Source organism: Chionomys nivalis, chromosome 21 (assembly GCF_950005125.1).
Source record: "Chionomys nivalis chromosome 21, mChiNiv1.1, whole genome shotgun sequence".
Classification (NCBI taxonomy): domain Eukaryota; kingdom Metazoa; phylum Chordata; class Mammalia; order Rodentia; family Cricetidae; genus Chionomys; species Chionomys nivalis.
The window spans coordinates 42088848-42149795 of NC_080106.1; the positions used below are offsets into that span (position 1 = coordinate 42088848).

The 60948-nt window shown below is 47.5% G+C and overlaps 2 protein-coding genes across 6 annotated transcripts; one reads left to right on the forward strand and one right to left on the reverse strand.

The window, feature by feature from the left end:
- The first annotated feature begins 32279 nt into the window (after positions 1–32279).
- Adgre5 (adhesion G protein-coupled receptor E5) lies at positions 32280–51261 on the forward strand. Of its 3 annotated transcripts, none has more exons than XM_057753290.1 (19): positions 32280–32438; positions 39911–39961; positions 40146–40277; positions 40680–40838; positions 42419–42574; positions 43961–44107; positions 44734–44880; positions 44961–45004; positions 45108–45185; positions 45902–46079; positions 46160–46276; positions 46442–46665; positions 48680–48847; positions 49528–49719; positions 49897–50123; positions 50212–50278; positions 50367–50458; positions 50572–50740; positions 50843–51261. In XM_057753290.1, the coding sequence occupies exons 1-19, from the start codon at positions 32408–32410 to the stop codon at positions 50975–50977; spliced, it is 2514 nt and encodes an 837-aa protein (XP_057609273.1). In that variant the 5' UTR covers positions 32280–32407; the 3' UTR covers positions 50978–51261. The 3 variants fall into 3 exon arrangements, with proteins under 3 accessions (XP_057609273.1, XP_057609274.1, XP_057609275.1); XM_057753291.1 differs by having other exon boundaries at positions 42437–42574; XM_057753292.1 differs by lacking the exons at positions 42419–42574; positions 43961–44107 and having other exon boundaries at positions 32281–32438.
- Positions 51262–51597: 336 nt separating this feature from the next.
- Ddx39a (DExD-box helicase 39A) lies at positions 51598–60011 on the reverse strand. Of its 3 annotated transcripts, XM_057753294.1 has the most exons (12): positions 59884–60011; positions 58308–58480; positions 55184–55395; positions 54895–55022; positions 54149–54241; positions 53664–53847; positions 52921–53039; positions 52496–52627; positions 52305–52414; positions 52079–52223; positions 51836–51983; positions 51598–51746 (listed from the first exon to the last, which is right to left on the reverse strand). In XM_057753294.1, exons 3-12 carry the CDS (start codon positions 55389–55391, stop codon positions 51730–51732), a joined length of 1284 nt encoding a protein of 427 aa, XP_057609277.1. In that variant the 5' UTR covers positions 55392–55395; positions 58308–58480; positions 59884–60011; the 3' UTR covers positions 51598–51729. The 3 variants fall into 3 exon arrangements, with proteins under 3 accessions (XP_057609277.1, XP_057609276.1, XP_057609278.1); XM_057753293.1 differs by lacking the exon at positions 58308–58480 and having other exon boundaries at positions 59884–60010; XM_057753295.1 differs by lacking the exons at positions 54149–54241; positions 54895–55022; positions 55184–55395; positions 58308–58480; positions 59884–60011 and adding an exon at positions 53257–53317 and having other exon boundaries at positions 53664–53837.
- Between the last annotated feature and the right edge of the window lie 937 nt (positions 60012–60948).

Genomic DNA, 60948 nt, shown 5'->3' on the forward strand with positions numbered 1-60948 from the left:
GATAGTCACCTAAAGTTCCCTAGCAATGTTGGGGCACCCATCTTCAGCTTACAGGCGTAGAGTATCTGACAGACTTTTCTATGAAGCAGGATTTTTGAAGGACTGCCCTACTTATCTTGGCAAGGTTTGGCAGTCACTCTCTTTTGTGTCCTGCTTGTCCAATTAGGACAGCACACTGTCAACAGTTGAGGCAAGAGCACTTTCTTGCCCAGTGGCTAACTTTTGCCACAAACAAAGCAAACTACATGTAGAGTTTCTTTGATGCCCAACATCTTCTCTGAAGTAGATTGGTGCTGCCTAAAGCAGACATGTCTCATCATAAAAAGAAAAAAGAACCTATGTTATTAAAACATCTTAAACACCATATTCTGTAGATTTCCTTTGTTTGCTTTTTTCCTGACCATTACCAATAACAACTTGTAACCAATCCCCCTATGTTGGGGCCCATGTCGCTTCAACACAGATAACTATTTTTCCCTAACTGGACTGATTCAGAGACACAAGGAATAATCAGATGCAACTTGCACAGGCATCATGGAAGGGCATCTCAGGGTTCTTTATCCTGACGATCTCCCACATTTATTATCCAAACAGCTTATTACCATCACATCAATTGAGCAGGAAAATACATTAGGCTGTCTGTTAGGTAACCAGGTGAATGGCCTTTTGTCACGTCATCATCTACCTGTATGCTAGCTGTCACATAGGTCTGAATTAGCATCTCTATAAGATATCCTCCAAATTACAAAGGAAGAAACACCAAACATCCTGATCCTTAACACCTCTCCTCAGGTGATCTACAATAACAAAAGAGAAGGAGCAGCACATCCTGGCTATTGTTAGGCAGAGACAGCTTGTCTGCAGAGCTACATGACCACCTCAGATCGGGCCTATGGCTTTTGTGCCTGGCTGCCACACCATACAGAAATATGGGCCTACACCCCTAAACAATGACAAACATTCATAATCCATTGAACAACCAAAACTCACCCACCCCCACCTTTTGGGAATATGAGCACCATATTCTTAAATTTACTTCCTGCTGCCTGGAGGCATTAGTATCTTTAGGGAATCCTGAAAAGAAGCATGTGGGTTAACTGTCAAGTCCTGGGAGAGGTAACTGTATCATTTATTGTCCTGTCTCTGCATACTGGGAAAGTGCAGGGGTCTCAGGTCCAGGTTAGAGCATCCTCTTAGGCTGATCATCTCAGCTAGCCACCTCGAAAAGGTCCTGAGCAGTTTACATTCCCAAACTGATCTTTAGATGGTGTTTTTCATCTTAGTGGTGTTATCATAATCCTGGTGGAATCATCATTGTGGGGCCCCATCCTCCTTTGGGAAACTTCAAAAGTCGTTGTTAGGTGTGGTCATGGTTCACTGCAGAAAATGTATAGAGACTCAAACCCAAAATCATGTACAAAAAGGTAGATAAAACCTTTTTCTAGAATTAGGTAGTACTAATTAGCATCATGACAAAAAGTTTAAGATATATACCTTGAGAAAAGCTGTGCCAGGCTGTGGTGGTGCACACCTTCAATCCCAGCACTCAGGAGGCAGAGACTGGTGGACACAGGATGATTTCTATTCCAGATTATTTCTTGTAACTGAATAAATAATAAAGTCAGTTCTGTATCATCTGGTATAAATTTAGTGATTTCAATATGCAAAAACAACTCTTTCTGCATATTGCAAATTGGTAACTATGTTGAGAGGCTCCAGAAAACCCATTAATACCATGAGAGCAGCATATAATTCTGACTTTTAGACAGAGTCATAAGGATTTTGAGTCACTTTACTCAAATTTTCTGATTTGTAACCTGCCTTTCCTGATTTATTTGCACCAGTATAGACTGTAGGGCTCCAGTTATTGGTGCGTCCCATACACCTCGAGGAAGGCTCCAGTTATTGGTGCGTCCCATACACCTCGAGGAAGGCTCCAGTTATTGGTGCGTCCCATACACCCCGAGGAAGGCTCCAGTTATTGGTGCGTCCCATACACCTCGAGGAAGGCTCCAGTTATTGGTGCGTCCCATACACCTCGAGGAAGGATCCAGATATTGGTGCGTCCCATACATCTCGAGGAAGGATCCAGTTAGTTCCCTTTGTACATTCTTTGGTTTTTCAGATAGTTGTTGTTAATCTCTCCCAAAAATTACTGCAAACTTTTTGTCAAGGCTCACTTTCTGCCCGTAATTTGTCAATTTCAGCATTAGTAAAAGCTACTACAATTTCTGTTGGGTCTATTCCTGCTAATTGGCAAAGTCTCAATTTATCTTTTGGAATTAACTCAGAGACATTTTCCACATGAGTTTTTAATTTTTTGCTTTGTTTATACGATAAAAATCCATTCTACGATCATATCTTTCCTCCGAATTGATATTCCTGTAGGAGAATGCTTGAAGGTTAAAACAACCAAAATGCAATCAAACTTTGGATCCAATCCACACGTGCGTCCTGTAGTTTCTTTTCCACCAAAGACAATTCTCTCTCGTCTTCAGCTGATGATTCTCTTTGACTATTTAAGTTCTTGTCACCATCTAAGGCTTAAACAAATTACTCAGTTTTTTTACTTCAATAGTAGGCTGTAGATTGGAAGTGACTCCTAGTAATCTTTGAAAGTCATTAAAAGTCTGCAATTGATTTCTCCTAATTTACATCTTTTGGGCTCTAATTTTTGTAGACCTATTTTATAACCTAAATAATTAATAGAATTTTCTCTTTGTATTTTTTTCAGGACCAATTTGTAATACCCAAAGAGGCAAAATTTTCTTTACTGCTTCAAACATTCTTTTTAAGGTATCTACATTTGAGTCAACTAGTAAAATATCATTCATAAAACTATAGATTGAGAAAATAGCTTATGTATTATTTCCAATGGCTGACTTATAAAATATTGTCACAAAGCGAAGCTATTTAACATTCTTTTTGGGAGAATCATCCATTAATATTGCTTAACAAGCTGAGAATTATTACAAGTAAGTACCATGAAGGCAAATGTTTCTCTGTCTTTTTCTTATAAAAATATAATGAAGAAACAATCTTTTAAATCAATACTACAAGAGGCCATTCCTTAGATAACAGAGAAGGCAAAGGAATTCCAGACTGTAGAGAGCCCACTGGCTAAATCACCTTATTAACAGTTCTTAGATCTGTTACCATTCTCTATTTTCTAGATTTTTTTTGGGGGGGGGGGCTTGGGTTTTTTGTTGTTGTTGTTGTTGTTGTTGTTCCGATTTCTATCCCCTTGATCTCCTTTTGGTGTCTTATTGTTCTAGTTAGGACCTCACGAACTATATTGAATAGATATGGAGAGAGTGGACAACATTGTCTTGTTCCTGATTTCAGTGGAATCACTGGGAGTTTCTCTCCATTTAGTTTGATGTTGGCTGTTGACTTGCTGCATATTTATTGCCTTTATTATGTTAGGTATGTTCCTTGTATCCCTGCTCTCTCCAAGACTTTTGTCATGAAGGGATATTGTATTTTGTCAAAAGCTTTTTCAGTATCTAATGAGATGATCATGTGGTTTTTATTTTTCAGCTTGTTTATATGGTGGATTACATTGACATCTTCACCAATTTCTTACGAAGATTGACTTCAGCGGTAAATGGAATGATATCTAATTCAGAAGTTAGACAAATAATAATTGAATCTCTGGTTTTTGAAAATACCAATTCTCTATGCAAAAGGATAATTAGGCTGTTAAAGGCAAGGTCAGCTCCTTTGAAGGAACGGATCCAAGATATAACTAATATTGAATATCATGGCCATGATGATGCATGGATAGAAGAGGTGATTTCCAGAGGTTTGAGGGAAAATCAAAATGTCAAATGTTATAATCATGGCAAACAAGGTCACCTTAAAAGGGATTGTAAACAGGTCATTCCTAGAAACAATTTTTTAAAAGCATAATCCATTCAGAACAACCTTCCCTTCTGTATTATGTGGAAGGTGTGACAAAGGCAGGCCTTGGATTAATGAATGTAGGTCAGCAAGAAATATTTATGGTAATCCTTTGTCATTGGGAAATTCCTTGAGGGGCTTCTTACAGGCCCATGCCAAGTTCAGTTCAGTCATTTCCTGTCATCATGGAGAAAGCTCCTTCCTAGAGCAATTAAAGAACCTAATGCCTATTGTAAGAAACCATACTGCTCTGGATGATAAAACAACTATAGAAGAGAAAACAAAAAAATTCGGGAGAAAACATAAAGCAAGTATTTTGGCAAACTTCTACAAATGTACAAAGACCAAAATTAAAAATATGAATAAATGGGCTGGAGAGATGGCTCAGCGGTTAAGAGCACTGCCTGCTCTTCCAAAGGTCCTGAGTTCAATTCCCGGCAACCACATGGTGGCTCACAACCATCTGGAATGAGGTCTGGTGCCCTCTTCTGGCCTGCAGGCAATACATGCAGAAGAAATATTGTGTATATAATAAATAAATAAATATTAAAAAATATGAATAAATGGCAGTATCATTGAAGGTCTTGTAGACACAAGTACAGATATCACAATAGCTACACCAGAATCTTGGCATCCAAATTGGCCTCTTTAGGAGGTAAATGTTCAGCTTTTAGGGACTCGAACTTTATCTCAGGTAAAGCAGAGCACAAGATGGGTCATGAATCTGTGGGGATGTGATTTGTTACAGCAATGGAATACTTAGGTCGACATTCCTCAAACCTTAGAAACAAATCATAAATTCACTATGTTTCTGGGCAAAATATTAGAAGGTTTGGTAAAGAACAGTAGCAAACCATTCAGGTTGTACCAGAACAGGGCACAACAGCTGCTGATATTTCAAAGGCATCAACAGCCCTACCTCTAAAATGGTTGACAAACAAATCTGTATAGGTTAACAACAGATAAATTGTAGGCGTTAGAACAGCTGGTACAGGAGCAACTAGATGCCCAGCATATTGAAGGATCAACCAGCCCTTGGAATTCTCCTGTATTTGTTGAAAAAAGAAATCTGGAAAACGGAGAATGGTACAGATCTAAGAGCCATTAATGAAGTGATTCAGCCAAGGGGCTCTCTACAGTCTGGAATGCCTGTGCTTTCTCTATTACCTAAAGGATGGCCTCGTATTGTTATTGATTTAAAAGACTGCTTCTTTACTATACCTTTACAAGAAGTAGACAGAGAAAAATTTGCCTTCACAGTGTCTACTTATTGTTCTCAGCCTGCTAAAAGGTATCAATGGAAGATTCTCCCACAGGGAATGTTAAATATCCCCACCCTGTGCCAATATTTTATAAGTCAGCTATTAGAAATGATACATAAGCAGTGTCCACAATCCACAGTTTACCATTACATGGATAACATTTTGCTATCTGATTCAAATGTAGATAGTTTAGGAAGAATGTTTGAAGAAGTAAAGAAAACTTTGCCTTTGCCGGGCGGTGGTGGTGCACGCCTTTAATCCCAGCACTCGGGAGGCAGAGGCAGGCGGATCTCTGTGAGTTCAAGGCCAGCCTGGTCTACAAAAGGAGTTCCAGGACAGGCTCTAAAGATACAGAGAAACCCTGTCTCGAAAAAACCAAAAAAAAAAAAAAAAAAAAAAAAAAAAAAAGAAAGAAAGAAAAAAGAAAACTTTGCCCTGTTAGAGAGTACAAATTGGCCCTGAAAAAGGTACAAAGAGGAGATTCTATTAATTATTTAGGCTATAAAATATGTTTACAAAAAATTAGACTCCAAAAGGTGCAAATTAGTAGAGATCAATTGCAGACTCTTAATGACTTCCAAAGATTGCTAGGAGACATTTCTCATCTACAGTGTACTATTGGGATAGGTCCTGATGACCTGGTTAATTTAAATGAAACCTTAGATGGTGACAAGGACTTAAATAGTCCCAGGGAATTATCAGCTGAAGTTGAGAGAAAATTGACTTAGATTGAAGAGAAATTACAGAAGGCACATCTGGATCATGTGGATCTGAATCTTAACTGCATTCTGGTCATATTACCCTCCAAACATTCCCCTACAAAAATTTTAATACAGAGGGAAGATATTATCTTATAATGAATCACATAAAATGAGTGAAAAATTAAAAACTTATGCTTTTTATTTTTTAGAAAAAAATTATATTTTTATAAAAATTATATTTTTATTTCTGCTTGGAAGGAATAGATTGAGCAGAAATTATGGTACATTTTACTAACGATGAAACTGACAAATTATGGGAAGAAAGTGAACCTTGACAAAGAGTTTGTAGTAATTTTTGGGGGGAGAGATTAACAACTATCGCAAAAGCAAGAATTTGACTTACAAAGAGAACTAATGGGTTCCATCCTCACATTGTATGGGACACACTAATAACTGGAGCCCCTACATTCTATTCTAATGCAAGTAAATCAGGAAAGGCAGGTTATAAGTCAGAAAATGTAAGTAAAGTAAAATAAAACCATTATGATTCTGTCGAAATGTCAGAATTATATGCTATTCTCATGGAATGAAGGGATCTTAAAGAAACTCCCAACATAATGACCAATTCACAATACACAGAAAGAGTTGTTTTGAATATTAAAAGCACTGAATTTATACCGTATGATACACAATTGACTTTATTATTTCTTCAGTTACAAGATATTGACTTTATTATTTCTTCAGTTACAAGATATAATCAGGTTAGGCATCATCCCATATACATAACACACATCCATTCCCATATGGGTCTGCCAGGTCCTCTAGCACAAGGTAACGTGGAAATTGATCAGTTATAGATTGGAAGTGTGTTGAAGGCCTCAGAATTTTATAGCAAACATCATGTCAACAGCAAAGGCTTTAAAAAAATTTTTTCCATCACTTGATAACAAGCCAAGGAAATCATAAGGAAGTGTCCTTGTTCTTTATACAACCAAACTCCACTACCTGTAGGAAGTAACCCAAAGAGTACTCAAAGGAATGAAATTTGGCAGATGGATGTGTTCCATTTTGTGGAATTTGGAAAATTAAAATATGTACACCACACCATTGATACCTACTCATGACTTCAATGGTCAACTGCTTTGAGTTTGGAAAAGGCTGATTTGGTAATCACACATTTGTTAGAAGTTATGGCCATCATGGGTAGACTTGCACAAATTAAGACTGACAGTGCTCCAGCATATGTTTCTTGTAAAATGAAACAGTGTTTTGCTTATTATAATGTAAACCACATTACAGGTATAATACATAATCTTACATGGCAAGCAGTTATAGAAAGATAAAATCAAACTCTAAAGGATATAAATAAACAGAAAGGGATGATAAATACTCCCAGAAATAGACTGCATAATGATTTTTATACTTTGAATTTTCTAAATGCTAATGAGAAAGGAACAACAGTTGTGGAGAGACAATGGATAGTAGAAAAAAACTAAGAAATTAAATCATCTGTTATACATCTTTAAAAATGGAAACCAGCCAGGCAGTGGTGGTGCACGCCTTTAATCCCAGCACTCGGGAGGCAGAGGCAGGCAGATCTCTGTGAGTTCGAGGCCAGCCTGGTCTATAAGAACTAGTTCCAGGACAGGAACCAAAAGCTACGGAGAAACCCTGTCTCGAAAATCCAAAAAAAATTAAATAAATAAATAAAAATGGAAACCAGGATATGTGTTACATTGGAGAGGGTGTTTTGCTTTTGTTTTCACAGGAGAAGAATACTATGGATACCATCATGAAGCTGAACATATCCATGAAGGAAATTGTGAGTCACATAATCCCAAGCTAACTTCAAAAGAGTATTCTAAGATTATTCTTTATTGTAAGGGAAAAACTCATGGAACAGGAACGGGGGTCCCACCTCAAAGTATGGAGCATGAGAAAGAGAGAGAGAGAGAGAGAGAGAGAGAGAGAGAGAGAGAGAGAGAGCTGGGTGGGCTGGAAACTTTCTCTGGGTACCCAAAAGTCATACCCCAACTTGGTCCAGCCTCTTTAAGGTCATTGGCTGAAGGAGGTTCCCCACTATCTTATCTTCTTCTTTTGTCTAAATAAAAGAGTTCCCAACCCAAAACAAAACTATATATACACTAGGATAGGAATAGATATCAAGTATCAAATATATATATATATATATGGAACAGATATCAATTTGAATTACAACCAGCATAAACAATATTAAGCACAAAACATATTCTAAATGTTTTAATAAACAATCTATCCTAAGGAGTATAAGTCTTGTATTGGAAATTGCTTGGTTAGATTATAAAAGGACAGTAACTATGACTATCTAATCTTCAACCCCATCGAAGGCCTGAGAATGGAGATAATATTACTTAGTGAGTAGGCAGGAAGTGCAATCAAGCAGCTTCCAAAATGTGCAGTAGATGATAGAGACGACTGGATACCTGAGCAATCACCCAAAGTCTCATTTGAAATGTTGAAGCAACCAACTTTGACTAAGGCCTAGAGTAACTGACAGACCATTTTCAGAGGCAGGAAGATTTTCACAACCATCTTAACAAGGTTTTGCAGTCTTTTTTCTTGTATCCTGCTTGTTCAGTCTGGACACCATGTACTTTGTCAGTGGTTGATACATGGGCAGTTCCTTGCCCAAAGGCCAGTTGTGCCAAGAAGAAAAAAACTCCAAGTGGAGTGTCTTCAATGCTCAACATTCTCTTGGGATAGATCGGTGCTGCCAGGAGCAATCGTGTCTCACATCAACCAAACCCTAAGTTATTTAAAAGCTATATTTTCCAGATCTTTGAAGTCATTGAAGATTACCTATCTATGCAGAATACAATCTCTATGTATCTAAAGAACCTAATAGTCTGACTGTAAGTATAACATGAATGACCATTGACCTATAATACTTAATACCTATATAACTTAAAAACTAAGACTTCATATCAAAATATTAAACAGTCTTTAAACAACTATGCAGTAAATGAGGATAATGACCTCAAAATGTAAACAATGTCCAAGTATCTTGATCAGAGGCAGAAATGTATAATGCAATATGATAAATATATCCTAAAAATTATATCAATACACAAAATGTCTTAAACAGAGGTAGAAACATGTATACATACAATCTGACAAAATAACTTTGCATAGGTGTACAAATATTGTAAACAGAAATAGAAGCATATTCAATATAATAAATTTAATTTGAACTTATATCAATATACAAGAATCTATGTCAATGTAAATTGTCCATTAGTAATAGCTCACAAGTATTCACTCTATTACTCACTATTATTATTATTAATGTGAGTAAGTTCACACCAATCTACCCATTATCGATTCAACTTTTCCTCTTTTTTTTTTCTAGATTTCTGGGCCTACATAATTTCCACCCCAACCTCCAACTCTATGAAGCTGAGCACATCCAATGAGGGAAATAATGAATCAAATAATCCCAAAATAAGAGTATTCTAAGATTATTCTTTATTGTAAGGGAAAAACTCACAGAACAGGAACGGGGGTCCAACTTCAAGGTGTGGAGCATGGGAAACAGAGAAAGAGCTGGGTGGCCTGGCAACTTTCTCTGGGTACCTAAAAGTCATGCCCCAACCTGGTCCAGCCTCTTAAAGGTCATTGGCTGAAGGAGGTTCCCCATCACCATCAAAACTGATAAAGATTCAATTTGAACAAGAGAGACTTCTTAATTAAAAGAGACGATAGTTGATTAAGCACCATGGCCATTTAATCTAAACTAACCTATAACACTAACAAATGCTTTTCGTTTGATCAGATATAACTTGCCAAAGGAAAATTGCCCCCAAATTAGGGATTGGGAGGGTTTAGTTTCTGTCTTTTCAGGAGAATAAAGGCATCCAGCTAAAGAATCTGAAGACAGCTGGACAGATGAGCCATCTGAAGAAAAAGGACAAATCATCCTGAAAAAAAAGTCCCAAGAAAGTTCCATCAGGATAAAATTTCATAAATCTTTCCAAATGTTTGTTTCTGCTGTTATTTACATATAATAGAAATAGTCTTTTTTAAAGTCCCAATCCAATTAAAGATTAAAGCTGGCTTTGGAATTGGAGTGGGGCTCTCTCCTTCTCTAAACCCAAGCATGCTTGTTAAAGTGAAATCTAAAATCTCTGTCTCATGTCAGAAGAGCCACCTGATATGGGACAGAAGAAAAACAAATATTTAAGGGCTATTTTATTGCTACTAATCTCATAATCCTTTGGTTTTATATTGACCCTTTAACACCTTTTCTTATATATATATATAATTTGTCATGATGTTAATGGTCATATAGAGTACTAAATAATTCTAGAAAAATGTTTTATCTACCTTCCTGTACATGACTTTGGGTTTGAGTCTCTATCCATTTTCTGCAGTGAACGGTGAGCACATCTAACAGTCACCTTTGAAGTCTCCAAAAGGATGGGGCCCCACAACAATGATTTCTCCAGGTCTATGATAACACCACTAAGATGAAGAACACCACTTAAAAATCAGTTTTGGACTACATACTGCTCAGAACAATTTCGGGGTGGCTAGCTGAGATGATCCAGCCTAACAGACTTCTCTAGCCAGGACTTGAGACAGCCCTGCACTTTCCCATTTTACAAATACTGGACAACAAATGATACAGCTACCTCTCCCAGGACTTGACGATTAAGCCAAATTTTTCTTTTCAGTATCCCCTAAAGATGCCTTTGCCCCCAGACAGCAGGAAGTAATTTTAAGAACACAACACCCACATTCCCAAGAGGTGGGGTGGGTACTTTTTAGTCTTTCATTGGGCTGTGGATATTTGTCATTGCTTAGGGGGTTGGTTACAAGCTGTTATTGGTAATGGTCAGTAAAAAAGATGAACACAGGAGTTTAGATTCAGGGTTCTTGTTCTGAAAATAAAAAGGGGGATACACATACTATAGCACAGACACTGAGAGCAAAATTAATAAATGGACCTCCTGAAACTGAGAAGCTTCTGCAAATTAAAGGACATGGTCAACAAGACAAAACAGCAGCCTACAGAGTGGGAAAAGATCTTCACCAACCCCACATCGTACAGAGGACTGATTTCCGAAATATACAAGGAACGCTAGAGATTGGTCATCAAAAGAACAAATAATCCAAAAAAAATGGGGTACAGATCTAAACAGAACTTTCACAGATTAATCTAAAATGGCTGAAAGACACTTAAGGAAATACTCAGCATCCTTAGTCATCAGAAAAATGCAAATCAAGACAACTCTGAGATTCCATCTTACACCTGTCAGAATGGCCAAGACCAAAACACTGAGGTGAAGGCAGCTTATGCTGGAGAGGATGGGGGGTAAAAGGAACCCCTCCACTGCTGGGGGGGGTGTAAACTGGAATAGCTGCTTTGGAAATCAGTATGACAATTTCTCAGAAAATTAGAAAACAACCTACCTCAAGACCCAGCAATACCACTTTTGGGTATATATCCAAAGGATGCTCAATCATACCACAAGGGCATGTGCTCAACTATGTTCACAGTGACATTGTTTGTCATAGCCAGAACCTGGACCAAAGAATGGATAAGGAAAATGTGGTACATTTACACAATAGAGTTTTACACAGAAGAAATTTGCAGGCAAATGGAGGGATATAGAAACACCATATTGAGTGAGGTAACCCAGACCCAGAAAGATAAATATCATATGTACTCACTCATAAGTGACTTTTAGTCATAAAGCAAAGACAAACCAGCCTACAGTCCACAATCCCGGAGAACCTAGACAACAATGAGGAAAGAGAGACATACATGGATCTAATCTACATGGGAAGTAGAAATAGACAAGATCTCCTGAGTAAATTGGAAGAGAGGGGATTATGGGAGAGGGTAGAAGGGGAGGGGTAGGAAGGGAGGGGAGCAGGAGAAAAATATATAGCTCAATATAAACAATAACAATGAAAAAGAATTAGTGACTGGCTACTCTGCTTCTGCGGTCTTTCAGCATTTAGCCCTGTATCTGACTCCGGGTTTGTATTAAAATCAATGAGAATTTGTGATACAGCAGGGGGTCAGATCCAGGTTCATCAAGTAAGCTCTTTCAGTAGTGAGAGAAAGAGCAGAACAGGGGTCCTCAGTTCTTGTACACACAGCAGCATCAGATGATAGGTTTTTGTTTGTTGTGCTTTGTTTGTTTTACTGTTTTGGAGTACTAGGATCGAACCCAAGCTCTCACACACGCCAGGCGAGGGCTCCACCACTAAGCTGTGCCCCCTCCTGCCACTGCAGTGTGAGGGGACAGCATTTTATGAAGCCCATGTGAGGGAGTTGTGCCCTTTCCTCAACATGGAGTGTCTGGTACGTCCTTGGGCCTCATCTACCTGATATGATTTAAATGCAGCCATGTTGTGTGGGTCTCTGCAAACACCACGGGCAGCAGGGTAACAGTCCAATGGTGGTTCAAACTTCAAGTCTGATGCCAAGTAGTTTGTTGGAAGCATTTTTAAGCACAGCACAATTTGGTGAAGTTTCCTGGTGATAATTCACTAAATCTCACATGCACAGCAAATTAAAGACATGACCACATCAAAACTCTTTGTAAAGACAAATTATATCTTCCATAAAGCTGGGTTCTCTAGATTAACTGAGAAAATAAATTCGAGATGAGGGTCTGGGTGAGGAGCTGGTATAGTCTCGGCCACAAAGGTAGCCCAAAGGTCACCAGGCTGTTAAACACATCTGTTCTCACCTTTCTGGGCAGAAAACCAGTTATAGCCTGTTGTTTTAAGGTCAATAGAAGTCCATAGTGGCCGGGGGAATCCTGATCTTCCAGCTCAATTGAAGGTTTGCTGTGGCTCCTGGCAGGAGTGCTCCCCAATATCATGCCAACACTTCCAGGCCAGCAAAACTTAAGGTTGTGGGAACAGGAAGGATATTTTTTTTCTAGGGAGTCACTAGGGTGTAACGAGTACATATTGCCTTTTCCATCCCGCCTTGACTCCTGGACCCATGGATCCTGGCTATGGGAGAAACTGTACCATATACTGGATGCTGATTCAAAGCATATAGCACCTTCTAGAGAACCCTGCCCCTGCCCTCCATGCTGCTGCCATCTAATTGACACTGGAACTATGTCTTCAAAAGACCATCCCATCTTTCATCAGGTCAGCTCCCTCGGGATAGCAGAGAACAGGGCGAGACCAGTGGATTCCGTGATCATGGGCCCACTGTCATGAACTACACTTTCTACCTCCCCTTACCAGCCTACTGTGCCTTAAGTCTGGTTATGGGTCTAGAGGCAGCTATTGGTGGCCCCGGAGGATGTCAGTATGTTTTTGTCTGACATTTCCTTCACAGCTGGTTTAGAAGACAATGAAGAATGAACTTCCTCAGTCACAGGTGACAATGATAACATTTCAAGGGGGGGGAGGGAATGAGGGTGGAATGATTACCCCCCAGATGAGATTAACCCTTGAGAGCCTGAGAGCTCACAGTTCTCAGCCCTAATAGAGTCCTCCCACACATCCCCATCTCAAGTCCCAGGATTCCATACTTTACCAATTAATGCTCTTGCCTAACTGCAGACACTGTCTGAGGCTGGGACTTGAATATTTGCTGTAGTTCAGCCGACCTTTTCATGTGGGCTGCTCTTTGATTTTCTGTAGCTTGAGGTCTATGGCTGCTGGAAAGATTCTCTTAGAATCTTTTAGATTCACTTAGAAACTTTTATATGGTTTCCTTTTATACTGGAGCCTGTCAATCTTATCACTAAATTCATTGTTGTCCTCAGCACGTGCTGAGAAGCTAGACCTTGGTTAACACAAAGCTCGTTCCAATCCTTTGTTAATTTATCCAGAGATGCTGAGAGCAACTGACCAGTGCCATCACTCTACTTATCTTGCACAAACTGTCCAAAGTTTGCTATACAGAACCACCAGACGCATTCCTGCTCACTATTGGTGAATCGGGATAATGGATGACATTCTTCTCCTTAATTTGTAAAGTGTTCTCACCATGGGCTCTCAGTTCTCTCTGAGCTCCCAGGAGAGGCTTCATTAGCTGTAGCTGTTGGCAAATGGGAAAGCCTACGCCAGATACTTGAAAGAGTCATCCTTATCCTTCTGCTGCTCTGGATCCACTTCTGGTGCCAAAATCTGCAGTAGTCAGGGTTATCCACAGTTACAGAACTTATAGAATGAATCTCTCTCTCTTTTTATATGTGTGTGTGTATATATATACATATATGTATATGTATGTATGTATGTATATATATGGATTTATAGAATGGTTTACAGTTAACTGTGCTTTAGCTAATCCAAAAATTGGTGTCTATGAATGGAAAGTCCAAGAATCCAGTAGGTGCTCAGTCCACAAGGCTGGATGTCTTACCTGGTCTATAGTGTATGTGGGGACCCTGAAGAAGGAGGTTCTAATGCCAGTAAAGAGGAAAACCTTCCTTCATCCATGCCCTCTTGTAGGCTTCCAGAGGAAGGTGTGGCCCAGAGTAGATGAAGATGAAAGATCTGGATTAAAAGAGTGTCTTCTTATCTCAAGCATCTCCCCACTTCAAATGTGCCTTCCATTTTTAGGTTTTAGTTAATTCCGAATGAAGTCTATTTAAAAACCAACAACAAACATCATAATTCAAAAAGACAATCCATTTCCAGGAAAATTATTTCTGTTTTCCCAAAAGGGACTGCTCATGTGGAATCCAGTGACGATGGGGAGAGGAATCCAGCTCCTGGCCCAGTTGTGTTCCAGGAAATGACCTTTGAGTTCCTCAAGGAGAGGAGCTGGAGGCCCAGGCTTCACTGCCCTGTTCTTCAAAGTCATCCTTGGACACACTGTGTGCAACCCTAGAAACAGAGGAATTTTAAGGAAGGAGAGAATCACAAGTTCCAGCTGCAGAGACTGAAAGTTCCAGTACAAGACAAGCTCCAGAAGGAAGAAGACAGAGAGGGGGCGGCTCAGTTCCACAGAGAGGAAACTATTCCCTCCTCCTGAACCCAGGGTTTGTATAGATTCTTCTGTTGTTGTCTTACATTTGGTCTAACTGATCATGTCACCTGATCTCTGCTCTAAAGCCTAGAACCTGACCTGCATCTGTCCCTGCATGCAGACAAGACTGTGTCATCTGCAGGAAGACCAAAGGAGTGACATGTAGAGAGAGGCTAACAGCTTAGCTCTAAGACATGCCAGTGCCCCTCCTGCTAACATAGCCAAGCCAACACTGGGAGGCTTGGAGGTGTCGATGAGGACCCATTTCCTCATCAGTGGCATTGCAGTTCAGCTCTGGCTTCACTGGGCCCACTAGCAAAGGCAGCATCACAATTGTCCCCTTGAGATGTAAACTACCATGTGACAAGGCAGAGATATTTTGGCTTTGGTGAGATCTGTGATTCCAAAGCTACTTCCTCCTGTCCAAAGAATAGAAGCTGAGTTCTTCTTCAGGCTAGAATCATGAAGTGTGATCTGCCTTAAATATTAGATCCTTACATATTATGGTGTCTCCTCCCTTAGGCGTTAATGTAACTGAGTCCATCAGTGCCTTCCCCAGAATGCCTCCCTCAGGAAAGCGGATTCATTTGATAACTCATGGGAAGAGTAATCGTCCCATTAATGAGACACTGGACTTACACTTCCTAGGAAGTCCTCCCTCCACACGGCAGATTCTACAGAATGTCACAGCCAAGCCTGCTTGTGCATACCCCCCCACGCACGCACGCACATCTAATTTAAAATTAAAATAAGCGGGGTGGTGGTGGTGCACACTTTTAGTCTCAGCACTTGGGAGAAGTGGGTGGATCTCTAAGTTCAAGGCCAGCCTGGTCTATAGACCGAGTGACCAGGACTGGCAGGGATACACAGAGAAACCCTGTCTTGGAAAACCAAAAAATAATAGATAGATAGATAGATAGATAGATAGATAGATAGATAGATAGATAGAGCCTAGAATATGCCATACTGTGTGTGTCAGGGGGTGTATAGGAGGAAATGCAGGCATGACCTGGTGCCCAGCCTACTTGGCAAACTACTTCTAAATAAGAAGCATGGCATGCTGTGCTCCTGAAGGCACAACACTAAATTCTGAAGTCGCATGGGTAGCCAGCAGTTGGCCTATGAATGAGTCTCCTGTAACATGCATCTTCCACGTGAGACCCTGGTGGCATGAACTGTCACTGTCCAGCCAGTGGAAACGCGCTAACCAATCACAGACGACAGACTTCTACTATGTAAGTGGTTGTTCACGTGCAATAAGGCAGATGCTGATCCCTGGAGCCCTGTCTGGAGCAGTTTATCTCAGGGCCCAAAGCATTTCGGGCTTGGGGTGGGGGTGGGGTCACCTGCTAACAGTGGCAGGGGTGGTAAAGAAATTGCCTGCATGACTGCTCCAAGAGACCAGGGAGTGGTGGCACACACCTTTAATCCCAGGACACAAGGCCACCCTGGTCTACAGGAGATTGAATCTGTCTAAAAGAGAAACAGAACTCACACAAACGTATTCCCAGAACCTGGGATCACACACCTTTAATCCCAGCACTAGGGAGGTGGAGACAGGAGTGATATGGCTGGACAGAGAAAGGTGTATAAGACGGAGGAAACAGGAGCATTGCAGTCTGAGGTTTGGTGGAGAGCAATGCAGTCTGCAGTCACACTGAAGACAGGATCGTCCCTTTGTTTGTCTGAGCCCTGGTAGAGGTAAGAACTCTCTAATGGCTTGTCTGTTTTGTTTTTCTGTTCTTCAGCTTGAACCCCAAATCTGTCTCTGGGTTTTTATTATTCATCCTACAACTGAACATGGCCAGCAGACTGAACATGGCCAGGACGAGATTACAATTGTGATGGCTATTCTTGGTTCTTTTTTGTTTTTGTTTTTCAAGACAGTGTTTCTTTGTAGCTTTGGAGCCTGTCCTGGAACTAGCTCTTGTAGACCAGGCTGGCCTCAAACTCACAGAGATCCGCCTGCCTCTGCCTCCCGAGTGCTGGGATTAAAGGCGTGTGCCACCACCGCCCAGCTATTCTTGGTTCTTTACTTGACTACATCTGAAATGAACTAAACCTCAGAAACGGAGCCGCACACTTGTGAGGGATTTCTGCCTACTCTGAAGTAATCCACTTCTAAAAATCTGGATCTTTTGAGGTGGGAAAATCCACCTCTAATCTGGACCACACCTTCTGCCAGAATCCTGTAAGGACAGGGAAGGAGGAAGCTTTTGTTCTTTGCTTGCTTGCTCTCACCTGGCTAACAAGTCCATTCCTTCACTGCATTAGAGACTACTTCTTTGGGATTCCAGTGTGTACTGAAGACCGGCTGAGACACGCAGTCTCGTGGGCTGAATAACTTGAATAACTACTGAATGCTATATCACACACACACACACACACACAGAGAGAGAGAGAGAGAGAGAAAGAGAGAGAGAGAGAGAGAGAGAGAGAGAGAGAGAGAGAGAGAGAGCACGAGAGAAATTCATTCTATAAATTCTGTTCCTTTAGAGAACCCTGACTAGTGCAGGGAGAGAAAGCATCAAGCATAGCAAGAGTAAGAGAGAACAGTGAGGGTAGTTGGTTTATAAGAAGGATGAGTCGGGGCGGGGAAATCCCATGCACTGGAGGGAGTTTCCGTAAAGGAGGAGGTGAGAAGGGCTAGGATGCAAGCATGGACTTTGAATGTGTAACAGGTACTTGTGATACTGAAGAACTCCTGGAGGCAGCATGTGCTTTGACATGCTGATAGGTGCCACAGGTAGCCATATGTGCCTTTTGGCCGGAGGTAAGGGAAATGACTCCTTTTGGTAGATGGGAACCAGTTTCACAAGTTCCTGAGGAACGCTGGTTTATATCTAACCATCAGAAATCCTCCTATAGTCCAGTTTGAGTTCATTTCTGTCTATCTGGACAGCCTGAGGGACTTAACACATATCTCCTCTCTGTGAAAATGTGTGTGTGTAAGTGTGTTTCCTACCAAAGGTAGTTATCCTCAAGAACTCAGATTCCCTGAGTCTTCTCCTCCCGCTTTGCACAGATTAATCACATCAGATTGTAAAGTCCTGCTCCTACCAATAAGATGAGATGAAGTCACCACCCATGTCAGGAGCAAAAGACAGAAGTCTTTTTGACCAAGTGTTATTGAAGGCCTGGTCTAGTTTCTGTTGAACCCTGCTTTTCCAAAAATAATTTTCTTGTCAAGCTATTTTGGCTCTGTATGCGCCTTTGTGGACACCAAGATTTTTGTTTGTTTTATTTTGTTTGTTTCAAGAGAAGGATTCTGTGTGTAACAGTCCTGGCTGTCCTGGAACTCACTTTCTGTACCAGGCTGGCCTTGAACTGCCTCTGCCTCCCAACCAAAATTATTCTTTATTTTTAGTATCACTTAAATTTTAATTCAAATTCCTGGTGGTGATGGCTCACACCTTTAATGCCAGCACTTGGGAAGCATCAGACAGATCTCTGAGTTCGAGGCCAGCCTGGTTTACAGAGTGAGTTCCAGGGCAGCCAGAGCTACACAGAGAAATTCTGTTTCAAAAAACAAAAACAAACAAACAAACAAACAAAAAGTGATTTACTTCAAAGGGACCTGAGTTCAATTCCCTGCACCCACATGGCAGCTCACAACCATTTGTAACTCCAGCTCCAAGGAATGATGCCGTCTTCTGGCTTCCATGAGTATTACATGCATGGTATACAGTCATACACAGGCAAACACCCACACACATAATCTAAGAAGAAAGAAAAAAAAAAAGCATTTAATCCAAAGGTGGAAAAAGCATTTGTGGCTCTTCCAAGTTGGTGCCCTCTTCTGCTCTGAGGGTACCTGCACAGAGTTACACAGACACAAAGATAAAATATCAAAATCTATAAAAAGAGTTAATCTTTTAGGTCTGTCGGTCACCTCAGGAAGGTGGGTTTGCCTTGAGCCAGGCTAAAGAGATTGGAGAGGTAATTGCCCTTTAATGAGATAACGCATTTTCCTTCCCAGAAGCCCTGCTCTGAGCAGCCACTTACAGAGTCACCACTGCTAAATACGACCACTCTTCTTAGACAAAAAAACATAAGGTTTTCTTTTTCTTTTTTTCTGTCTCTTTCTCCAAAATCCTTGCATGCTTTCCCCAATGCCTGGGCTTCCTTTCTTCCTCTGAAGACTACCGCCTTATGCCCTGTGGCTGCTCGATGACTCTGCTGGACCCTAGCTCCAAAGGCCCAGCTCCCCTTTCTCGGCCCTCTCTTCCAGGCAGCTGACAAGATCTGCCCCTCTCCTGCTCTGTGGCTCGTCTCTTAACCTCTAATTAAATTGTCCCCAGACTTTTTTCTGAGTCCATTTCTAAATCATTTTATCAATGAGACTAATGAACCAGTAAAGGTCCTTAGCTTTCCCGGCAATGTGGGGAGCGTGTAAGGGGAGCGTGCAAGGAGGAGGCTGGGAGGAGGCCAGGAGGGAGAGGCACAGCTTAAGATTGATGGACCACAAGAGGACCTGGGATTTTGCTTGGAGAGAAGTGTGAGTCAGAGGGGTCTGAGCTCAACAGTCAGTATCACATGATCAAGGAGGTGTGTGTGTGTGTGTGTGTATTGTCTTTTTCTTTTTTCTTTCTTTTTTTTTTTGGTTTGTTTTTTGAGACAGGGTTTCTCTGTATAGCTTTAGAGCCTGTCCTGGAACTCGTTCTGTAGATCAGGCTGGCCTCGAACTCACCTCACAGAGATCTGCCTGCCTCTGCCTCCCGAGTGCTGGTCACCGTGTCCAGTTTATGACATTTTTATCAGTGTGTCTCTGTGTGCACAGGTGCCACAGTGCATGGTGCTCAGGTGATGGCCTTGGAGAGCTGGTTCTCTCCTTCCACTGTGTGGATCCTAGGGATTTAACTCAGGAGGTCCGGGTTAGTGGCCAACACCTTTACCCGCTGAGCCTTCTTTCTGCGCAGGTCATCTGGATTCTTGAATTTACCCAGAAGTCAAAACTCCTACCTAAGGGCTAAAGAAAACACCCTTGTCCCCTGCTCTGCCCCATCTGCAACCCTGAGCAATTTCTTTCTAGCCTTAATTTCCCCACCTGTAAAGTTACATGCAGACCTTTCTCCGTTACAGTTCTAAGCATTAGCACTACAGCACTAGGGTGGGGGTGGCTGGAGACAAGAGAGAAGCCACACTGGTCTTGGGCAGGAACCTCTGAAGACATAGGACAGTCACCAGGCTCCCGACACTGCTCAGCTTGGACAGTCAGTCAGACAGTCTTGTGACGTGTGTCTTTCCTGTACCTCTGCTCTCCTGTGCTATAACACAACCACAATCCTCCAGGCTCTCAGGCCGCTGCCAGGCTGTGACTGTTGATCAGCTTCCCTCCTTGCTGGGAGTCTTGTTACTATATTTGCTGGTTTGTTGATGTACAGGGATCCCTATTACTGACTGGGCCTCGGTAGGCAAGGGCTTTACTACTGGCTGACACCCGAGCACGGGGTGTTAGGGTTCATGCACACATCTCTCATGTACCCCCTCCTCTCACTCTTGTCCCCTACTTCCTGCTGTTCCATGCCAGGCATCCTCCAGCCCCAGAGCCTCTGCCTGAGCCTTCTCCAAGCTTGGGACACTCTTCCTGAGATTTAGCCTGTTTCTATTCATCTACGTTTTGCCTTGGGGTTTTTTTTCCTTTCTTTCATCCTGCATGTCCTCCCTTCCTGCTTCCTCTGTGTCTGGCTGGCCCCTGGCGTCTCCCTGTTGTCTCTATTTTTTTCCTCCTCCCAATTACTCTTCCTGCCCAGAAGCCCCACCTACACCTCTCCCTCATTATTGGCCATTCGGCTTTTTATTAGACCAATCAGGTGCCTTAGGCAGCAACACATCTTTACATAGTTAAACAAATATTCTGCAATACAGACCTCAGAGTTCGAGGCCAGCCGGGTCTACAAAGTTTGTTCCAGGACAGCCAGAGCTACACAGAAAAACCCAGTCTCAAAAAACCAAAACCAAACCAACAACAAGGAGTTGAAGGTGATGAGCCTGATGGTACTGGACACTGAACTTGGGTCTTCTGAATGGCATCAAACACTCGTAACTGCCGAGTCATCTCTCCATGCCAGAGAGAAGGGTTTGGGGTTCTTACCCTCCTGCTCCAAGTCTGACTACTCTTTCCTGACTGGTCCTATATTCCCCTTATTTGCATGCCCATATTCGGCCAGCTGGTACTCCATGAACCTAGGATGCTGTAGAACTCATAGAGGGGAAGAGGAGATTACCTTTACACTTGCTGAGACATACTGGCTGGAGAAGTCCCTGAGCCTAAAACGTTTACCGCTGGCTTCAGGACTCAACAGAACTCAGCCTGAGAGACATCACACTCCAGCTAAGGATGGAAACCATTGGCGGCAGCTGGCAGCCTCTAGATATGGAGACCCAACTCCTGAGACATGCTCAGAAGTCCTTACTGCCATCAGGACTTCAGACTTTCTTCATTTAACCAGAATGGCCGTCTGTTCCAAGCGGTGTTCATCCCATTTTAACGTTGCTAATCCCAAGATGACAATAGCATATCCCTTGTTTGCACTTTCCTGACCACCCGCTCCAGTCATGGAAAGGGTGGGACAGGAGCGCAGGTGAGGACAGGGGATGGTCTCCACTGACCCCTTAATCTCCAAGTCTTGAAGGTGGAATAATCGGGAGTCTGCAGGAGGCCTGGTTCTTTATCCTTTTAATGACTGAATAGAATTCAGCTGCAGAATGGACCATTGTGCTGATTGACCCTTGGGTTGTTTCCACTGTGGGCATCTGTGAACTGTGCACTTCTGAGAAAACAGATCTGGAGACCCTGGTGTCAGTCATATGATTTAGAAAATAAACTTTTACGTTTATATGTTTATTTTTCGTATGTGTGTTTGTGGATGGCCATGGTGCTGATGTCCACGGAGGTCCGAGAAGAGCTTCTAGGAGTTGCGTCTCCCCTTTCATCGTGTGGCTTCTGGGTATCCCCGGTTCCCAGGCTTGGTAGCAACCTAAGACATCTCATCAGCCCAATTGTTGTAAAATTATGATTGCATCCCCAGCCCCTGACTGGACAGTCTAGGCAGGTGTTCTATACTGAGCCACCCCACCCCCTCTGCTCTCAGCTGTATCACGCATACATCCCTGCATAAAATGGCGGTCTCCCCAAGGACAGTTTCTGCGTATGAGGGTGATAGTGTCAGAGTCTTACTGTGTGAGGTCATTGTAACCTCAAAATTATGATTCTCCTGCCTCAGCCTCCTGGTTGCTGGGCTTGCTAGTGTGTTAAGCATACGGCTGACACCTCCCTTTCTACGCTCTGACACATGATCCCCAAGGCTGTAGGCAGACACCCCAACTAGATGAGCAGATGGGCCTCTGCCTCTTCCCCGATGGTTGTGACTTGCCAGCACTTACTGTAAGGTGAAAGAGGTCAAGGAAAAACACCCTGACCCTGACTTGATCCCAGGACCAGTGCTTGAAATCCCACCAATCCCTGAGCTGGTCCCAGAGTCAAGCTGCAGAATTCCACCAACCCCAAGCCACCCTGGAAAGCACCCCCCCCCCCGAAACCCTATGTAAACTCTGTATGTAGCTGTTTCTTACAAGATGCCACCCTCTTGAGATCTTCCTTCAGAATAAAGCTCTTGAGTGAGGTTTGTGTGACTTCCTGAGCCCAAGAGTAACAACTTTTGCCTGAGTTGAGCAGAGGGAGAGCAGAACTATAATACTTTCCGGGGAAGCTTTTGCCCTGTGGAGCGGAGTTGTTAAGCTTCCTCAGACATGAGGAGAGCTGTACATTTCTTAGGCTCTGTAACAGCTTCGCTAGGGCAACCCTCCTTTGCCAGAGTAGAATTGTAAAACTGGCTTTAGGACCCTTTTCCTGTAAGCTGCTTCCATTAGAGGCTTGGTGGTATTCCTTGGCTCCGCCCTGCCAGAATACCTTTTCATCCCAGCTGCAATGCTCTGAAAACACCACACTAAGGAGTTCCAGAGGGAGGGAGCTGAAGCATTGGGAGACACTGACCCTGGAGCCCACATAAACCCCTTCTTTCCCTAGCCCTAATCCCTTCCTGGCATCCTGTAGGCCCAGGATACCCCTACAAAGGCCTGGCCCTCCCCCTGGTTTTAGCAGGTGCTCAAAAGCTGCTGTAGAATGAGGAGGAGGAAGAGTCTGTAAGTTGCAGAGACACCACCGAGTGCCACCAGAGCTTGGGATTGCCTGTGTCCAGGCCCACTCCCATGCTGGCAGCTGTGTAGCTTTCCCTGCCAGCTTTGTCGGCTCCTCCTCTTCTTTCTTTTGTTTAATTTCAAAACAGGATTTCCAGCACGGCCTTGAACTCACCGCCTAGCTCAGGCTAGCTTTTAACTCACAGGGGTCCTCCTGCCTCCTACAGAGCCTCTCCAGATCAAAGGGGGTGTACTCATTCCATGCCCTCAGCTCTTCTTCTTTTAAAAAGTGGGGTAAGTGAGCTGGACGGGAGTAAAGGCACCGGCTGCCAAGTCCAGGGGCCAGAGCTAAAGGCTCGAACTGGAACAGATTGAAAGGAGAGAGCAAATCCCACACCACAACTTGTTTTCTAACTTCCACACATTACTAAGACGTGTGCACACCCACATACACACACATACTCACACAAAATAATTGTTTTTTCAAGACTCACTTTGTAAATCATGTTAGCCATGACCTCAGAGGTCCGTCTGTCTTTGCCTCCCAGCGCTGGATTCAAAGGTGCGTGCCACTACACTTGATGAAAAAAAAAAGTGGGTTGTTGTTGTTGTTGTTTTCTGAGGGGAGGTTCAAAACAAGATTTCCCTGTGTAGCCCTGGCTGTCCTGGAACTCTCTCTGTAGACCAGGCTGGCCTTGAACCCAGAGATCTGCCTGCCTCTGCCTCCCAAGTGCTGGGGTTAAAGGCATGCGCCACCACACCCAGCTGCAAAATAAGTTTTTTAATGTAAGTAAAAAATTAAGACAAAAAATTTGTGCCAGTCACAAATTTTAGTCCCAGTCCTTGGGATGCAGAGGCAAGCAGATCCCTGTGAGTTCGAGGCCAGCTTGACCTACATAGAGAATTCCAGGCAAGCCAGGAATACATAGTAAGAACCTATTTGAAGCCAGGCGGTGGTGGCGCACGCCTTTAATCCCAGCACTCAGGAGGCAGAGGCAGGCGGATCTCTGTGAGTTCGAGGCCAGCCTGGTCTATAAGAACTAGTTCCAGGACAGGCTCAAAAGCTACAGAGAAACCCTGTCTCGAAAAACAAAAACAAAAAAACAAAAACAAAAAAAAGAACCTATTTGAAGAAAAAGTGTGTATACTACTCATCTGTGTGCACAAGTATATGTATGTGCGTGTGTCAGAGTTCTGTGTCTTCTACATGTTTAAGCGTGTTCACAAATGGAAGCATGTGTATGGAGCCCGAGGACCACGTTTTCCTAATTACTCTCCTCCCATTCTATTACTCTGCTGGAGATGAGGACCAATCCCCAAACTTGGCAGCCTGATTTTTTGAGACAGTCACTCATGGAGAACCTGGAGCTCACTGGTTAGGCGAGGCTGGTTGGCCAGTGAGTCCCAGGGATCCTCCTGTTTCTACCTCCGCAGTCTGAGATGATAGGCATGTGTCACCATGCCTTGATGTCTACATGGGTTCTGGGAATCGAACTCAGGTCCCCATGCTTGTATGACAAGCACTGTACTGACTGAGCCATCTCCCCACCCCCAACCTTTGCTTCTGCTTTTCCTTACAGCACTTTTTTGTTTGTTTGTTTTTCAAGACAGGGTTTCTCTGTGTTTTTCTGTGAGTTTGAGGCCAACCTGGTCTACAGAGTGAGTTCCAGGATAGACAGAGATGTTACACAGAGAAACCCTGTCTTGAAAAAACCAACAATAAAATAAAACAAATCCCCAGAATTGGGATTTTAAGCATCCGTGCTGCATTGCACCTGGCTCTTGTGTCTGTGTTTGTGGTACTGTGGATGGAGTCCACAGCCTCTCACACACTAGGCAAGCACTTTGCCACAGAGCTACATCCCCAGCCCCTCAGCTTTTAAAGTAAATAACTGGAATATATTATGGAGACCGAGCCATCTTGTCATCCGCCCTTTTCCACAGCTGTATAGCATTCCAGGGGTCTTCTGCAGGGCTTCTTTTAGGAAGGCTTACATTAAAATCTCAGTGGCGCTCATGATAACACACTGCCTTTGACAGTCTTACTCACCGGGGCCAGACTGTGTCTCTGGGGTACTACCCACACTTAGCCCAAGCGAAACTCTGGGCTTCACGCCCACCACAAAGGAAGAGGAGAAACTCCATGATTTCCCTGTCAAACACCTCAGTACCGAATTCTCCCGCCCTGCCCCAAACCTTGGTGACCAATTGTCTGGATGGGGTGCAGCTGGCTGTGAGGAACCTCCTCGGCAGGGCTTCCTGTGGGACTGAGCGGCAACAGCTGCTTATATTTGGTCTATTTATAGCCCTAACCCCCACTTCTGTCCCAGCCCCAGCTGTTGGCACTAGTGAGCTGAGGCCCATGGGAAAGGGGAAGTGTGTTGCTAGGTGCTAGGCTTGTTTGGGGTTTGGGGATGCCCCTGCAGCTTCCTGAAGCCTTTATTTCTTAGAAGCTAGGCACACTCAAGTCACACTTCTGCCCTTTCTCTCATGTGGCCCCACAGTGGGGAGAGGAGGTGGGTGTGGGACCCAGGGAGCTAATAGGTGCATTCTCCCAAAACTAGTTTCTCTCTCTCAGGGACCTACACCCCAAGTGCCTCTCCTTTTTTGTGGAATTCACTTTGACTGCTGCCTGCCCCTTCCCTGGCTCTTTCTTCCTCTCCCCTCCCCTCCCCTCCCCTCCCCTCCCTCTTCTTTTCCTCTCCCCTCCCCTTTCCTCCTCTCCCTTTCCTTCCCCTCCTTTCTTTTCCCCCCTCTCACTAAGCAGCCTGGCCAACCTTGAACTCAAGATCTTCCTGCCTCAGCCTTGTAAGTTCTGAGTAAGACAACAGCGCGCGCGCGCACACACACACACACACACACACACACACACACACACACCAGCTTTCATCTCTGCCAGGGCACATCCCAACACCAACATCTGTCCCCCAGGGAACCCCCACGGCTCCAGCCTCAGGGCACTGACAGGCGGGGTGACCTTAGAGACAGTGACAAATCAGGTGGCAGGTGTGCTTCCCTTCACCCTACTTCAGGGCCGGGGCTCCAAATAATCTAACGTCTATATTTAGGCGCTGTCGCAGTACTGTCAGTGACTATAAATACAGTCGCTGCGCTGACTGCCGATACACAGACCGACTGGGATTCATTAGGACAGGGTGAGGAGTAGATCGCTGAGGCCAGGAGTCTGCAGCTGTGGGGCGCCAGACTGGGGGAACCTGGGTGCCCGGGACTGTAGGAGGAAGAACAGCTTTCCCACCCTCTTCCCTCTCCCGTGGGGCTTCCTGGTTCGGCGACAGCTGTCCCGGCTCACAATTGCGCGACCGCCCTGCTGGAGCCCAGTGCCCGCTCATCCGCGAGGAGCTGCCTGGCCTCTTCCTCTGCCATTGTCTCCAGCCGGTGGCATCCTGTTATGGTCCCTCCACCCGGGATCCCATCCGACCCCTGCCCTATCCAGGCTTGTGCATGCGCTGTTGGGCTTGCGCTGGTGGGACTTCGAGGTCCCAGTCTGCTTGCCACAACCCAAAGACAGCTGCTAGTCTTTTCGTTTATTCTCTGCAGCTTGGTCATTCCCTCAGGATCCCCGTGGGCGCCAGGAGAAGCTCCACTCACAGACGGGGAAATTGAGGCTCAAAGAAAACACATCACTCCCCAAAAGGGCAGAGCTTTGAGGTAGATTGAAGTGTTTTGAGCCACCAAGCAATTCATTATACTCTTGCAGGCTTCCCCCATATGTCAAGTGGAAACCATTCTGCCCGGAGCTACTGGGAGGATGAGCAAGTTCTAATTGCTGTGAAAGGCTACAGAGAAAGAGCAATGGCTGACGTTCTAGTCAAAAAAGAACGCTGAATTCGGGCTTTCATCCACAACACTGTGGAAAAAAGCGGGGTGCACAATAGATATCAATTATCTATTGCACCTATAATAAGAATAAGCATAATATGAGAGGGAGGCTGGACGGCTCAGCAGTTGAGAGTGCTGGCACACACCTTTGATCCCAGCACTCAGGAGGCAGAGGCAGGGGGATCTCTGCAAGTTCCACGCCAGCTTGGTCTACAGAGTGAGTTCCTGGACAACCAAGCTGCACAAAGAAACCCTGTCTCAAAAAAAAAAAAAAAAAAAAAAAAAAAAAAGAAAGAAAGAAAGAAAGAAAAGAAAACAACAACTCCGCTGCAACAGAGGATATGAGTTCATAGCTCAGCATCCATCAGCTCAAAGAACCCAGCGCCCTCTTCTGGCCCCCTTGGGGACCTGCATGAACCATGAACATGCACACACACAGATACATTAAAGTAAATTTAAAAATTCCATATTAAAACAAAATTTTACTAAGAATAAAAGAGATAGAAGTACTGGGTGGTGGCACACGTCTTTAATTCCAGCACTCAGGAGGCAGAGGCAGGCGGATCTCTATGAGTTCGAGGCCAGCCTGGTCTACACAGTGAGTTCCAGGACAGCCAGAGCTGTTACACAAAGAAACCCTGTCTCAAAACACAAAACAACAACAAAAAATGAAACAAACAATCTGAGTTCCATTGCCAGCGTCTACATGGTGGCTCACACTGTACTGTAACTGCAGTTCTGGGACTCGACCCTCTTCTAGCCTCTGTGGTCATCAGCCTCACAGTGGTACACAGAAACATGCAGACAATACCCATACACATAAACATTCAAAAAAAAAAGTATATCAGGCATAGTAATCTCATCCCTCTGGAGGCTTACACAGGAGAATCATGGGTTCAAGGCCAGCTTGAGATATAAGGCCAGATTTCAACTTAAAAAAAAAATGATAAAAGTCCTGCCTGGGGACTAAACAGCAGAGAGGGGAGAGGGTCAGACGTGAGACCGAGTTTCTGGTGGACAGACGATAATGCTGTGGGAAACAGAAACAAAACACCTGGGCCTGGGAGGGGGCAGAGCCAGGCAGCTCTCAGGGCTTGCTGCCAGCCAGGCTAACCCGGGGGGTGAGCTCCAGGTTCGCTGAGAGACCTTGTCCAAGAAAATAACATAGAATGAAACTGAGAAAGGCACCAGCTTCTGCAAGACACCAGCATGCACAGGCAAGCACACACATACACATGCCTATGTACACTGTAAACACACCAAAAGAAAAATAAAGAGAAAATAAAAGAGAAGATAAAAGATAAAAGAAGAAAGAAAGACCAGGAAGAACTACAGGTCCAAGAGGTGGCCTTATTGTTGAGATGAAGGTGTGGGAGGCCCCGTGATATTCAAACCCAAACCTAAGAGCAGGGGCCCTTCAGAGGTTACCTAGTGAGTCTGACAGAGTTGTCCCCCGGTGCAAAGACTCTGAGGCCAGACCCTGCCGGGGATGAGGGACTTAGGTGAGCATTTGTCTGGCATACTCCAGACCCTGGGATTCTTCCCAAGCACTGAGAAAAATACCAAAACAAACAAACACAAGCCAGGTACACAGTAGTAAGTGACAGATAACACTGTAAGACCTGCAACAACAACAATACTATGATTAAAACCTTGACTTTAATTTCAGCACCCAGGAGAAAGAGATAGGCAAATTCTTTCTGAGTTTGAGGCTAGCCTGGTCTACATAGTGAGTTCCAGAACAGCCTGGCTGTGTCTTGACTGGAATATGCACTGGGGAGAGTCTAGAGGATGGGAACCAGGATGGGGCATGAGAAATGGAGCCAGGGGTCTATTTCAACCTGCAAACAGGTCAGATTTAGGGTGTCATTGACAGAGGAGGGACTTCATAGAGCCATCAGCCTGAAACTTTTTCTCCTGTTGCTCTGTCCTTCCTCACCCTGACCCTCAGAACACTGGGATCTGCTGTTCTGTTTTTAAAGGATTATTTTTATTTTGTGTATATCCATGTTTGCTTGCACGTACATCTGTGCACCCTGAGCCTGCCTGGTGCCGAGGGAGGTCAGAAGAAGGTGTTGGATCCCCTGGAATTAGAGTTAAAGATGGTTGTGAGCCACTGTGGGCATGCTGGAAGCAAACCCCAGTCCTCCAGAAGAACAGCAAGTGCTTTTAACCTCTGAGCATCTCTCCAGACCCTTTGTTTTGTTTTGCTTGAGGTCCAGTCTGTCTGTAGACCTAGTTGGCCCAGAATTCACAGTAATCCTCTTGCCTTTGCCTCCCGAGTGCTGGATGACTCCTGCGGGCCACCATACGTGACTTTTATTTTAGTCTAGTTTTTGTTTTGTTTTGAGCCAGTATCTTGTGTAGCCCTGGCTGACTTTGAACTTGCTGTGTGTTTTAATCGGTGTTCTCTGGAGTAACAGAGCTGGTAGAATAAATATTTATGTGGGATTTATTAGAGTGACTTACGGGCTGTGGTCCAGGTAGTCCAACAATGGCTGTCCCCTGACAATTCAGGATCCAGTAGCTGTTCAGTCCATGAATCTGGAGGTCTCAGCTGATCTTCAGGGTACGGCAGGATACTGAAGAAATGGGCTTGATGTCAGGAAAGGAACAAACTTGTCAGTGGCAGTGAGGACAGCAGGCAGAGGAAAAGCTTTGTCTACCATGTCCTTTGTGTAGGCTGCCACCAGAAGGTGTGGCCATATTTAAGGTGGCTCTTCCTACCTCAGATGATCTAAGCAACTAAAAGCATCTCTCACAGATGTGCCAATTGTCTAGGGCTTGATGTAGCCAAGGTGACAACCAAGAGTCGCCACCACGCTTTGTGGATGTGTCCGTCTTGATTGAACCCCTGATCCTCCTGACTCTACTTTCTTAGTGCTGGGATAATAGGCGTGGGCCTCCATGTTTGGCTTAATCCCATTCAACAGACAGGAAAACCAAATCCCGGGGAGGCTCTGACTGCAAGTCTGTAGGGACAGTGGGCCCTAAGGTCTCATTTTTGGGGGGAAAAAAAAAAAGCCCAAATCCCACTCTGGATTGGGACTGCCCTTTATCTCCCCTCCGCCTCCTCTCTGCTGTCTCTTGCTCAAACCCCAAGGGATTAAACCCTGAGATAAGACTTGGCCATCTCACAGCCATGCTTTCCTGATGCCGCCATTGGTCCCTTCTCAATGTCCCCTGTGAGTTACTTTGTACCACACATTTTTCTTTTTTTTTTTTTTTAATTCACACACTAAGGCTTAAAGAGATACTTCTACTATGCTGAGAATCCTTGGCCATAGTCTTCCTTCCACAAACTTCAAGCCCAATGGCCTTTCTACTTACTAAAATACGGAAAATGGGTGTAGCGTAAGGACAGACCGGAAAGGAGTTGTAATATTTTTACCCCCTTCTAAACAGAGGTAGGAAGATGCAGATATATGATGGTCAATAATTATACCCAATGCATGTAAAACACCATTATAATTGACAAGGTGAAAATAAAGATTTATATTTTGAATTTAAAATCCAGAAACTGTGTAAGAAGCTGACTTTTTCCAAATGAATCATTATTTTATTTTTACAAAATATTTCTATATGTTTAGTTGAGGGAAACATTGTGTCTTTCAGCAGGGAGGGTTTCAAGACAGGGTTTCTCTGTGTATCTTTGGCTGTTCTGCAACTCACTCCGTAGACCAGGCTAGCCTCGAACACACAGAGATCTGCCTGCCTCTGCCTCCCAAGTGCTGGGATTAAAGGTGTGCCTGGCCTTGTGTCTTTATTTTCATTATTGATTTTGTTTGGCCTTTGTCAGTCCTCTGTGTGTGTAGCTGTGCACCAGTGTAAGCCATGCCTGTGGAGACCAGAAGAGGGAATCAGATCCTCTGGGTCTGGAGTTGCAGACAGTGGTTAGCTGCTGTGAGAAAACTGGGAATCCACCCTGACCTCGGGGAGAGCAGCCAGTGCTGTTATCCACCAGTGTTCTTAACCAGGAAGCCATCCCTCTGGCCCTAACAGCACGTGCTTTCTACAACTTCCTTAATTTTGTTTTATTTTTCTCTCGTGACATCAGTCAGGCTAGCCACGAATCCTCTCGCCTTGGCCTCATGAGTGCCACCATGACAGGCTGTGTGCCTCGTAGCTACATCCATCACTGTGCCCTGGAATTTAGGGAGGTGAAAAGGAGGCCTCCAGCTCCGGGGATTTAGGCCTGTGGCTCCTGCAGACTTAGGCCTCAGAGGTGGGGAAATCAGGAGTTCAAGGCTCTCCTAGGCTACACAGAGTTCAAATTCAGCCTGGGTTACCTGAGACACTGATTCAGAGAAAAAAAGGAGGAAAAAAAAAAAGGCAATTATGTTTTGAAAAATCACTAGATGTATCTGGGAACATAGTTCACGTGGTAGAGTGCTTGCCAAGCATACACAAAACCCTGGGTTTTACACACACACACACACACCACATAAAAAGATATGATAGTTATAAGACAAGTTCTTCAAACAGGAAACCAGTGTTCATCAAGTGTAACCAAAAAGCCCTGCAGTGGTTAGAGATGTCCAGTGGTCAAATCTCCTCTGTTTAATTCTAAGTTTTTACATTGTACTTGTTGATTTATTTATTTAGGACTTGTGCTTGTGAAGGTCAGAGGGCAGCTTGCAGGGGCTGGTTCTCTCTGTCCATCATGTAGGCCCTGGGTGTCGAAGTAGTGCCGATAGGTTTGGGGCAAGTGCTCTTACCCACCGAGATGCCGTGCTGGTACTCCTCCATTTTTATTTACTTTATTTTATTTTATTTGAGATAGAGAACCTATCTGCATATCTCTGGCTGGCCTGGAACTCTTACGATACGAGGTCAAGGACAGCCTCGGGGTTAGCCTCTGCTTTCCAGAATGCAGGGATTACAATAGGAGGGCACAACCCTCCACACCCCTTTTTTCTTTGTGAGGCAAAGTCCTGGCAGGCTACAAATGCGACAAACGACAACACGAGAGATGACTAATTAGGGCTAGGGTTACAGGCCCGCGCCCGTTTAGGTGATACTGTAACTAGACATGGCCTCGAGCCTGTTAAGCAAGCACTATGCACACTGAGTCACATCTCCAATCCCTGACTTTTCTCCTTCCCGGCCTGGCATTCCAAGAGGGTCCTCTGCCCTCCTCTGATTCTTATTTCGCCTCTGACTTCTATGAGCCTCAGTTTCCCTCCTGGAAAAGAAGAGGGGTGGGGGTAAAGTCCTACTATTGGGAATGGGGGGTCGCTCAGGAGCCCGGGGCATCGCTCCGGTGGGAGCTCCACCCAGTTCTTTTCGCAGCGACTATCCCGGGACACCTCGTGGGCGACGCCCAGCTCTGCAGCCGGCCGCCTGTCCGAGGGGCGGGTGTCCGGGACGCGAGCGCGCGACGGGTCGCGTTGGTTCCAGGCGCGGGCGCGCGCCGCGCCCTGGGGCTGTTTCCCCGGCACTTTCCTGTTACTTTCCAGCGGGGAGGACAGTTCCGGGGAGGGCCCTGCCCACGCCCGGTGCATAAAGGCCCAGCCCAAGCGGCCGCCACCACCCGCAGCCAGCCCAGACGCCGTCCGTTCCGCGCCACCATGAGAGGCGCCCACCGCCGCCTCCTGCTCCGTGAGTCCTCGGGGTTGCGCGGGGCCGGGAGGAGGCTCGCGGGACGTGGCCAGGCGGGGCAGGGACAGGCAAGGCCCACGCACCTATGCCCCCCAGAAGGCTCTCAGGGGTGCTGGGCTCTACTGTTGCTAATTTGGAGGCTAAGAGGTGAAACTGAGGCACGGGGGCACGCGGCGTTAGGGAGGCTGAGGCAGCAGGGTCACTAGTTCCAGGTCAGCCTGGGCTACACAGCAAGACCCTGTCTCAAAAGAACAAAAGAAAAAGAAATGCAGGCTGCGGGCTGGAGAGATGGCACAGAGGTTAAGAATTAAGAAAGAACCTGGTTGGTTCCCAGCACCCATATGGTGGCTCTCAAGCATCTGTAACTCCAGGGGACCCAACACCCTTTTCTGGCTTCCACAGGCACCAGGCATGCATGCAGTTCACAAACATACATGCAGGCAAAATGCACATACAGTAATAAAATTAAGGAAAAAAAATACAGGATAAAGTAAACTCCACTGGTTGGTCGCCTGTATAGACGCTCTTATGTGGACACATGCCAGTGTGAGAATGACCCCAGAGAGTGGGAACCCCTCGCAGAGATGCTCCTTGGGACCTGCCTCGGACTGAGCTGCTGGATGAAGGGATCGTGTCAGACCGAGTTTGAACTTGGACTTTCCCGCCCCACCCTGGGTTCCTCCAACCGCTATTCGACTGCTAAGTTACCTAAGTAACTCGATAACAAACAATGAAGAAATGTAATTGAGGTGCAAGCTGGGGTTACCCCAACCACAATGACTGGCCTGCGTGCCAGCAACAGGTGGCAAGTGTCAGGCAGCTCAGGGGCCTGTGGGCTCTGGAACCAGGAACTAGAGTCCCAGTGGGGCACAGTTGGTGGCAGACAGCTGCTGAGGCAGGCCTGCCTGTCATCACTGGGCTGGGTCACAGTGACCTTGGGCTTCACCTTCCTCCTCTGTGAAATGGAACAAGACCAGCTGCATTTTATGGTACTGTTTCAAGGGCCAAGAGTTTGTCCAGAAACTTTCTGGTTCACAGTTTGAATTAACTGAACGCATGGGTGTGGTGTCCATGTCTGCCTGCACAGTACCCTGGTAGTGGAGCCAGGAGGATTCGAAGTTCAAGGTCATTCTCTGCTGCGTGTGAGTTTGAGGCCACAGTGAGACCTTATTCCAAAAACCAAAACCAAAACCAACCAACCAGCCTAGCTGGTGTCTTTAATCCTAGCTCTAAAGAAGGAGATGGGCAGATATTGTGAGTTGGAGGTCGGCCTGGTCTACGTGGCAAGTTCCAGCGCAGGCGCGCGGGGACACACACACACACACATACAAAGGGGGTGGGAGAGAGAATTAAGTGGGCACTGTTTTATCGTTGTGATAATTATTTTCTGGGTGAGATGCTGGGGGATCTCCTGCACCAAGCACAAAGGCTTTCCATTTTGAGCCTGGGAATCTGAACCACTCCTGCCTTCCTAACCCCACTCCTGGCTTCCCATTTTGAGCCTGGGAATTTGAACCAGATGTGTCTGGGAGCAGAAAAGAGCAGCTGTGCTCCTGTTTGGTTAACTTCCAAGCCTCCAGATGTGGGCAGCCTGGCCAGTGTCTTCAGGGTAGTGGCGTAGAGCCCAGCTCAGGGTGAGGGGAGGAGGATCCCACCCTGCCTGGGTGACTCTGCTCCAGCCTTGCCTTCACCTCCCAGCCTGCTTACCCACTGATCTTTTTCCAAGCTCCAAACCTCACTTTGTCTTGGTGGAGATCAGACGTGACCCCAGCCCCTGTCTCCTGATGCTGCCCTGAGTCTTCTCCAGGTTTCTTAGGAGACAAAATTTCAGGGTAGTTAAGGATGACCTTGAACTTCTCATCCTCCTGCTTCCCCTTCTGAGGACTTGTGCAACCAGGCCTGACTTAATTTTGATTTTGATTTGTTTTGTTTTGTTCTTTTTGAGGCAGAGTTTGGCACTGTAGCTATGTATCCTGGACTGGTTTTGAATTTAGAATAAATTCCCCTACTTCTGTTTTGCGTTGTGGCTGATGAGACAGGGTCTTGCTATGTAGCCTGGGGACCTGGAGCTCCCTAGGTAGAGCAGGCTGGCCTCACCAGTGGGCACCACCACACCCACTCCACCATGCTTTGAGTCTTTTTTTTTTTTTTTGGTTTTTTGAGATAGGGTTTCTATGTAGAAAAAACCTGTAGAGCCTGTCCTGGAACCAGCTCTTGTAGACCAGGCTGGCCTCGTATGGTTTGAGTCTTAATGGAGTTACTTAAGGCAATGGAGACTTGCCTCAGTGATTAAGAGCACTTGCTGTTCTTCCAGAAATAGGGGGTTCAGTTCCCTGCAACCACAGGGTAGCTAACAACTATCTTTAACTCCAGTTCCAGAAGATCCAATGGCATCTTTTGCCCTCCCTAGGCATGAGGCAAACACACGTGCAGACAAAACATCCATACACATAAAAAATAAATCAATATTATTTTACAAAAAGTTACTTGAGGACTGGGAAGAGGGCTCTGTCAGTGAACGACTCATGGAAAGGGGGCTGGATATGGTGACACACTTGTAATCTCAGTATTGTGGCAGATCCCTGTGGCTCGCTGGCTGCCCAGCCTAGCCTGCGTGATGAACACAGGTTCCATGAGACCCTGTCTCAAAACTCAAGGTGGAAGGCACCAAGACTGGCCTGGTCACACAGAAAGACAAGTACTGGCACTAGACTTTAGAAACCGTGAAGCTGCCCCAGGGCCCATCCTGGAGGGAAGGTCGTTCTGTCACACAAAGAGGAACTGGGTTCTGATGAGGGTGAAAGGGGGAGAAAATCCTACACTGTGGCCCCAGAAAAGGAAGAATTCTAACTTGAGGCTGACAGTCACCAGGCTGGGGTGGTCCAGCCTCAGGATCACCCCAGCTTTAAGTGGGTGAGTCTCACCTGGAGCCTTCATTGGCCTCGTGGGAACCCAGTCAGACAAAGACTGAGACCCTCTTAGAGACACTGTCCCCGTACCTCCCCCCAACCCTGCCCATAGTGACCGACCCCAGGAACCCCCCTAAGAACCTGGCATGCAGCCAGCCCAGTGGTGAGTGAATCACCCAGGAAGTGATTCACTTCATCTCCCCCTACCAACCAACCCTTCACCCTAGGCTCCCTCTAGGATTCTGTTAGGATTCTTTTCTTGATGCTGTGGGAACAACTCTGTCCCCTAGGCTCTCCCCAGGTCCCCTGCTTCTCAGACACCTCCCCTCCCACTTTCTGTCAGCATGCCCCCCCCCCTCCTGTACTGAGAGGGAAACTGGGCTTCACACCTGCTAGGGCCGTATCTTCACACATGCTATACCCCAGTGTTTCTCTTGACTTCTATTCTGAGACAGGCTCTCGTGCCTATGGTCTGTAGCCCAGGAGGAGACTTCCGGTCCTCCGGCTTCGCATCCCTGTAACTGGCCATCACAGAGCTGCACCACTGCATGGGTTGCTAGGCTTTCTCCTTTTAGATTTATTTAGCTTGCGTGCATGCTTGTTTTGCTTGCCTATATGTGTATGCACCATGTGAATGCCTAGTAGCCCTGGAGATCAGAAGAGGGCACCGAAATCCCTGGAACTGTGAGCCACCAAGTGGGCACTGGAAATGGAACCCTGGGTTCATTGGAACAGCAGCCAGTGCTCTTATCTGCGGAGCCATCTCTCCTGCTGCCAATTCTTTTTTTTTTTGTTGTTGTTATTGTTTTTCGAGACAGTGTTTTTCTGTGTAGCCCTAGAACTTGCTTTGTAGACCAGGCTGGCCTTAAAGTCACAGAGATCTGCCTGCCTTTGTCTCCCAAGTGCTGGGATTAGAGACGTGCACCACCACTGCCCGGCCCAATTCTTTTTTCAAATTTTTTATTTTATTTTTTTGTGGGGTGGATATGTGTGTGTGTGCGCGCGTGCGTGTGTGTGTGCATGTGTGTGTGTGTGCGTGTGTGTGCTCTCATGGCATGACACACACACAGGTCAGTTCTCTCCTTCCACCGTGTGGATCCCAGCTATTGACTCAGAAGTCAGGTTGTGCCTTTGTTCGAGCTCTCTCTCCTCTTCCTCCTCCTCCACCACCCCCTTTCGATTTTTGGCCTTGGAGATGAAACCCAGGACCTTGTTTCAGTCAGATTCCCACGGATTTGCCCAGGCTGTGCCTGAATTTTGTGTAAACTTAAGAGCCTCCTGCCTCAGCCTCAAGTCAGTGGGTCACACACTTCTTGCCATCATGCCCTGCTTTCCCTTCTCTCCCTACTTCTCCCTTTTCCCCCATCATTTCTTTTCTCTCCGCCCCTGCTTTCTTGGATGTCTATCTCTAGTGACTGCTGCTACCTACAGCTTCCAGTCCTGCCTGGCGGAATGCCTGCCAGCTACAGCGAGGTAGCAAGGCTGTGTTTCACAGCCACCCGCCCTCCACCGCAGCCACTTCCTGTGTGTGAGGAGGCCTCTCTGACTTGTTACCACCAGCTCATGCGGTTGACAGTGGGTGGTGCTGGAGTGTCAGAGCTTGGGTGGGACCTGGGAAACACAGTCCAAGTCGTCATTCTTCCCTAAAGGGCCATCAGACAGTGGTGGCTCCCAGCACTTGGGAGGCAGAGGCAGGTGGATCTCTGTGAGTTAGAGGTCGGCCTGGCCTATAGAGTGAGTTCCAGGACAGGCTCCAAAGCTCTACAGAGAAACTCTGTCTCAAGAAACAAACAAAAAGAATGACAAGGGTCTGGCCTGGTAGCACAGGCCCGTCTCAGCTCCTTAGGTCACTGAGGTAGGAGAACTTCAAGTTCAAGCCCAGCCTGTACAATTTAGAAGTAAAGTAAAAAGCGGGTTGGGAACAGGCTTAGTGGTTAGAGCAACTGCCTAGGGTGCAAAGGCCTGGGGCTCACTAGAGAAAACAATGTGAAAAGTGGTCGCCATAGGGTGGAGGCTGGAGGGTCAGGAGTTCAAGGTCATCCTTAGCTATGCAGCCAGTTTCAGGCCAGCCTGGGCTACAGGAGATTCTACTTCAAACAAACCTGAGGTAGCCAAGATAACTTAGTCCATAAAGGTGGCTGCTGTATGTAAGCCCAGTGACCTAAATTTAATCCAGGGCTCCATATAGTAAAAAGAGAAACAGCTTACACACAGGATGTTGTGGCACACACACACACACACACACATAAATGTAAATGCACTGCTTAGTTTTTTGTTAACTTGACACAAACTGTAGAGTCGTTTGAGATGAGGGACCCTCAGTTGAGAAAAGGCCACGTTAGTCAAGTTTGTGGGGTATTTTCTTGATTAATGATTGATGTGGGAGGGACCAGTGCCCCCCCTTTCTTTGAGACATAATCTCTCTCTATAGCACTGAATGTCCTGGAACTCTGTAGACCAGGCTGGTCTCAAACTCACAGAGATCCGCCTGCTCTGCCTCCCAAGTGCTGGGATTAAAGCTGTGCTCCACAGCCCTAGTTCAACATTGTCTTTTACGCTTACTCTTTATCTTAGTTTGGTTTCTATGCTGTGATAAACACACACACACACACAACCTGGGCAGGTGATCCTGTGCTATATAAAACAGCAGACTGAGCAAGCCAGTGAGTAGCCTTCCTCTGTAGATAAACTTTTCTGTCCCGCCTGTCAGTTCTGTCCAGTCAGCCATCTCCCCAATTAACCACACAGAGACTTAATATTAATTATAAATGCTTGGCCAATAGCTCAGACTTGTTACTAACTAGCTCTTATGACTTAACCCATATTTCTTATCTAAATTCTACGACATGGCTCATGGTTTATCGCCTCATTTTCTACATGTCCTGCTTCCTCTGTGTCTGGCTCTCTCCACTCCCAAGGCTTCCTCCTCTTCTTCAAGCTCTTTTTTTTTTCCCTGCAAGTCCCACCTAACCTCTATCTGCCCACCCATTGGCCAGTCAGCTTCTTCTTTTTTTTTTTTGGTTTTTCGAGACAGGGTTTCTCTGTAGCTTTGGTGCCTGTTCCAGAACTAGCTCTTATAGACCAGGCGAACTCCCGGAGATCCGCCTGCCTCTGCCTCCCGAGTGCTGGGATTAAAGGCGTGCGCCACCACCGCCCGGCACCAGTCAGCTTCTTTATTAACCCAATCATATTAACACATATTCACATGGTCTCTGCTTCAGTCCCTGGCTTCGGTCTCCTGCCTTTACTTTCCTGAAAATAGACTGTAACCTATAAGCAGATAAACCCTTTTCCTACCCAGCTTGCTTTTGATCATGGTGTTTACCACAGCATAGAGTCCAAACTAAGACAAAGATTTAAGTGTAAAAGACAATGTTTAGCCAGGCAGTGGGGGTACACACCTTTAATCCCAGCACTTGAGAGACAGGCAGGCACATTTTTGTGAGTTCAAAGCTAGCTTGGTCTACACAGTGAGTTCCAGAACTATATAGAGAGACTATGTCTTAAAGTATTAATCCCTGGGCACGTAGGGTTTGTTGCCATAAAGGGAGCCCATCATCACGTCCATTGCCACAGAAAGGGAAACGGGGTGAGAGAGTAATGAAGTTCTCATCCATCATCCAAAAGCCCGTGGCTTCCTTTCTCCACCCCACAGGCCTCGAGAGCCTAGAGCTCAGCCACCTGTTCGCAGGCTGTCTGGTGCTCAGGCCCTGGATGGGCCGCTGTGGGTGCCGATCCTCTGGCTGTAGGTGTCTGAGCCACAGGAAGCAACACCTGGGTTTTGTAGTTTTTCCTCTCTGTGCTTTGTTTTTGAGGCAGCTTCTCACTATGTGACGTAGGCTAGTATAAAACTTGCATCTGGAAACTCTCGTCTGGCTTTCTGTTTTCTTTGTTGGTTTTGTTTTTTGTTTTGTTTGTTGTTTTAGAGATAGGACTCTTGTAGGCTATATTGGTCTTAACCTTGTTATGTAGCCAAGGATAACCTCAAACTTCCGATCCTCTTGTACCCGCTTCCAAAATATTGGGATTACAGGCATGCGTCCCATGCTCTCCTTTTGAAATTTATTGTTGTTGTTTGCTTGCTTGTTTAATGTTTCTAAAAGATCTATTTATGTATTCTGTGTATATGCATGTTCTGCCTGCATGTATGTCTGCACACCAGAAGAGGGCATCAGATTCCATTAAAGACAGTTGTGAGCTGCCATGTGGGTGCTGGGGATTGAACTCATGACCTCTGGAAGAACAGTCGGTGTTCTCTTAACTGCTGAGTCATCTCCCTAACCCGGGTTTTTTTTTTTTGTTTGTTTGTTTTTTTTTTTTTTGAGATGGGAATCTCAAAAAAAAAATCTCAGGATTGGCCTTGAGCTCCTAATTCTCCTTCCTCAACATCCTGAGTGACTGAATTATAAGCAAGTGTCATTATCCTTGCCTGTTGAGTCTATTTTGAGTATTAACTACAGAATCTTAGCCTGGGCAGGGTCCGCACCCACTCCCACTGACACACAGCTTTGGCCGCCTATCTCCGCTCTGGGTTCCGGCTGATCATCTTTTGCTTTGTTGCAGTGATGTGCATCCCACTGAGCCTGTCAGGAGCCCAAACCCAGAAGACTGTAGGTAAGGCCATTGGACACCAGGGCTCAAAGGCCAGAGCTGGGGAGGGAATTGCCCCAGGAGCAGATGGGCAGCCGCTGGGGGAGCTTGGGGCCAATCCTCACACCTTTCAAGATTCTGTTCCGGGTGGTATGTCCCCTCTACTGGGCCTCCTTTACTCTCTTACCAAAGTACCTGCCCCCCACAGTCTGTCCCCGCTGGCGGTGCCCTAAGAACTCAGTTTGTGTGGATAAGAGCAACTGTCAGTGCATGCCAGGCTTCACCTCAAGTGGCACAAATGGTCACGGGCTCATCACGAGTCTCCTACAGACCTGTGAAGGTACAGAGGCTTGGGGTGGGCACATGGAGAGATGACAGGTGTGGTCTGGGGCCAAGGGTCTCAGCTGCGTCAAATACAGAAAAAGACAGCAAGATGGAGAGGCAAGAAGCTAACAATTAGGGTTTCCTGAGAGAGGGGGCCTGGGTTCTGGGGATCAGTGTCTGAACTTGGCTTTAGGAGGGGGGAGGGGGAGGCTGGTCTTCCATTCCACCCCCACATTGGTATTGTCCATCCAGAGGACCGAGAGGAGCAGAGCTGACAGTTGCAGCCTTCAGGAATAGCTAACTCAAGCTATAGCACAGCCTGTAATTCCCCTCAACGATGATGCTGGCTGACACGTCACCGCTCCACGCTGTAGTCAGGTGGGGTGGGAGATGACCCTGACTGCTTGTTGTGTTGTAGACGTCAACGAGTGTTTGCTACCTGGTATGTCAACAATCTGTGGCTCCTTCGCCACGTGTCAGAACTCAGAGGGTAGCTACCACTGCACATGCAACCTGGGATATAAGCTCCGTTCTGGGGAGACATCTTTTGCTAACAAGAGTGAGAACACCTGTGAAGGTAAGAGCCCGCCAGCGCCACCCATGTCAGCTTCAACGTCACCCATTACCACAGCAGGCACAGGGCAGGGTCCTGATGTTGGTTCCGCCTCTGTGGTTTGCTCTGGGTCATGTGTCACATCCACAAGCACAGAGATGCAGAGAGAAGGGGACAGTCTGGACCCCCTGCTCAGGCCTCATCCTGATACCCGGGTGTGGCCCTGAAAGCCTTGTTTAGTTGGGTATTGTGGTGCACATCTATGATCCAACACTCTGGAGTTTGAGGCTAGAATATGAATCAAAGAGATCTCTGTCAGTTTAAGGCCAGCCTGGCCTACAGAGGGAGTTCCAGGACAGCCAGGGCTAAACAGAGAAACCCTGTCTTGGAAAACAAAAACAAAACAAACAACAAAAAGAATTCTGGACCCTTCTTTTCCCGTGTCTTCTGTCTGTCCGTAACAAAGGGCTTTGCTCTGTATTTCCTAAGCAGCACAGAAAACGCAGCATGGGAGAGGAATGAGGGATTCACTACAGAAATCTTTAACAGAATTTTATAAGGGAAAAACGACTTTATTTACCCAGAACAGCAAACATGATGGCAAACAGGCATTACCAACCTTTATCCACATGTTGTTTACAGAATTTATGGTGGATATTTGTTATATAAAATTGTTTCCAACTTACTGGTTGTTTTCAGCAAATGATTACCACAACACACTCCCACACACAAAGGACACATATACATTATTCTGGGTCAGGAGCATGGGAGAGCACAGAGTGTAAGACCAAAGCTGTGCATTAGCTTAGGCTGTGAGGCTGATTACCCCGGCAATCCTAGGCACAAAAAGGTTGGTAGCATTGTTCTCTTCACTGCAGGTTAAACTTCAACAGGCTGCGCACAGCAGGACAGCAGCGTAAGTGCATACTCAGGTGATTGCAAGGCAGGTGATTAACTTGATGTCAAAATCTGGGAAAAGTTCATTCTCTGAATGCAAGAGACAGTTTCAAAGCCAGGTATGAGGTACAAGCCTTTAATCCCAGCACTCAGGAGGCAGAGGCAGGAGGATCTTTGTGAGTTCCAAGGCCAGCCTGGTCTACAGAGCAAGTTCCAGGACAGCCAGGGTTAAATAACGAGACTCTGTCTCAAAGAGAAAGACTCACACACACAAAGAGAGAGATTGATTTTCAGAAAAATATGTCAATACATGAGTGACACGGAAGTCTCCATGGACCTCAAGGTGACAAATAGTGCCCAGCTTAGAGCAGGACCCAGTCAATGCCTAAGGCCCTGGTTTAGCCATGGATTAGCACTCCAGACTCCAGCCTGAACTGCTTAGAGGACACGCCCACCTGGATCACACTCAAAAGATGGCAGGAGCCCTTGGGTCACATCCTTTGCGGCTTCTTTACTACTTGGTTCAGGAAGTTCAGAAGTTCCTTCTGCTCATCTGCATCTCATTTTCATAAGCCACCATCCTTCTGTTCATCTACATTTCATTTGCATAAGCCGACGTGTCTCTGCCCATCTGCATCTCATTTGCATAAGCCAAAGGGATAGCGGTCGGAATTCTCCGCCTCTCTCACAAGCACGTTCCGCTGCAGTGTCTGTCCTCTTCCCAGCATCAGTGGACACTGGGGTGACACCCGCGCCCTCCGGGAGCCACACAGTTACTGCTGCGCCTGGAAGTCTCCCTAAGCAGCCAGCAACAGTACACCCACGGACCCAGCCTGGAGACCCAAGAGAAAAGACACCCAAGGGTAGGCCACATTCCCTGCCGTTGCTCCTGCTGGAAGACGACACTATGGTCAGCCTCGTCCATTGCTCTTCCCAATCACCATGCTGACTATCCCCAGCAATCCTGGTTCCTTGAAGACAGCATAGAATGGTATGACCAGATTGGGCAGGGTGACATCAGCCCCTAACACATTCAGAGAGTTGAAGGCAAGCACTGTGCAAAAGAAGGTGCTATGAAGGACCATAACCATTGCCCCAGAACCCACCCTCACCTGAGGATGTCAACTTGCCACTGCCAGGCAAGGCAATTCGGGACACGGAGGCGGGGCTACATTCAGTGCATCCCCAGGTCTGTGACCCCGACAGGAGAGAGGACAGAAATGCCCATCACTCCTACTCCCGCGGACACTGATATTGAAGGGTTGGCATCAATAGAACACATGTTCTTACCTCCCTAACTCCAGCCAAGTGATGCCTGGCTGGTTGTGCACCAGCTGGTCACTGCTCACCATACAGGCTGGCTCCCTGGCCTATCTAGTGTGATTCCTTCTTGCCCTGCCCATTCTACTGGGCTTCTTTCTAAAGGGGGTGTGGCTTGGGAGCAAGGCTCAATCCTTCTCCGCTGCACAGAACAGAAGGCATCATACGATACCTTCATATGAGTTAGAAAGGGGGTGTGCCCCACAGAAGGAGACTGGTATATTCCAGATGCTTCTGTGTCATGAACCTAGCCAACCCTGAGCCTGAGGCTTCAACTTCAAGCACACAATCCCTCCCCCACTCCACCCCACCCCGCTTCTTCTCATGAGGCAGATGAGGGTCAGAACCCCAGAGTCTGTAGGAACACTGCATTTGCACCAACACCCAGGGCAGCTACGCACGCAGGTGTCATCTGACCTCAAGCCCAGGCTGAGGCCCCAAAGGTATGCACAGGTGTACCCCCAGAAGCATCTGCAAGACCGGACAGGAGCTGGGAGGAAGAGGCAGGGCTGTAGCCTGAAGAGGGAGAAGTTCTGCGGGGTCTCGGGAGCTCCCAGAACTATGAAGATTCCACTGAGGATACAGCTCCCAGCAACATGTTTCGACAGGGTAGGGAGGCCCCACGGTGAGCCCAGAAGCTCTGGAGCCCCCAGAGCTCGGCTCTTCCTCATCTGTGAGAACAGTATCACTATCACATCCTGTTCCGAGAAGGTCAGAAAGCAACAAGAGGCCTGGGTCATGAAGTCCAGCCCCATGACCCAGTCTGCTTCCTGGTTTTACCTCCTATATACTGAGTCCCCTGATCCTTGCGGGGCCTGTCCTGCAGAGGTCACGTGCAACTGAGTTTGAGGCAGTGAGAAGATGGAAAGTGGGTACAATGCATGGAGGTATGAGCGGGGGCCGGGATGACCCTTTGCTTCTGTTCTCAGATGTAAATGAATGCGCTTCCGGGCAAAACCGTTGCCACCCATCTACCCATTGCATCAACAAGTTGGGCAACTATTCTTGCAACTGTCGTCACGGCTGGAAACCTGTTCTTGGATCCCCCAATGGCCCAATCAACACAGTGTGTGAAGGTCCGGATGCCACCTTTTAAGGACCCGCAGTCTTGTTTAAGATTTATTTAGTCAGGCGTGGTGAAACACACCTTTAATCCCACCACTCGGTAGGCAGGCAGAAGCAGGCTTACCCTTGTGAGTTCTGGGCCAATGACCCTGCTTAAAAAATATATATATATGTAATATATGTGTCTTGAATATATATATATACACACCACATGGGTGCAGGTGCCCAGGGAAGTCAGAGGAGGCGTCAGCTCTCCTGGAACTGGAGTTGAGCCATCTGGTGTGGATGCTGAACCCTGAAGGTTAACTGAGTCATCTCTGCCGTCCTCGTGTTTACTTAAGGAATGAAAGGAGGCTCTGTGGGGTCAGGCCTTAATCTCCTGAGGTTGAATGTAAAAAGCTGAGGGGCCCAGGAAGGGAGGTGAGACACTAAGAGGTATCCCAGAGGACCCCAGATGAAGTCCATAGTCCTGTTTTCCTGCGTACATTCGCCTTAGACCTCTCCACATTCCTAACCCATCATGTACCACTCACTGAGGCCACCAGGGACCAGTGTGTCAAGCCAGGCACTATGGTTGTATTAAGGAAGAGACTGGGACCATACAGAAAAGGACCTAACCCCTGTTTTGTGTCCCCAGATATCGATGAGTGCAGCACCGGGCAGCATCAGTGCCACAACTCCACCGTCTGCAATAACACCCAAGGCTCCTACAAGTGCCGCTGCCGCCCAGGTTGGAAGCCAATCTCTAGGTTGCCCAGTGACCCAAAGAGCATCAGGTGCCAAGGTACTTGCCCTAGCTACCCAGCACCTCCATGTCCTGGCCATGCACTCTGAGATTACTGAACCACAGTCCTGTCCCTACAGAACCATTCCCTGCCTGGACACTGCTGCCCACAGCCCAGAGCCGGGTGAGTAGCCAGTGGGGACCAGGAGGTCGGATCCCTTCACACAGTCTGTCCATCCCCTTCCGCTGTGCTGCTGCCCACCGTGACCCACCGTTTCCCTTCCCAGAGTCTCTCTCACTTCTCTGTTGAAGTCCAGAATCTGCTCAGGGACTTCGATCCAGCCACAGCCAACTATACCATCCAGGTAAGGGAGAGCTCTGGGGACTCCAGTGCAGTAGGGAAAACCACAGTGTCCCATCCATCCAAGCAGTTTGAGGCACGGCTGTGACGTGCAGCCGTGTGTGTGGCTCGGACACAGGGCTGTAATGGCAATGACTGCAGCAGTTAAGAGTGGAGTTAAGCAGAGTGTGGGGGCCTATGCTGCTTGGAGCCTGGAGAAGGATCTCAGATTCTGAGCTACGCAGCAAGACCCTGTGAAAAAAACAACGGAACAGGGCTGGGGTAGCACAGTTGATAGAATGCTTGCCCAACATGCAAAACACCCTGGGTTTACTTAACTTCTAGCCGTGAACAAACAAGGTGTGGTGGTCTGTGACCGGCCTCCATTCCAGAAGGTAGAGGCAGAAAGATCAATAGCTCAAGGTTATAGGGCTGGGGTGTGGCTCAGTGGTAGAAGACCAGCCTGGACTACCCCATTAAGGGGCTGGGGGATGACTCAGCAGAGCCTTGGCAGTCATGCCTGCTGGTGTGTGTGTTCCACTGTGACATGCACAGGCTCATAAACCTCATCTCTTTGGTTTCTGGCTACTGTGTAAATAAATCTTAATGTATCCCTCCAGCTGGTTCCCCAAGCAACCCATGCGGCTTTTCAGTGTCTGCTGATGGGAAGGGTGGTCCGGGTCCCTTTATTCAGTTCCTGTGGTTCAAACCTCCACAACTCTTGTCACTCTCCACCTCCAGAAACTCATTGAGGCCATGGACAAGCTGCTGGAAGCCCCCACGGATATAGATACTCTAAACGCCACTGACCGCCACCTAGTGGCCACCCTGTTGCTCAAGTATATGGAACAAAGCCTTCGAATGTTGGCCCAGTTCTTACCCAAAGGTCCCTTCTCCTACACGTCCCCTTCAAACACTGGTAAGGCTTCTTCTGGTCCTACCCCCAGGTACCATCCTGTCCTTGGTTTCCCCAGTCACCCACTGTCCCTGTCTTTTCAGAACTGTCCCTGATGATCAAGGAACAAGACAACAAAGATATCACCACAGTGTACCAAAGCCAAGCTTGGATGAAACTGGACTGGGCTTTGACAGCTGGAGCTGAACGCTCAGAAAATGGTAGGGGTCGAGGGAGGAAACCTTCCAGGGAAGCCAGGGTAAGGTCTGGGATGGGGGACAGGCAGACAGCAGCTCATCGGGAGGACCTTAGACTGATGTGGATGTCCTCACTGGGAGGATGGCAATGGAGGAGGACAGGAGGCAAGTCTGCATCTCTGCCCCCAGGCTACTCCTTGGCAGGCATCCTGTCCAGTCCAAACATGCAGAAGCTGCTGGCCAATGCCTCCATGGACCTGACCCAGAGTCAGGATCTACTAGAGGAGCGCTACGAAAGCCCAGTTCTGAATGTGTCACTCACGCTCCTCTCAAACGTCAGCTCCATTTTCCTGACCAACACGGACACTGGGAAGCTCACCTCGAACGTCACTTTCAAATTCTCCTATTCTTCTGTGAGTCCTTGAATGGGAAGAGCGGGGGAGGGGATGCTCTGCTGCTCATTCCCTACCCAAAGTCAAGGTGGCCCTTCTGGACCCACATGGTAGAAGGACAGAACCAAAGAAAAAAACAATTTAGCCGGGTGGTGGTAGCACACGCCTTTAATCTCAGCACTCAGGAGGCAGAGGCAGGTGGATCTATGAGTTCAAGGCCAGCCTGGTCTACAGAGTGAGTCCCAGGACAGTCAGGGCCACACACACACACCCCAAAAAGAAAAGAAAAACCAAAAGTGTCCTACTCTTTTTCTTTTGTGTACACAAAATAAATAGTTATAATTTAAAAACCACTAAAAGTACAGAAAACTTTTTAAATTACAGCTGGGTATGGTGACACACACCTTTAATTCTAGCACTTCCTCCGAAGTCTAGAGCGAGGCCAGCCTGGTCTATAGAGAGAGTTACAGGATAGAGCTCTCAAGAGAGACCCTGTCTCAAAAAATAAGCAAAGCATGAGCTGTGGTCTTATGGCATAGGTGTCTCACTCCCAGCTGCAGGGAGGGAGGAGAGTCAAGGTTCAAAGCCTGCCTGAAGCAGAGTCAATTTAAGGCCAGCCTGGGTGAGGACTTGTCTTCAAACTCAGTGGTACAGTACTTGGTTAGAATTCAGAAGGGCGCCGGGCGATGGTGGCGCATGCCTTTAATCCCAGCACTCGGGAGGCAGAGGCAGGCGGATCTCTGAGTTCGAGACCAGCCTGGTCTACAGAGCTAGTTCCAGGACAGGCTCCAAAGCCACAGAGAAACCCTGTCTCGAAAAACCAAAAAAAAAAAAAAAAAAAAAAGAATTCAGAAGGGCCCGGGTTCACTGCTGAATGAATAAGCAAATAAACAGTTGGCAGGCAAGGCTAGTAGTTGACTCAAGAAGAATGTTTGCCTGTCATAGTAAGGTCCGGGCTTGATCCTCAGTACCATAAAAAGGTTAAAAAACAAAACAACACCACAGTCTAAGCCCAACAAGATGGCTCAGCAGAAAGATGCTTTTCACCAGGCCTCAGTTTAATTCCTGACCTGAGCTCATCCCCAAGACATGCTCTGCCTTCCGTATGCATGCTGGAGTACAAGGACAACCCCACCAATGTAACTGTAGAAGGTATATGTGTGTGGGTGTTTTCCCTGTATGAATCTGTGCGCCACATGTATGCCTGGTCCCACGGAGGCCACAAGAGGGCATCAGATTCCCTGGAACTGGAATTAGACAGTTTGAGCTACCATGTGGGTCCTGGGAATTGAACCTGGGTCCTCTGGAAGAACAACCACCTGTGTCTGCTGATGTCTGCTGTGTGTGGATTAAAGGTGGAAATGGCAGCTCATTCCCAGCACTCGGGAGGCCGGCAGATCTCTGAGTTTGAAGCCAGCCTGATCTACATAGAAAGTTCTAGTACAGCTAGGACTACACAGAGAAACCCTGTCTTGAAAAAACAAAAATTTTAAAGTTAAACAAATTAGTCTAGGCTGGGTATATAGCTCAGTTGGTAGAATATTTTTGTCTAGGATGCATGAAGCCCTAGATTCAGAGATTAAATGACTACATAAAATATAATCCAAACACTCAAGAGATAGAAGCAGGAATATAAAAGCATCATCGTCCTCAGCCACATAGTGAGTTTGAGAGCAATCTGGAATACTGAGACTGTCTTAAATTTGTTGATGGGTGGATGGATGGATGGATGGATAGAGGTAGCATGGGGACCCTTCCCTTGCAGTACATTCAATAAACCTGGTTTTTGTTTTTAAATTACAATCTGAAAGCAACCATTCCCCACAGATTCTTTTAATTTCTTTGGCATTTATTCCCTGTTAACTGCTTGTGATTTGCTTTAACTCACAGCAGGGACTGGTGTCCTGTCGTCCCATTGCTGGCTTCCCATGCTCTCTGCACAGAGTAGACATATTATGCGACCAGAAGCAAGGTCCTCTGCTTACCCCAGACTCTAACTGTGCTTTGGACACCCTCATCGCCTGTCTGCCTGTAGGTGGAGTCAAAGCGGCCCCGTGAACAGCTGATATGTGCCTTTTGGGACACTGGTGACAATGGGAGTGGGCGCTGGGCCACTGATGGCTGCTCAATGAATGACACTGGTTTCTGCCAGTGCAACCATCTGAGCAGCTTCGCCATCCTAATGGCCCAGTACCACGTGCAGGTAAGTGGTAAGTCCCGACACCATTTATCCAGGCTTGCCTAAGGCGGACCATAGGACCCGCTCAAGGGTGTACCCCACTGGGTGTTCAAGTAGGTCCCCTTGAATAGCCCCATGCCCTGTGTCTCAGTTCCTCCCCTGGAGTCCTGTGACCCAGTAGCTGATGGATGCAGGCCCCCACCCAAGTCCCTGCACAAATGTGACCCAGTAGCTGATGGATGCAGGCCCCCACCTGAGTCCCTGAACAAATATGAGGCACTGCTAAAAATGCAAGTTTGTGCAGATGAGACGGGCTAGCTAGTAAGCCAACAAACATGCCTACACACTTCAGCCCTAATAACCTGAGTTTCATCTCCAGAGAACACATACAGTGAGTGGCAGGCAGATGCTTCATGCCATACACACAAATACATAAATGTAATTAAAAAGGCCCTGTGTAGAATATTCCAGAAAGAATAGCTTTCTGAACATGACCAGAACCTGAGTCTCATGGTCAGCTGGAATTATTTTAGCCAGGCAGAGTTGGCCCTGTGGTTCAAGACAGGCGTGTGAGGTCTCTGACTTCTCATAGGTGCTAAGAAGTTAATAAGTGTGTAGGGAAAAGAGGAGTACCCCCCCCAGCCCACCCTCAACCCCTGCCCCGTGTAAGGGAACACCACTCATCCTGAGTTGCCCACCCATAGGACCCGAGATTGGAGTTGATCACCAAGGTGGGGCTGTCCCTCTCCCTCATCTGCCTGCTGCTGTGTATCCTGACCTTCCTGCTGGTGAAGCCCATCCAGAGCTCCCGGACCATGGTGCACCTGCACCTGTGCATCTGCCTTTTCCTGGGCTCTCTCATATTCCTGGTTGGCGTCGAGAATGAAGGGGGTGAGGTATGTTCCCGTCCTGACCTCACTAGAGCGTGGAGTGAAGACCTAGGAGTAGGGCAGCCCAGTCTGTCCTGGGACTCAGTGTGGAAGGCGCCCCATCAGGCTGATTGAGCCCAGCTGCCAGGGCTTTGGAGGCCATTGGGCCTGCCCTGCTGACAGCCCAACCCTTTGCGCCCACAGGTGAGCCCGCGCTGCCGCCTGGTGGCAATGCTGCTGCACTACCTCTTCCTGGCGGCCTTCTGCTGGATGGCCCTGGAAGGCGTGGAGCTCTACTTCCTCGTGGTGCGTGTGTTCCAGGGCCAAGGCCTGAGCATACAGTGGCGCTGCCTGATAGGCTATGGGGTGCCCCTCCTCATCGTGGCCATCTCAGCGGCTGCCAAATTGGATGGCTATGGACAGCAAACATAGTGAGTCTCTCTCTGTCGAGGTGAGGCTGGAGTGGAAGGCTGGGACCTGGCGGCCGGGGTCACTGACAAGGTACTGTCTTCTCCCCAGCTGCTGGTTAAACTATAAGGACGGCTTTCTCTGGAGCTTTGTGGGACCCCTGGCCTTCATCATTTTTGTAAGTGCTCTCTGGGGACTGGAGACCTGAACAGCAAGCCTCCTAACTACCTGCAGCCCCCTAACCCTGACACATATTCTCCACCCAGTGTAACTCCGCCATTTTCCTCATCACTGTCTGGAAGCTCACAGCAAAGTTTTCTGAAATCAACCCAAACATGAAGAAATTAAGGAAGGCAAGGTGAGAGGGGCAGCGGGGAAGGCTGGCGGAGCCAGGTTGAGGAGGGCTAGGGCCTGAGCAGGGAGTTGGGGAGTTGCAGAAACTGTTAGCTGCAACTGCCCACCCCCTCCCAGGGTGCTGACCATCACAGCCATTGCCCAACTCGTCGTGCTGGGTAGTACCTGGGTCTTCGGCCTGTTCCTCTTCGACCCCCACAGCAGATGGCTGTCCTACATCTTCACCCTGCTCAACTGCCTACAAGGCCTCTTCCTCTTCCTGATGCTTTGCCTGCTCAACAAGAAGGTAGGCAGACCAGAGGCAGCTGTGGGAAGAGCTTGGGGTGGAGGTAGACAGGGCCAGGCCTGATTCCTTTCGTGCCGCTAACCTGGCGCCTCTGGCTCACAGGTGAGGGAAGAGTACCGAAAGTGGGCCTGCATGCTTGCCGGCAACAAGTACTCGGAGTTCAGCTCTTCCACAGCAGGCACGGGCACCAGCCAGAGCCAAACACGGTCTCTCAGGGCCTCAGAATCAGGGATGTGAAGGCAAGTTCCAGCCGGGTCACCAGCACATGCTCGAAGCTGTCACTCTCCTGCCTTCTGCTGCTGCCATCTTCCCAGCTTTGGCCCCATTTCTGATAAAGAAGGGATGTACACTGGGCAGCGAGTGGGGACGGGGCCACGGGTCCTGCTTCTGGTTGCTTCTTTGCCCCATCACAGCTACCGCCTACCACAGAAACAGAATCCAGCCAGCACAGACCTGCAGCCCACTGCCGTGGTACATGAAGCAGGCAGTCCTGGGGATAGAGTGCAGGTCCCTTGGCCTGGGCTCTTTGCAACTGTCTTTGGCACGTAAGAGGCCAGGGTGCTGGGTTCAATTTCCTTAAGCTAAGACTGATGTCATGTCAGCCATCAGTGATCCTGCCTGCTGCTGAGGCTCACGGTACAGAGGCCCAGCTGTCCCTCATCCAGGGCAGAAGGGTCTCATTGTTATAAAGGTTATGTTTTGTAACATTTTTAAACCTGTAAACCTCTCAATGTTGACACATAAAATTAAATATCCTGATGCAAAACAGGTGGCATGTTTGTTGGTAGAGGTGCTTGCTTGGCCTTCAAGTCCATGAAATGCTGACCAAGAGAAGAAAGATGGTCGGGAGCCAGGCGTCCACAATAAAACTTTATTCTTACATAACTACAGCTTTGGAACAATAAAAAGATACACCCATCTATTATCTAGGAAGAGGATCTGGAGCAGCAGGTGGGAAAGGTGGCCGTGGTCCTTGGTTACACGTATGGTTATCGGCTCTGTTCAACTGTAAAGACAAGAGTGAGGCAGTGAGGGAGGAGGGGCCTTGCTCTGGAAGCCCAGCTCTCCTGTGCCCAGAAGGCCCTAGCAACTTACTGTATGTAGAGATATCTATTTCTTCTGGAAGCTCTGCCACATTCACTTCAAACCGGTCCTGAACATCATTGAGGATTTTGGCATCATTCTCATCAGATACAAAAGTGACCGCCAGGCCTTTAGTACCAAAGCGACCAGCACGAGCCACCTGCAGGGAGATGGGGTCAGCAGACAGGCACTCTTCAAGATCTGAGAAAGGGAGGGGCCCTGATCCACCCACACTGGGAGGGGGCACTCACTCACCCGGTGAAGGTAGGTGTCTGAGTCCTCTGGCATGTCATAGTTGAAGACAATGTTCACTCGCTCAATGTCCATACCTCTACCAAACAGATTGGTAGCTACCAGGATGCGCCGCTGGAAGTCCTTGAACTGCTGGTAGCGGGACAGGCTAGAGTGGGGACAAACAGAGGCATCAAACACAGGTGGGTCCCAGGGGCACCCTTGGCCACGGTGGACATCATGCACTCACCGCTCCTCCTGGGGCATGCCTCGGTGAATGGCAATGGCTGGGAAGTTCTGTTCCACTAGGAGCTGGGCCAGGGCCATGCAGCGTTGCACAGACTTGACAAAGATCACCACCTCAAGAAAGAGAATGCTAGTTAGGCCCATGGAGAATCACCCATGGTCCCAGATCTTGGTGTGGGCAAGTAGGAACATCACCTGGTTAAACTCTAGGACGTCAAGGAGGTCAAAGAGTTTCCGGTTCTTCTCGCTGTCCTTGAGCTTGACATAGTACTGCTGTAGGCCGTGCAGTGTGAGCTTGGTCTCGTCATCCACAAACACCTCCATGGGCTGTATTGGAAAGGAAGCAGGAAGAAGCAAGTAGGGCTCACTTCTGGGCATCTCATGTGCCCGGAACCTTCCAGGGAACAGTTCCTCTGTAGTGATGACTTCCAGAGGGCCTGTTGCATCCAACCTCAGTAAACAATTCCCTCCCAAAAGCCAGATGTAAGCTCTGCTCTGGCTCGGGTGCAGACCACTCAGCTCCTAGTCTGACAAACCAGGGGAAGTGAGGCTGGTGTGTCGTGGAGTGGCTCAGGGCCCGGGAGAGCCAAAGCTGCTGCCCTCAGTTGTTGGCCACTCACATCCTGCATGAACTTCCTGCAGACTGGCCGGATCTCCTTGCTCAGGGTGGCGCTGAACATCATGCACTGCTTTTCATGGGGTGTCAGGCGAAAGATCTCTTGCACGTCCCGACGCATGTCTGGATGGGATGCCAACATACAACAAGCTGAGTGTCCTGTCTGACTGAGCAGACCCACACCAGAGAGGAACCAGCCCTCCCCAACCTGGGCCAGAGAACATTGGCACCATGGCCATGGTGGAGTGGGCCCAGGGGTGTCCCCCGCTGCCTGAGGGGCTGGGCTCGGATGGGCGGGCGTGCGGGAGCGCAGGCATGGGAGGAGCCGCGGTCCACTTACTCGCTGCCAGCATGGAGCGGCTCTGCCAGTGCGCCTTGAGCCATGCTTCGGGAAAGGGAGCCTGAGGCAGAGACACCCGCTGGCGTGAGAGCTGCAGTGGCTTCCCAGGACACATGCCCATCTCTCCCAGCCCCCGATGGGTGGCAGAGGCCACACTATTCCTCCAGATCCCCTGGGTATGCCTACATGTCCTAAAGGGATGGCAACTCATGGGGCCTATGGCTCCACTCAACTTGGGCTCAGAAGCAGCGCATACTCTGTCAACATTGGACATTCCCTTAGGCTTCTCCCAGGAGCCCTGAGTTCTGGCCACCCATGTGACCCCACTGTCCCATCCATCAGGCCCCCTAGAAAACTGCCGTGACTCTGAGTGGGGAACTGGCTGGGCAGGCCAGTGGGATGCTCACCCAGCTGTTCCAGCATCTTGTCACACTCATCCAGCACAAAGTGCTTCACATTCCTTAGGTTGAGGCTCCTGCTCCGTACAAGTGCCAGGATCCGGCCTGGTGTCCCCACCACAACATGGGGACAGTTCTTCTTCAACACATCTTCATCCTTCTTAATGGAGAGGCCCCCAAAGAACACAGATACCTATGGGGACAGAAAAGGAGCTGTTTTCATCTTTCTGGGATCAGCGATCTTTGCGACATAGGCTCCACCCATCCCTGGGGGCATCTGCTACAGCAGCCCCACTCTCTCAAAACCCAGGCAGCCTGAGGGGCTAGCTCTGATGAAAAGAGACACCTGGGACCAGCACAAGCCTGTGGAGGAGGCTGGGCACAATTCATTAGACTTGAGAAACACAGATTACCACTGACCTTAAGCTTGATAAATGCCACTTGGGCTGGAGCTGAGGCCAGCATGACCCAACACAGCACCTGAGGAGGCTTACCTTAACGCTGGGCATGTACTTAGAGAAGCGCTCATATTCCTTGCTGATCTGGAAGGCCAGCTCCCTTGTATGGCACATGACCAGTACTGATACCTGTAGAGTAGGCAAGAAACACATGCTTTCCCAGAATCCACACCCATCCACCCCAACACACGGTGTGCCTATTACGATAGTTCCTTCCACACAAGCTGCTTGAAGGCCCGAACATCTATCTCCACCTTCTCCTTAAGCCTACTATCCTCCTCAGACTCTCTCACGGCAACTAAAGCCTGTTTCCCTCAAGAGGCCAGGAACAGAGAAAGGTAGCAACGAAAGGGTTACCCCAGGATGGCATGTCTTCTCGCCCGCCCACAGCATAGCCCTCACCACACTTATGACATGCCCTGAAAAGACACCCACCCATCCAGGGATACACACCAAGGCCTCACACATGCCACTCAAGAGCTCTACAGTCAAACTCCAGCACACCCCAACCTGACATTCTTTGTTAAACAGAGTCTTCCCGTAGCTTGAAACTCTCAATCCTGCCTCAGCTTCCTATCCTGGACTCAAGTATAACTCTTAAGACCTTGTAGTTGACCTACAATGGTGGTATTAGAACACCTGCATAACACTGGGGACTGTTACTGTCACTATAGTTTCAATCCCCAGCTTAAAATCAAAAGTACACAGAGACTATGAAAGTTTCATGACACCCAAAGCTGCACACATGGGATCCCAGCCCAGAAAGGAACCCACACCCCTACCTGGCCATTGATGGGCTCGATCTGCTGCAGGGTGGCCAGCACAAACACAGCTGTCTTACCCATCCCAGACTTGGCCTGGCACAGGACATCCATACCCAGAATGGCCTGGGGAATACACTCATGCTGGACTGAGGAAGAAAAGGGTAAATGAGTAAGAGACTGGATGCTGCCTCCCTGCACACTCCTCTGGCAGAGGTCAGGTCCCAGCCACCTGCTTGCACAGGGGCTGCTGATAACTGACTCGTGGGGCGGGTGTGGCTGGGAGGGGGGTGACACCAGGGAAACATACCCTCTGAAGGATGCTCAAAGCCACAGTCAACTATGGCTCTCAGGAGCTCCGGCTTCAGCAGAAAGTCCCGGAAACCGGAACTGTGAATGGACACATAAGACCCTTTGACATCTTTCTTTGGGGGAGCTGGAGTGCTCTCCTGAGGTGCTTGGGGCTCTTCATCTTCATCATAGTCCAAAAGCTCATTTTCCACATCTTGTTCTGCCATGGCACTGAGAACAGAAGGCAGAGATGCAGCTGAGATGCAGGCAGGAAAACCCACTTGGTAGAGCAGGCAGGTCAGGAAAGGGGTTGGCAGGCAAACCCTGTAAGCAGGCAGAGCTCAGTGGTGCGCCTGCACAGTGCCTCCCACTTTGGCCTATATTGCCCCTTACCACCCTCCCAGCAACCTCTCATCGGCTACACACCGCACTCCCCCATCCAATGCCACTACCGTCAAGCATGCTAAGGTCTTCCGTGGAATACCAATCCCACATTACAGCTGGGGATGAGGCCCAGTGATAGAGCACTTACCTAGCAGGTTCTGTCCCCAACACCACAGATAAAATACGTGATAGTGATCACACCTCCTGGCCCGGCCTCTGATTCCTTCCCCCTTCTTCATCTCATCAGACCATCCTTCCACCCCAAGGATGCCCTGCTCCTAAGTCTCTGCACACACTTTTGTTTTTGAAACAGATCTCACTACATCACCCTGGCTGTCCGAGACTTGCTATGTAAACCAGGCTGGCCTCAAAGTCATAGGAATCTGAATGCCTCTGCCTCCCAAGTGTTGGGATTACAGGTGTGTGCTACCTCACTTTTTTCCTTTTTTAATATCATGCTGGGGTTTGTGTCTCCTTGACAAGCATTTTACTAACTGAGGAATTCCTCCCTTTCTTTGTGAGGTTTTTGTTTTGTTTTTTAAAAGATCTTAATAGGCTGGAGAGATGGCTCAGAGGTTAAGAGCACTGACTGATTTTCCAGCAACCACATGGTGGCTCACAACCGGCTATGAGATCTGATGCCCTCTTCTGTGTGCAGGCAAACATGCAGACAGAATATTGTATATATAATAAATAAATAAATCTTTAAAAAATACAAAAGATCTTACTATATAGGCTGGTCCAGAACTTGCAGTGATCCTCCTGTCTTTGCCTTACAAGTTTCTGAATTACAGGCAGACACCACCTTGCCTGATTAATGTGCCCTCCCTGACATTCAAATTTCAGCACAATTAAGGCTCCTCAGACCCATCCCCTCCAAGGACCTCCCAGCATCTGAATGAAGCAAGACCTAGGACCTGCAGTTGTGGCTGCCTGGGTGCTGAGAAAGGAATGGTGGCAAGGGAACAGGCAGCATCTGCCCTGCCCTGCCCACCCCACCCTGGCTGTTTGTGGTCAACACAGGGGAATCATTAAGTGCTTTTATGAAAAGGGTTCCCATTGGGCCAGGCAAGCAAGAAAGCCAGCCAGCTGAGATGCTAAATGGAATTCACAGGGGACAAGCTCCCCGCTCACTTCATTAATTCCTCAAATGCCAAGTAAAAGGCATATACCAGCCAGGCTCATCTACTGTTGTCCCTGGTCTGTGAGGTCAGACGCTAAGCTAACGTTCTAGACCCACTTCTGGCCCTCTTTCTTCCCTCTGACTTTATCCAAATTCAGCCATGTCTATGCTAAGGTCCCAACTCTGTTTCTGGTCATATGCCTTTCCACTCCAGACCAGTTCTCAGTTATCTTCCCATACCCTTAGGAGTTGAACTCAAATGGCCTAGGGCAAAGATTTCTGTTTCTCCTCGAGGCCACATCCATCTCAGAAAGTTATTCCATTCTCAGAGACAGTCTTGAGTGAGCAGCAAATCCCGTCCAGCAAGCCCACTCACTCACCAAATTTAGTCATGTCTACCTAGTCACTTCTCACATAGGAAACCATGCTGGCGCCAAGGTGAAGGCCTTTTTTATTTAAAATTGGAACAGCTTTACTGAAACAGTCAAATGCTATACAATTCTCCAAAGTACATAATTTAGGAGTCGTCAAACATGTCGGCATCAGCACAGTCAACTCTAACATACGCCACCACCTTTATAAGAGAGAACCTGATGGACTGGAGAGATGGCTCAGTGGTTAAGTTTCAGAAGACTGGGGTTCAATTCCCAGCACCCACATGGTTTACTCCTGTTCCAGGAGACCCAATATCCTCTCTGACCTCCAGTCATAAAGCATGCCCTCAGTAAATATAAACGTATTCAGGCAAAACGTTCACAGAAAATAAAATGAATAAACTGAAGTGTGGCTCAGGGGTAGATGCGGAGCATGTGAGAGGTCCCGGACTCCATCCCCAACCACAAAGTGAAACTACCTCTACCCTTTAGCCACCACCTACCTCCCAGAACCACTAATCTGCTTCTAATCTCTGAAGACTAGCTTTTCCTGGACATTTTCTATAAACAGATTCAGACCGCATCATGTGGCCTTTCACTTCTTCAATCCTTCATTCTGCACTGTTCTCAATGCGCATCCACAATGCAACATAAACCAATGCTTCATTTTTTCTTTCTTTTTTGTGACAGGGCTTCTCTGTGTAGCCCTAGCTGTCCAGGAACTCCTCTGTACACTCAGAGATCCTCCTCCTACTCCCAAGTGCCGGGATTAAAGGTGTTGGTCACCACCACCATCAAATAAAACACTTTCATAATGCCAGGTGGTAGCACACATCCTTAATTCTAGCACTTAGGACAGAAGCAAGCAGATCTCTGTGAGTTCCAGGCCAGCCTTGTCTACACAGCCAGGACCGCAGTGAGATCCTATCTCAACAACAACCCCCCCCACACCTTACACTACTGCAGCTGCTGCCTGCACACGGTCATGACCTCCCCTCTCCAAGGCACACTTAGTCGGTTGCTTATTCTTCAGACGTGTACTTCCTTTTAGCATCAATTTAAAAAAGCTCTCCTCAGCTAGGTGTGGTGGCACACACCTTTGATCCCAGTTGTCAAGAGGAAGAGGCAGGATCTCTGTGAGTTCCAGGACATTTGCCCATCAAGAAAGGTTACTACCCAGTAGGTAAAGGTACAATTCCCCAAACTCCACATAGCGGAGAACAAATGGCCCTGATCTACACACATACACAAAATAAAAATACCTTCAAAGGTTATCAGTGGGGGCTGGAGAGCACTGCCAGGTTAAGAGCACTGGCCGCTCTTGTAGGGTCCTGAGTTCAAGTACCAGCAACCACATGGCAGCTCACAACCATCTGTAATGAGATCTGGTGTCCTCTTCTAGTGTGCAGACAGAACACTGTATACATAATAAAATCTTCAAAAAAAAAGTTTATCAGTCACTAAAGTACCAGACCCGGGCGTCAGGACTAAAGCAGACAGCTAGGCTAGGCAGCCCAGGGCATGTGTGCTTAAATTTCTAAGCAATGCCAAGCATATATTAAATTAACTTTCTTTCCCCACTCCCCTGAGGGTTTTCAGAGCCTGTTCTGGAACCAACTCTTGTAGACCAGGCTGGCCTCGAACTCAGAGATCAGCCTGCCTCTGCCTCCCAAGTGCTGGGATTAAAGGCTTGTGCCACAGCCGCAGGGATTTAAAATGAACTTTAAAAAATGCCTGAGGCTGGGGCCTGCAGAACCCCGTGAGTTCCCGGCCAGCAAAGGCTACAGAGTGAGATCCTGTCTCAATGAGGACAACAAAAATCTTAAGAGTTCAAGACTAGCCAGGTGAGGGGGCGGAGCGGTTAAAATGCTGCTTTCAGACAACCTGAGTTAGGGTTCTCAACCTAACTTTTCAACCTACTCTAACAACCACGTTCTAACTCCAGGTACAGGAAGTTCGATTCCCTCTTCCGGCTTCCAGGAGCACCTGCGCACAAGTAACTCGTTCACACAGACACACAAATTAAAAGTTTAAAGACAGCCTCGGCCTCACGAGAACCTATCTTATGGCCCCTCACTGTTTTTAGGCAGTATAGCTCTAAAAACGTTTCTTGTGCTATTTAAGGAACAAATGTGAAGAGGGACCAAGTGGCACACGTCTTTAATCCCAGAGTTCTGGAGGCAGATGCAAGTGGATCTCAGTGAGTTCGAGGCTGACCTGGTCTTCATAATGAATTCTAGAACTTTGTAGAGAGATCCTGTCTCGAAAAACGAGATGTGATACACCAAATGTTCCAGGAACGGGTTGGGGTGCTACTTGGAGCGGATACCCCCAAATGCAACAGGCCTCGGTTCCATCAGGGGCAGAAAATGAAAGAAGTGAACCCAGGAAGTGGTTGCCCCAAACAAGTTCCAATCAGGTCCAGGGAAGCTGAGCTGCAACCGGGCTGGACCGGCTCACACGCGGAAAGCGACCCCGGGGGAAGAATCACGCCGGCCGGGGGAGCGGCAGAACCACATGGGAGGGAGGTGACTGCAAACTCGTGAAGCCGAAGCCTGGGTCGTCCCGAACTCCAGCGTGAAGCCGCCCTCTGCCTCGATCCCGCCACTATACACAGGCGGGTGTCGGGGTGCAGCCCTGACATCGCTCCCGGAAGCCGACGCACTAACGGCTGGCCCGCCCCTGGCGCATGCGCAAGGGACCCCAACGGCTGCCAAATCGAGGTGGGTGCCTAACCGCCCAGCCGCCTCGCGCCGGCTCCTCCCGCTGCACCGCGACGTCCGCTTCAGCAAACCCACAGCCCCGCACCGCGGCCCGAGCTCGGAACCCACCACTTACCTGTCGCCCGGTTCGCCTCCGCGAGCTGCGAAGAGAACCGCCCGTCGGCTTGTACGTCGCGCCTCTGAACGCGAGCTGCAACGCTTCCTGTCTGGAACCCGACTCGAGTCCCGCTCACTGGGCTGCTGGCTTATCACTCAACGGAGGAGGGAAATGACGATTGGATTATAAGGACGCTGTCGGCCGGCTATTGGTGGAAGGGACGAAAGGGCGTGCCTGAAAAAACTCAGGTTCATTGGGCAATCCAGAAGTGGGCGTGTCTGGGTGGGGGTGGGCTGAGCTGATCGTAAGCTCCGCCCTGTCACGTGAGGTGAGTTGAGCCCTGAGTGGATGCTGCCATATTTAGTACTGGCAACGGCCTGTTAATTGCCCATGCTTGTGCCCCACCCTTTTAAAGTGTAGTTTCCTGGCTGTCGTGGGCTTTCTGACTGGTTCATCGGTTGGTTGTTGTTTTTTTTTTTTCCCCAGACAGGGTTTCTCTGTGTAGTCTTGGCTGCCCTGGAACTCGCTCTGTAGACCAGGCTGGCTTTGAACTCACAGATTCACCTGCCAATGCCTCCTGAATATTTGGGTTAAAGGTGTGCGCCACCACCACCTGGCCCCAATTTTTTTTTAACCTTTAAAAAAATCAACAAAAACAAAACGTTTACTCCTACGTTATACACAATGGGCTCAGTTGATCTCCTGCCTCATCTTCCCTAGTAAAAGAATCCCCTCTCCCCAAAAGAAGACGTGGAGGTTCTAAACTGAGCTCATAGCTCCAGGAAGCCAGCTATTTGGGGATTACAGAAAGAGACAACAAACCCTGCAGCCTCAAATCCTTATAGAAAAACTTCCCCATTCTGTCCCTGTGAAACCCCCTTCTCCCTTCCCCAACCTTAGCTACAAAAACAAACCCGGTCTTAAAGCACGTGTAGTCTGCATTTTCTGGAACTCTGATCACTGTGTTGCTGGGTGCTACATCCTGGTCATGGTGCAGTCAGATACAGAGAACATTTACCAGATAAAATAAAGCCTGCTCTAGCTGCTAATGTCTAAACCCTGCTTGCTTTCTTTCTTTGTTCA

What these genes read in the sequence shown, in the direction of transcription:
- Ddx39a (XM_057753294.1), bottom strand. Translation starts at nt 55,391, where the DNA reads ATGGCAGAACAAGATGTGGAAAATGAGCTTTTGGACTATGATGAAGAT. An exon ending in TCGAGCCCATCAATGGCCAG is followed by an intron (nt 54,242 to 54,894) that starts GTAGGGGTGTGG and finishes CCTACTCTACAG; the next exon opens with GTATCAGTACTGGTCATGTG. An exon ending in AGTACATGCCCAGCGTTAAG is followed by an intron (nt 53,848 to 54,148) that starts GTAAGCCTCCTC and finishes CTGTCCCCATAG; the next exon opens with GTATCTGTGTTCTTTGGGGG.
- Adgre5 (XM_057753290.1), top strand. Translation starts at nt 32,408, where the DNA reads ATGAGAGGCGCCCACCGCCGCCTCCTGCTCC. An exon ending in CCAAACCCAGAAGACTGTAG is followed by an intron (nt 39,962 to 40,145) that starts GTAAGGCCATTG and finishes TGCCCCCCACAG; the next exon opens with TCTGTCCCCGCTGGCGGTGC. An exon ending in CAGCCAACTATACCATCCAG is followed by an intron (nt 45,186 to 45,901) that starts GTAAGGGAGAGC and finishes CTCCACCTCCAG; the next exon opens with AAACTCATTGAGGCCATGGA.